General features: G+C 48.4%; 1 protein-coding gene across 1 annotated transcript; it reads left to right on the forward strand.

The window, feature by feature from the left end:
* Window positions 1–21,896: 21,896 nt before the first annotated feature.
* On the forward strand, window positions 21,897–59,990 carry LOC131278946 (FERM and PDZ domain-containing protein 2-like). Its single transcript, XM_058299578.1, is given in 13 exon segments — window positions 21,897–21,972; window positions 25,393–25,489; window positions 26,169–26,275; window positions 26,354–26,470; window positions 30,089–30,297; window positions 33,178–33,282; window positions 35,490–35,583; window positions 36,821–36,906; window positions 39,163–39,310; window positions 40,939–41,128; window positions 43,074–43,133; window positions 57,370–57,636; window positions 59,909–59,990. Coding segments are annotated over 13 exon segments (1,638 nt in total).
* Window positions 59,991–60,948: the final 958 nt, after the last annotated feature.

A 60,948-nucleotide genomic window follows, 5' to 3' on the forward strand; every position in this document is an offset into this window, starting at 1 on the left:
TGCAGGGGCCAGGGCTGAGGGGGCCATGGGGGCCATGGGGGCCAGGGAGGAGGGGGCCGTGGGGGCCAGGGCTGAGGGAGACATGGGGGCCGTGGGGGCCAGGGCTGAGGGGGCCACGGGGGCTGTGGGGGCCAGGGCTGAGGGGGCCATGGGGGCCGTGGGGGCCAGGGCTGAGGGGGCTGCAGGGGCCAGGGCTGAGGGGGCCGTGGGAGCCAGGGCTGAGGGGCTGCAGGGGCCAGGGCTGAGGGGGCCGTGGGGGCCAGGGCTGAGGGGGCCATGGGGGCCAGGGCTGAGGGGGCCACGGGGGCCACGGGGGCCAGGGATGAGGGGGCCGTGGGGGCCAGGGGTGAGGGGACAGTGGGGGCCACAGGGGCCAGGGCTGAGGGGGCCGCGGGGACCAGGGCTGAGGGGACTTCTGAGGCTGGGCGCGCCTCCCCTCAGTTCCGGGTCTAGTACACCCTCCCGGGGGGCTTCCAGCTGGTTTCATAAGCGGTTCTGATGCCTGGAAAGGAAAGCAATTTGAAAGCTAATGTAGTGAGAGATGGGGAGCCTCCAAAGAATTCTAAGCAGTGAGTGTCATGATTACATTTGCATTTTAAAGAGGGAAACAGAGACAATTTAGTATAAAAATAAATCTCTTTAATCACATCCTCCCGGCAGAGCAACTTGGCTCTCTCTGCATACTCACCCGGCCGCCGGCCACGTGTGGGCACGTGTGGCCAGTAGTCAGCACCGCCACCTTCGCTTTGCATCCTGCTTTCTCACGCAGCGTGCTCTGTGTCCCCGAGGCCTTCCTAGTGACTGCCGGGAGAGGCTGTGCGACATCCTACGCGGGTGGGTGGGCTTTGCCCGCTCTCCGTTCCCTTACTGTTGGGTGTTGGCCCCGCTAAGCACCCTGGAAGTGACACTGGTTGTTATGCCATTGGAGTTGCCCGACATCTCTCTTGGGTATGTGACATAGAAATAAATATTCTATGCCCGGAGCTTTTCCAGTTCCACGTGGAATTCTTCTCAAGGACATATGGCTGGCAGTGAGATGCCAGGTCAAGGGGCCTGAAGGCAGGGCAATTTCTTTCCCTCTGAGCTGAGCTCAGACCCCACAAGGCCGTCCAGCTGGGGATTCTCAGGCCGCAGGCGCCGGGGGCCACGCCAGGAGCCTGCGGATGTAGGGTACACGGGCTGTGTCCCCGATCTCCTCTCCTGGCTCACCCCTTCCTGAGAAGGCTCACAGCAGCCTCTCCTGTGGGAGGTCGCCCTCAGCCCCTGGGAACTGTCCTGGCAAGGCCAGGCTGGGAGGTGGCCTGAGGCCACGGTTGGCTGATTTAGGACACAAGGGCAGGTGAACTCCGGAGCGGCCAGCTCAGAGCTCCCCTCAGCTGCAGGTGCCTTGGGGGGCGGCTTTTCCCTCAGCGCCTTGATCCTCGGAGCGTGGGCAGGAAAGTTGGGGATCCCCGGGAAGCTGCCCCTCCGGCCACTGCTAGGGCGCTCCAGCCTCGGGTTCCCTAGAGGGCAGGCTTGGGGGTGAAGGCCGTGGGGGCAGGGGCCCAGCACTCTGTCTTCCAGGGGCAGCTGTGGGACACCTTCCCGTGGACAGATGGGACTGTGGCGAAGGCCCCAAAGAGGAGCCAAGGACAGGGGTGTGTGTGCAAAGAGAAAAGAAAGCTTCGGGCCTGGGTTACTCCTGTGCCACTTGGGAGGCAGTGTGGCCGGCAGCAGGGAACGTGGGAGGGCTCGGGTGGGCAGGCTTCGTTTCCGTCACTTGCCGCAGTCACCTCCATCAGCTTGTGGAGCGACTTCCCATATCTGCACTTGTCCATCCCGGCATTGGCCGTAAAGCAGTGCCTTTCTCATGGGTAGGTGAGGATCCCGGAGGCTCACATGTTCTGAGGACCCCCCATAGACCCGAGGGCTGGAGGGGGTCTCCTTCCTGTCGTGTGCTAGAAGAGGCCCCCCGGGTGGGTCTCCCCCACAAGGGACCTCCCTCCTGTGGCCCTGGTGGGGCCCCCACCTTCTGCTCTGGTCCTGCCCTCTCTCTGCATCTCATGTGCAGCAGGCAGAGAGGAAGGCGTCCTTCCGAGTGGAAGGTTACCTCCCGCCAGCCTGATCCGGGGGACGATGGCGCTCCAGGGGTGAGTGGATGTCTCAGAAATGCGCCGTTGGCGGCGGACTTGACCCAGTGGTTAGGTCATCCACCTACCACATGGGAGGTCCGCGGTTCAAACCCCAGGCCTCCTTGACCCGTGTGGAGCTGGCCCACGCGCAGTGCTGATGTGCGCAAGGAGTGCCTGCCATGAAGGGGTGTCCGCCGCATAAGGAAGCCCCACGCACAAGGAGTGCACCCCGTAAGGAGAGCCGCCCAGTGCGAAAGAAAGTACAGCCTGCCCAGGAATGGCACCACACACACAGAGAGCTGACACAGCAAGATGACGCAACAAAAGAAACACAGATTCTTGTGCCACTGACAACAACAGAAGCGGACAAAGAAGACACAGCAAATAGACACAGAGAACAGATAACCAGGGTGGGGAGGGGGAAGGGGAGAGAAATAAATAATAATAAATAAATCTTAAAAAAAAAAAAAGAAATGCGCCGTGTCACCGCAGCACTCGGCAGGGCAGAGGCTGAGCTGGAGTTCCTGCGGGTAAGGCCATGGGCGCCCTTCGGTCTGTTGAGGGGGTGCAGTGCGGCTGCCCCGACCCAGCGCCTTCTCTGGGGGGTTCGGACCCACAAAGAGGGACGAGCGAGGTTGCTCCGTCCCCCTGGGATTCAGGGGGAAGCTTCTGGAAGCAGGTGGCAGGGGAGATGACCCCAGGAGATGGGCGGGGTTTGGGGGATGGGAGTGGATGCCAGAGGGCCTTTCTTCGCCTGAGAGAAGTGGCCCCAGCCATTTTCCTGTGGTGGGGAGGCCACATTTCTCAGAGATGACGCACAGGGCAGCTACGGCACAGAACTGGGCTGGGAACTCCAAGTCTGTGGCTTCAGCACAGCACACCCATGGGGTCTGGGACCCCACGGTGGCTCTGGGCCCCTCTCTGCCCACTGTCCTGGGAAGGGCAGTGGCCCTCCTGCCCCACGCATGTGGCTTTGCTTACTGCACATCTCACTGCCACTGGGCCGGGGTGGTGGGAGCAGGGACTAAAAAGAGTCCCAAGTGACCCGGAGAGGACAGAAGTGTACCAGAAGCATGCAATGGTACATAATAAATGCCCTAATGATAGCAACAATCACACTGGTTAGTACTGCGTGCAGGGCTGGGGGAGTGGGGGAGAGGGGCAGTGGAGGCAGAGCTGGCCAGCGACCGGGAGGGAACTCTGTATTCCCCACAGCTGGGAACTGGCTGGGATTGGCTTCAAAGGGAGCTGCAGGGTGTACGCATTTCTCGGTGTATGGCGGTAGAAACACTGCGCGACGTAGCAGACCCGTGGGCAGCTCCTAGCAGGGGCCAGCCGGCCATCACGTCATTTAAGAACACCGACAGACACAGCTGCCTGCTCCCGCCTCGGTGTGCTCTCCCAAGAGGGCTCAGCGTTCCCTTGACAAGCGGCCTTCCAGAACCATCTGAGCCCATCAGCCCTCTGGGAGGCCACTGCAGGGCGGCTGCTGCCCCCAGACCCTGGCTTTGTGTCACCGGCTCACTGTGTGCATCCCCCCCTCCCCATCCAAATGATGGAAAATGCATAGAAGGGAAGCCACCATCTCATCAGCAAAGATGCAGGAAACCTGTCTTATTTGTTTCAGTCTCTCGTGGGAGATACTGAGTGGATCTGACTTAATTTGCAGGCGGTCTTTATTCCCCTGTGTAGGCTGCTTGGAGTGAGGCCTGCTCTTTCTGCCCAAGGTGCACAGAGAGACAAATGAGGGGAGCTCTGCCATCCGCACCCCAGAGCCCACTGCCATCCTTCTCGCTTGGGGGCATGTGGGCTCAACAGAGTCCTCTTCTTCTCCTTGGTTAGAAAAGGAAATACAGCAAGATAATCCCTCCACCTGAAGACAGCACAACTGCCTTCCAGTATATTAGTCCTGCTTGCCGTGTCCTGTGCAATCCCATGTGAATATGCAAGTGTATTTAAATTGGGCTTATTTTATGTTCACATTTTTGCATATTCTTATATTCGCACATCATGAATATTTTTGAAAACTTATTTCAAATCAGCACACAGTGTCCTCTAATTTTTCCCTTCAAGGCTCTATTATTTGACATACAAAATTATTTCCAGTCTGGGATAGACTTAGACAATACCGAGATTAACAGTTTTCTATCTAAATCTTTAAAAAAAAATTTTTTTTTAAAAGAAGCTTTAGATTACATAAATGTTACATCAAAAATATAAGGAGGGAAGGAGACTTGGCCCAATGGGTAGGGCATCCGTCTACCACATGGGAGGTCCGCGGTTCAAACCCCGGGCCTCTTTGACCCATGTGCAGCTGACCCATGCACTGTGCTGACGTGCGCAAGGAGTGCAGTGCCACTCAGGGGTGCCCCCTGCGTAGGGGAGCCCCACGCACAAGGAGTGCACCCCATAAGGAGAGCTACCCAGTGCGAAAGAAAGTGCAGCCTGCCCAGGAATGGCCCTGCACACAAGCTGACACAGCAAGATGATGCAACAAAAAGAAACAGATTCCCATGCCGCTGACAACAACAGAAGTGGACAAAGAAGAGCATGCAATGAATAGACACAGAGAACAGACAATGGGGGGCTGGGGGGGGGAAGAGGAGAGAAATTAAAAAAAAAATACGGAATTTCCATATACTACAACCCCTCCCCCTCCCACCCTTTCCTTCATTAGTGTGGTACCTTTGTTACAATTGATGACCACATATTGAAGCACTGCTACTAACCATGGTCTATCGCTTATAATATGGTTTATGCTTTACATTTTGCACAATTTTATAGGTTTTGATGAAATGTATAATGGCCTGTAACTGCCATTGCAATATAATGCAGGACAATTCCAATGTCCCCCAAATGCCCACATTACCCCTGTTCTTCCCTCTCCCTCCCCTCAGAACCTCAGGTGGCCACTGACTTCACATGAATGTTCTAAGGTCTTCCACTACTAGAGTAATAGTAAGTCTATTTTAGTCCATAGCTGCATTCCCCCTGTTTGTTTGTTCCTCAGTCTTGAGGATTTGGGGTGGTGATGCCCACTCTGCTTCCATGAGGCTTGTCTGCCCTGCCTCTAGTGTCTGCATCTCTAGAGCCCTCAGAATCTGTGCCGTTTGAGGCACTGTTCACTGTGGCTGTCAAAGAGATCCTGCTGAGACGTGCAAAAGTGTAACCTCTGGAGTGACCTCCGGACTCATTTTGAAACCTCTCAGCCATAAAAACTCATTTGTAGTTAATAGTTCCTCCTTTTGGTCAAGGTCTTTTTCCAAAAGCTTTGCTAGTTGGTGTTTGGTACCTAAATCTTTAGCCAGTGCTTGCCTGCTTCATTCCTTAGGCACCGAATCCCACGAGTGGACTTTCTGGGTCCAAGGCTACGGGCCTTTCTAAATTGTGTGGGGGCCTTGCAAAGGCACCTTGCACTGGCATCATTTCTGGATGGTCTCCTCTCCTCCCCCAGCTGCCAGTACTGTGAGGACGCTGGCTCCTCCCAGGACCCCGTTACTCCATGAACAGTCACTGGGTTATTCAAGTGTATCTCCTCACGGCTCTGTTTTCTCATTAAAGAGAAAAAGAAGCCGTTCTCGGATGGCATTTTCTTGAAACAGATGCCTGTTGTGGCCCTGGGTTCACTGACGATTGACTCTGCTAGTTCATTATTTCACACCAGAAGTAGATTTGGCAGAAGTCCAGTTTGGGTGACATAATCCCAACTCCAAGATTGTCAACGACATTAGCATATCAAAACCCCAGAATACTCTGTTGAAGGTTAACTCAGTGTTTTCCAGGCTTTTTCAACCGCAGAACCCTTTGTCTACAGAATCAGGGGTTGTGGAATGTTACAAACATTTTTTCCGTTGGTGAGTTTTGTTTTTACACTACTGGCATCACACTGGTTGGGGCCTGCTTCCCCCAGCCCTGTGCTATACTTAGCATCACAACTGTGCCTTCCCCGGGTGACCCTCCATGCTCTGTAAGCTCCTCTGTAAGGGTCACCTGGTAAGCCTTTTTAAGGCAGGAGAGGCTTGAGGAAATCACTCTCCCCTCAAGAGCCAGTCTCCCCCCCACTCCCAAAAGCCTCAGCTGTGGTCAACAACCCTGTGTTGAACAGCCTATGAACGGTGGTGCTGAGATTTTTCAGTCTAGTTTCTTAGGGGAGATTCTCCAGGTGGAATTATAGGGTCAAAGGGTAGGACTTCTTGTGACTCTTGATGACAATCTGGAAATAGTCCATTTTGTTCCCTATGGTTTCCAGTACAAGGTTCTATATAGGCTGGGAGCCAGGAGAGCCTGGTTCCAGTGCCAACTTGGCTGCCAGCTGTAGGGAGAAGTGGGCATGGTAGTGAGATGCCCTGAAGTACGGGGAGATGCAGCGTCTCTGAGAAGTACACCAGCAATAGCAGCACATGATGGACAAGAAGTGACGTCTCAGAAAATTCCTTAATCGAGAGGGTGTGCAGGCACAGACAATGCTATTTTGCTTTCTCAGATTGAGCATGTCCTTGGTGACATTACTTATGTTTGCCTATCTCTCCAAATGTTCTGGATATCCTGCGTTTCAGTAGTTAAAAGAGAAGACTCAGGCACAAAGGGACACACATTTCCAGTCCACCACTTAAAAGCTGTGTGACCTTTTGTGGGTACTTAACCCTTCTGTCCCTCATTTTCTCATCTGAAAAGAGATAGCTCCCCTATCTCTTAGGATTGTCATGAAGATTAAATACCACATACAAAATGCTTAGCAAGCTTAAGGATTTTGGGACTCTGAATACTGAAAAATGTCATACTTCTTTATAATTAAAAAATAAATTAATACTAAACCATTAAAAAGTGTAATGACTTCAACAAATGGTATAGAGAAAACTGAATATCTACATGCAAGAGAATGAAGCAGAGCCCTTACCTTACACCAAATAGGAAAGTTAACTCAGAGGGGATCAAAGACCTAATTTTAAGAGCTAAAACTATAAAACTCTCAGAAGAAAACATAGTAGCAAATCTTCAAGACCTTGGATTAGGCAGTGGTTTCTTAAATACATTACTGAAAACATGAGCAACAAAAGGAAAAAAGCGAAATTGGATTCTGTTAAAATTTAAAACTTTCGTACATCAAAAGACAAGATCAAGAGAATGAAAAGCCTACCCACAGAATGGGACAAAATATTTATGAATCATGTGACTAATAAAGATTTAATATCCAGAATATATAAAGAACTCTTATAACTCAACAACAACAAAAAAAAACAGCCCAATAAAAAATGGGCAAAGGAATAGGCATTTCTCCAAAGAAGATATACACATGATTAATAAGCACATAAAAAGATGCTCACCGTCATTAGTTATGAGGGAAATGCAGATCAAAACCACAATGAGATACTGCTGCACCTCTACAAGAATGACTAATCAGAGAGATGGGCAGTAGTAAGGGTTGATGAGGATATGGAGGAACTGGATCTCTTGTGCATTGCTGGTGGTCATACGAAATGCTGTGGAAAACAATTTAGCAGTTTGGTGGTTCTTTTAAAGATTACACCTAGAATTACTATATGAACTGACAATTCCTCTCTTAAATATAGACCCTAAAGAATTGAAAGCAAGGACTCAAATAGACATGTGAGCACCAATATTCATAGCAGCATTATTCACAATAGCCAAAAAGTAGAAGCAACCCAAGTGTCCTTCAGCAGATGAATGGGTAAAAAAATTTGTACACACAATGGAATATTATTCAGCCATAAAAATGAATGCAATTCTGATATATGCTGCAACATGGATGAAACTTGAAGACATTATGTTGGGTGAAATGTCAGACAGAAAAGGACAATATTGTATGACTCCATTTATATGAAATAACCCTTGCAGGGGGCCGTCCTCAGTCACCTGTTGGCCGAGAAATTACAGACCGAGCTGCAAGGCAACAAAAGAGTTTATTGGGGGTCTTAGAATTGCAATTCAGGGAGCACAGATTCAGGGAGCACCCCAAGCTGTGTCCCACCTTGGGGTTTTCAAGAAAGGAGTTTTCAAGAAAAAGAAGATTATGTAAGCTGTTTGTAAAGAATTAGGATCGGTGGATGTTTGGGGGCTTTCTGAATGTCCTTTAAGGTCCACAGTTACTGATTTCTTCACCGTGCAGTTGGTTCCCGGTGTCCAGTTGTTCTCAGAAACATCACTGCTCATAGTTTTGCAGACCTTGGCGGTTTATGATATCTGATCAGACTCCATTTTAAGTCTCTTAGCCATAAGAACCCCATTTTGCCTTCCAGGTGGATATGAAGATGGGGGAGCCCCCACTAGAGCCTCGGCTACCATTCAAACAAAAGCCATTTGCATCAGGTTTATACTCTTATCTCTTTTAAGAATTCGGTTGGTCTGATGCAGTCCCCAGCACCGAACGACCCTGGAGACCCTGACAAAATAGAGTCTTCTAACTTGGTAAATTGAGGACAGATCTTGGGGCAAAGGGGACTGGTCACTTTCTCTGCAGAGTGCTTATGGCTCATCTTGCTCTAACAGCCATGCTCATGATCTGGGACATCACTTTCTAGGCCTGTGCCTCAGTTTCTCCATCTGTAATGTGTTTGTGTGTGGGGGGGGGAAGCAGAAAATACTGCTGTGGACTTAAGTTGACACAAGTGGGAAAAAGGACTCCATTACCTTGCCATGGCTGAGAAGAGTCTGAATTCTAAAACCTTGCTCAGAATACTGTTTTTCTATTGTACCATTTCCATAATAACCATTTGCCTGGTGCCCTTAGTAGACACTCTTGAAAAAAGAGTCTCCTTGGGTTAAAAATGTAGGAAATAGGAAAATGCACTTGGAGATTCACCCTGCACATTCCCTGTCAGATGCATGGAGAGATTCTGTAGCAAGAAAATTTGTTTAGCTCAGAGTTTCCTAAACCTATCTGGCAAACCTACTCTTGTTTTGTTTTTCTTGCTGTTTTCTCCCAGAACACCTAAGCACGTGTTTTCTTGGAGTAGTTTGAAACCCATCGTTTTAAACCTGTGTGCCTGCCTCTGCCAAATCTTGGCCTTGTCTTGCTGCAGTTCGCTCAGCAGCACCAGACTACGGCATGCTGGTCCATCAAGTTTTCCCAGAGAAGATGCGGCCGGGACGGGAGATGGCCTTGGGGATCTGTGCCAAGCGGATCATCGTCTACCAAGTGAGAAATGCCAGCAGAATCGCAACCTTGCAGTTTCAGTGGTGAGATTGGGATGGCTTCCACCCACGTGAGGGCGGCTCGGGTGATAAGGACGCAAGCTTCTCGCTTGCCTTTGAGCCCTTGCCCCTTCAAGGCAGAATGGGAACGTGAGCTTTCCCTGACCAGACGCACGGCGTGCAGATAGCCTGTCCCTGAACCGACATTCTGATGCCCGGTGGGAGGTTCAGAAGTCCAGCAGGGGGGTTGGAGAGGTTCCCAGGAGGCTGTTTCTTCTCTAATTCTCCCACCCTCCCACCCACACCCACCTAAGGGGATACTCTTTCCCTCTGGGTAAAGTTTTCTCAATCTGGGGAATACATCAGTGTTCAGAGCATGGGAGAATGAGGGAGATGGGAGAGGAGAGGGTGCTTTTATGAGGTTCTCCAGAGAAGCAGAATTGAGCAGATATATATAAAGGGATGTATTATAGGCATTGGCTCAGCTCTGTAGGGTGGCCGCACACAGGAAACTCTGACCAAGGTGAAGTTGAACTCCCCAGGGGAAGCTGGCTGACTGAAGTAGAGGCTGACGTTCCTCTTTCTGATTTCTGAAATCCTCATCCCTAGCTTTTAAGACCTCCAACTGGCTGGATGAAGAGAGTCCCCACATTGCTGAAGGCAATCTCCTTTGTTGATGGTAGATGCAGTCCCTTGTAGATGCAATCAACTCATTATAGATGCAAATTCATCTGATAAATGCCCTCACAGTACCCATCAGGCCAGTGCGTGCTTGACACAACAACTAGACACCATCCCCTAGCCAAGCTGACCCATGGAAATAATGGTCACACTTGTCTACATGGAGTGGAGTCTCGTGGTTTTGAAACATTTTCCTTTTAAATTTTCCTTTCCCATACCCAGGAAGGGAATAGTAAGTAGTTTCAGAATAAATGTTTTTTTGCCTTTAGGAAAAAAATGTTTATATCTAAAATACATAATAATTTAATATAATTTCATTAAGTCAGAACATTCAAGTGGCCTTTATATTATCAGGGAACTTATTTTTTCTTATACTTTAACCATCTTGAAATATAAACGATATTTATATTTTGTTATTTTTTTTGGAGTTTTATTTATTGGAATTATTTTAATTCAATTAAAAGAATATTTGAAGAATTTTAATTACTGAATTGATTCAATACTATTTCATTGTTCTGTTTTATTGACAGCATATTTAATTGTTCAAAATTTCCAATCTCATTTATTTTAATATATTCTTAGAAATGCAATAACCTAAGAAAGTAATTTTGAAAAACTGGTATTTTGCAAAGTCATAAAGTTCTACAGTTCCCTTATGTAAGTATTTTATATTTAAATTGTTTTCCCCACTATCAGGGACAGTTTCTTAATTATAGCTGGGCAGTCATCAGATTCACAAAACAAAGATGGCTTAAAACTACCTTGTCACCAGGTAGGATTTCTGTGCCCTGAAGGCCATTTTCTTCCTTGGCATGATCTTCTTCTTTTTCTTATTTTCGAGGTACCAGGGGCTGGGGATTGAATCTGAGACCTCGTATGGGGGAAGCTGGTGCTCAACCACCGAGCCACATCAGCTCCCCTGAGTTGGTATTTTCATCTGTTTGCTTGTTTGTTTTTAGGAGGCACCAGGAACAGAACCCAGGACCTCCTGTGTGGGAAGCAGGTGCTCAACGGCTTGAGCCATATCTGCTCCCCTTATTTTTATGGGAACATCATCATATGAATTAATGACTCTGCCCCTTGCCGCAAACACACATCTTACATGGAATGTGACATGAATTCCAGAAGCTTCTATAAACAGAGAACGGGGAATGCTGAGAAAGCTGATAATGAGCTCAGGAAGCCGGTATTCAGTTTAATAGTTTATAACAAAAGCCAGAATGTTTCCAATAATTACAGAGGCTGGTCTGAGCAGCCTGCAGCCAAATTCCAAAGGGAATAGAGGAAGCTGCCAGGTTCAAAGAATTCAACCCGGAGCCACACTAGCAGCAGGTCAGATGACAAGGTTATTCAATCAAAACCATTTTCAACATAGAATTTTAGCCCCTGGTGGTCATTGTTCTTAGTCATTAGGAGGAATTAAAACCTCTGAAGTGAAAAGCAGAAGGTGGGGGCAGGTACAGGCTTTGTGGTCCCTTTTTAAGAAAAAATATACAAAGTTACAAACATAAAACATGGTGCGCAAGTGAATATTTACTTAGAATGAGAAAATAAAATCACAACAACATACAACTGTAAGGGTAAGGCCACATTGGGAAAATAGGAATAGGACTACATTAGGAAATAGGAATTGCAAGTGCCTTCAGATAAATAAATCACTTAGGACTGCTCATAAAAAAGAGTGTAAACAACTTAGGGCTGCACCTAAAAAGAGTGTAAATAACTTAGAGCGGCCTCCAAGGAGAGTGTCAATAAATAACTTAAGGCAGCCTCCAAGGAGAGTGTCAATAAATAACATGGGGCTGCTCACAAGAAGGGGCTTTTCTTAAAGGAAAAAAAATAGATACGCTACCTTCAGCTAACCGCAGTGTTCCGCTTCTGTGCCTGCTTGCTCGCTCACTTACTAGTAAACCCCCTCCCCCTCCTAAAAGGCTATGAAAACACCTCTTCCCTGAAACTTGGGGCTGCTCTCTCCTTTGCGGAGGACGAGGCAGTCGCCGTACAGCTAATAAAGCTCTCAATTGGAACTTTTATTCAAAGTCTGAGTCTGGTCAATATCGCTGGTCTATAACACAACTTCTTAAAAGCAAATATCATAAAAGCCAGAAAATAATATCTTAATTACTCCCCAAAACCCGGGAATAATTTTTTTCTTTCCAATTTTTGATGACATTCTCTTTGATTACCTGTCATAGGATAACATTTTTTAAACAATATTTTCACTAGGGATAATAAAAATAACATAGTGATTCTTCTAGCTTGGCTTGTTGGAATCCCTTTTTATTATTGATAGTTAGGATGGATAAAACATGCACATTCGTACAGAGATGGATTTGCAGCAGGGCTCTGTGCTACAAACAGGAAACTCTAATAAACTCAATTTCAGTGAATCCCATCCAAAGAAGAAAAGTCTTGTGTGGGGTGTTGAAAATATATGGGATATATTCCTGACAGGACAGAAGTTCCATTTTGATGGGGTTCTGTTTTTGAGAACAGAATTAAGAGTATTCATTTGCAGTGACTGAAAAAGTTCTGCAGTCCAGCTTCCGGTTCTGCACATGTTGAGGCTTGTTCTCCTCCATCCCTCACACCCTTTCTGTGCTGGTCACTGTAGGACAAGGCCAATTTCATGTGGCCTCTGGCCTCCACCTTCGTGTCATGACATCAGGGGAGTGGGTCCAAAAAGTGCCAGGTGTATTTCTGAGATGGTTAGCAAGAAATTAACTGTTGCTGAAGTGGCCACATGCCATACAAAGTGCTGGAATCCAAAGTAAAAGTATCCCCACCTCAACTTACATGCCATTTTCCTCACAGAGAAGCTCTTCTGTGTCAAAGTTTGGCTGCAGATATGAATTTCCCATCAAAAGATGTTATCCACATGGTGAAAAATAGAAATAAAATTGAAGCACCGCAGCCAAGTCTGTTTTCGGCTTCACGTCAAAAAATATCAGAATATCATTCTGTGCAGTTTCTTACCTTTGAGCATTTACTGTCCGAAAGGAGAGTTTTGTCAAGAGTTTCTGAACATAAAGAAACATGATTTGTGTGTGTCTGAATAATTCAGATTTCTTAAAGAAGAGTTATTAGCTTCAAAAAACAGTTTACTTATCAGACATTTTTGACATCTGAATGACCTTAATATAAACTTTTCAAGGCACTATGAATGAATATTAATGCTTATTGACAAAATTTATGGATTTCCAGAAAATCTTCAGCTTTGGAAAAATGTGGCTACAATGATTGACTAGTGGGGTTTAGGCACTTATAATTTGAATACTAAGAGTTACTCTGGTCAATTGAGTAGCATTTATGAATGCTTGAGAAAATATGTCATTATTTAAAAATAAAAATAAAATAAGATTTAATAAATAAAGGAAAGGAAGTTGGAAGAATGATCAACTTATCTAAAATGTGGTTAGTGGAAAATAAAAGTTTTTCAGAGGAAAGGGAACTAATAGTCATCTACATCCATTTGTTTACCATCTAACTTATGTAAGCAGAGTTTCAGTGTTTTTTTTGTTTTTTTTTTTAAATGGTGGCTGTGAAGATCAGCTTTAAAAAGGTGGACCAAGAGTGGCAGGGGATCATTTTAAGCCCCAAATCTGTCTTTATAAAGACAGCTTCATTGGAGGAAGCTTGAGATTCTTACTGAACTACCTGAAGAGATTTTATTTGGAAGTTACATACGAATTTGTACCTAATAGCTCTACTTGTCTTAGTCGGCCTTAGCTGCTATGACAAATAGCACACCATGGGTTGGCTGACACAGGTACTGATCATCTCATGGTTTTGAGGCAGGAAGGCCACCAGGCGAGGCCATGCCTTCTCCTGCAGTCTGTGGCTCTCTGGTGCTGGCGGTCCTCCGTCACATGGCAACATCCCTGGTTTCTTCCTGTGGCTTCCTCAGACTTCTGGCTTTCACATGGCTGCATCCAAATTTCCTTCTTTCTAAGACTGCCAGTCATGTGGATTAAGACCCACCCTGGTTCAATTTGTCTTTACCCTAACCAGGAACAACATCTTCAAAAGGTGCTATTGACAAATGGGCTCGTGCCACATGGACATGGTTCAAGATGTGAATGTCTTTGGTGGAGGATGTGAGTCAATCGCCACCATGAATACCTGGCATTTCATTTTTCTTATTAGAATGGTATATCACAAACAATAATGGATTTTTCCCTCTGAGCCTCCATATCGATAACCCTCAGTCCTCTGCAGCTCATCCCACTGAGCTATACAAAGAGTCTCACTTGGTGTGTGGGCTTTGAAGGAAATGTGAGAAGCGTTTCCCAGCGATGTGACCTCAGTCCCAGCTGCCCTGTGTCCTGTGGGCCTTGGTCTGTTCCTGGTCTGTAGACAAGGCTAGTCATAGAAGCGTCCTCTTTCTTTGAGGCCAGAGCACTGCATTCCCATGAAGCCTGTAGAGTAGAGCCAGGCACATAATAGCAAGACGTGGTAGAATATGTCAACCACTGTTAGCTGAGGTCTTGCCTTCAACGTCTTGGGATTTGTGTAATGAAAACAACAGGTATATTTAACCGCTTTTTGGAACTATACCTTCTAGGCTGTGCTCACACCTTACAAGGGGGAATAGAGGGCCAAACGTGTACCTGGCTCATTTTATACCTTTTCTCCTAATACTCCACTCAGTACATTGCTCGATAAACAAATATTTGATTGATGAATGATGGGCAAAGTGCCAAGAAGGGTTTCCTTTAATTTAAGAAAAAATGCTGGGCATAGGCAGATGCCAGCTGCTGCCAACCTCTTGGTCCCCTACATTGCTGTTGAGCTGAGGGGTCTAGTACTTTGTCTCACACTGTACAGTCATGATCCTGGGGCTCAGGGATGGCCAATGCATGGAAATCTTTGTGTCACCCAGCGAAAAAAGTTGTCCATCATGAGTAGTGTCACTGGGAAGAAGCACATGATGTCACCGCTACGGCTGGAACCTGTAAACACTTCCTGGACCTCCGCTCTACCCAGCAGGGGTTTACCATGCAGATGGGCTCCCGACAGCCTCCCCGCCTGTAGCCCGTGAGTAAATGCTGCAGGCTCCTCTGGGCTTCGGCAAGTGTGCTTTTCATACAACAATTTTTATAGATACACTTGACCTGGAAACCTCTTAAAAAGATTTAAATCTCCCTAACAATGAAAGAAACATGATTAAAATGAAATGTGATTTTCTTGTTTTGTTCCCCCTCAGGTGGCTAAGGGCTAAAATAAACAACGACACTCACTGGGAGAGCCAGTTGATACAGTCTTTCTAGAGCACTTAGGAATAGATATCAAAAGCCTTAAAAATGTCCAGGTCCTTGTGGCCCTGTCATTTTACCTGGGTTGTTACTTATCTGCAGGTCACAAAAGTTCATGCTTATGGAGGTTCCATAGAGCATTATTTGTAACAGTGGACATTTGGGAGCAAACCGAGTGTCCCAAACTATAAGACTAGTTAAATAAATCTTAGCACATATACATAATTTAGACATTGAAATCAGTTTTCAGAGAAGGATGACGTGTGAAAGTGTACATGACATAATGTTAAGTGAGGAAAGGTGACTCATGGGACGGTATCTGATGAAACTTTCTGCAGTGGTGAAATGTTCTTTAGCTGTGATGTCCCATATCTCAGACTGTTGTACACTTGAAGATGGCTAGTGCAATTGAGATAATGAACTTTAAATTTTATTTCATTTTAATTAAATGATGGTAAAATTTAAATGGGCACAGGTGGCCACTGTATTAGACCTTACAGGTACCATTGACTTGTGATATCAATTTGGTTAATATTAATGGGTTAGAAATTAAGAAACAAAGAAGACAGAAATGAACTGCCTACAAATGGTTTTTTGTGTTGCCTTTGTGAGCTGGGCTTGCAGGCATAATCACTTCCCCTCCTTTGTATGGGTCAGTATTTATCAAACTTTCTGCAAGGAGTGTGCATCACTGGTATAACTAGGAAGGCGATGAGTCCTTTAAACATGATCGTGCCACCCCTGCAAGTAGTCCATATTTATTAAGCACTTCGGAAGTGCTTTGAAACAGTTTACTACTGTGATTGCTCCTTTTCCCAGGTGTTGTGCTAAGTACTTTGCATGAATTATCTCATTTAATTATCAAGCAGCCTGGTGAGGTAGGTACCGGCCCTTAAAGGATGAGCAGACTGAAGCTCGGAGAAGTCCAGTAATGTGCCCGCTGGCTGAGGTTTGAACCTGTGCCTCTCTGATTGCACTGCCTGTTCCCTTCACCCCTGCAATATAACCCTTCTTCACTTGCCAGGGTGGACATTCAGGCCAGGGAGCCAGGCTTTGCGTGCCGGCGTTCTCACATTTAGCTCATCATCTCTAAGCTTGGCTTCTTCTGTTACAAAAGAGAATGATATAACACATCGGGTGACACCCTTGATAGTCGCTGTGGGCTCCCCTGGCCTGCAGAATGTGCATCACTGGGAGCTTGCTTCGAATGCAGATTCTCAGGCCTGTGCCAGACCTACTGAACCAACACCTGCACTTTTAAAAGAAACCCAGGTAATTTGGATGCGCGTGAGCATGCGAGAATCCAATAGACTCATGCAGGGGTGCTGAGGAGCCGCGTCACTCAGGGAGACTCATTTCCCCTCTCTGAGCCTCAGTTTCCTCATTTGAGCGGCTCTGCCCTTCCCATAATGTAGGGTTCCATCCAGGGGGACGGTGCGTGTCATGCTGCAAGGTTGGTGTCTGCGGGCCGTGCTCAGTGAGAGCAGGAGCAGCGGCTCCGTTCCGGCTCACGGAGATCTTGCTCGGGTGTGCCAGCTCCCATGGGAGCTCTACCACTGGGTCCCATGGTCTGAGCATTTGGCTGCAGAACCTAACTCAGAAAACAAAATGAAAAAAGGATCTTAGGTGGCAGACTATTTGCACAGAACCAGATAAATCCATGAGCATTTCATTGAAACCACAGGGTGGCAGTGCCAAGATGTTTCTAGGGAGTTGGGGATGATGAATGTAAATTAATTATACCTGACTTACCTGCCCCTGCTGAGGTGCCGTGGGTAAAAGACCATGAATATTGCTTTTACAGCCTGATTTCAGGGAGTGTAAAATATTTATAAAGATTTCACAGGCTCACTTGGGCAATTAGTCCTTCTAAGCCTATTTTGCTCATAATATACTGTTTTCCCAAGCAGCAGATTTTACCACCATGAGACTTCAGGAATCTAACATTTGCATCACAAAGGACTATTTTAGACCATTTTTCCTGGGTTTTAAAAGATTTCTTCATATTAGAAACTCTCTGTAGGCACCACTTTCAATGATTGCATCCAGCCGAGCACTGGTCACCTCCGTCTCGTGGCCCCATGCTGTCCTCAGGCTCAGTGTGGCCACACAACCTGCTCCAACCACCTCCCTCCACCAGGATGGCCTTGTTCGAATGGGACCCCCCACCACCCTGTAGGAAATGGGGAGGGTCTGGACCTGCGCCCTCTCCTCCCAGCCCACCTCCCCAGGTCTTCCCTAGTGGGCATGGCCCCTGCAGTCCATCCTTGCCCCAGTCTTCAGAGTGGCCTTGGAAAAGACCAGTCCGGTAGTGTCGTTCCCCTGCTGAATGTCTGTCGGTGGCTCTCGGTTGTCTGCAGAGACCAGCCCACGCCTCTGGAAGACTCCTCGCCGTCCGGCCCCAGCCCTGACTTACGTCTTCCCCTGACCCCTCTCTCTGCTCTCTGTCTGCACCACAGCCGGCCTGCAGGCTGCTGACCCCACGTGGACATCTCAGGTTCTGCGCCTTGGTGCTCAGAGGTGCCTCTGCCTGCAGCATGGGTCCTGCCTTCTTCCAGGCTCAGACCTCCAAGAGCAGCCCGACACCTCAAGACCAAGTTCAAGGGCAGCCTCCCACTGGAAGCCCTCCCTGATTGACTGTCCTACACTCCCTTGCCAGCCGGAGCCAACCACTCCCTTGTTTGGGTAGACCTGCGGTAGCCTGCCGTTTGCATGGGTCGATACATCTAACTTCAGTCCACAGCAGACCGGGAGTCCCTTGAAGACAGGGCCACCTCCTGCTGCCTTTACAGCCCAGCAGGGAGCAGGCGTGTGTCAAATGGGAATGAATGAATGAATGAATGAATGAATGAATGAATGATTTGTGTGGGAATTCAACATGTGCTTAACCATTCCTTGTTTTTAGATATTTCATTTACTTTTGGTTTTGCAATATTGTCAGTGTACTGAGATACACTTCCTTGGAAAAGAGGTTTTTCTATGCCTTATATTGTTTCTTTAAGCTCGAGCTCAGAAGTGTCATTATCAGGTACAAGAGCATGGAAATTTTCAAGAGCCCTAATTTCCTGAGTGCCATTCCCATGCCTAGTATCCTCGAGCCTGCTTCCTTGCATCCTTGCTGGAAAAGATATTACCATGTTTATCTTTGTTCATTTGATGGGTGAAAACGGTTTGCTACTGTGGCTTTATTTTGCATCTCTGATGGTTGAGTAGTTGAACATTTTCTAAATGGTTTCTTAGCCATTCTTCTGTGAGTTGTCTCAACAAGCATATTACTTTATAGCTCTGTTTGGATTCCTGGGGAGAGAGAAAAACCACCGAGCTTTGACAAGGGTGTAATTTCTGGAATAAATTAGGCAGGTTCTGTCCCTGGGCAGAGCAGGTCCTGTCGGTCTTTCTCGGTCCTTTTGGGGGGGCGTCCCTTAAGCCCCTCCCGTGAGTCGAGTGGCTGCAGCACGCTGTGGGCTCAGGGGGCTGCCCGGGGTCTCTGCCTCCCATCCCCTCAGCCCCTGTGACTCCCACACCTTGAAAAGCTGGGACTCACCTGGACTTTGGTCCTCACAGTCCAGGCTGAGCTAGACACTCGGGGCCTGCTTCCGGGGTGCCATGTCTCAGCCACAAGTCCCCCGTGGTCTGTGAACAGATAATGCCCACTCCCTTCGGCTGGGTGGCAGCTTTGGGGTGTCCTTGATGACCCATCTTTCCACTCCTGAAGGGATTCTCAAGCTCTCCTTTACTTGTTTCTCCGCTCTCGTACCTGCCAGCTGAGCCTGCTCTGACTGCCCACCCAACCGATGCCCACCAGAGGCCTGACAGCACCAGCAGCCCCTGGCCCACTCCTCGCCCCTCAGCTCTTACAGAGCCCTGCTTGGGGCAGAGGAGGTGACGTTGAAGGCAGGACCCCAGCACACTCATGTCCTCCCCCGCCCCAGTCTCCATCCTGACCCCCGGGCTTCTGCCTCAGTCTCCTGATTGCTCTCCTGGTTGGGGACAGAGCCTCCCTCTCCCTCCTCCATGACCTCAGGGAATGCCCCTCCCCTAGGGACAGCCCCTTCTTCTTGTACCCCCAACCTCTAGGCAAAGCCTCACCCCATCCAGCCAAATCTCCGAGCTGAGCCCCGGCACCATCATCTCTGCCCAGAGCACCCCACAGTGGCCCTGCGGCTATCACTGTCCCCCACGTCTGAGCTTCAGGTCCCATCCTTCTGTCCCTCTGGGCCCAGGCCACCTGCACTTGCCTCCAACTGACCCATTGTGCTACTGGCATGGTCTTCGTGTCCTCAGCTCCTCTGTGGAGTCAGCAGGCCTGGGCGTGACTCCTGGATCACCACTCACTAGCTGTTTGGGGGATTTATTAGCTGACAGTTCTGAGGCTGTGAAAACACCTACAAAAAGGCCCCATCGGGCGATGCTCTCTTCCTAAAGACCAGCTGCTCCTGGGCTCCTCTGCCACGTGGCCAGGCACATGGTGGCGTCTGCTGAGCTCTCCCTTCCCTTCCAGCTTCGTTGCTCCAGCTCCTCATGCTCGTGGCTTTCTCTCTCTGTTCCTGTGGCTAATTCCTCGTGTTTCTCTCTCTTCATCCTGTTCATAAAGGACTCCAGGAAGAGGATTAAGACCCACCCTGGGTCATGCTGTACTGAGGCAACCTAATCAAAAGAAGTTCCCCCCACCATAGGCGCACGCCCCAGGAATGGATGAGCTTTAAGAACATAATTTTCTGGGGACCAAAAAAAGCCTCAAACTAGCACACCAGCCTTGGATCCTTGAGTGAGCTATTCACGTGCTGTTAGCCTCATGTTTGCACATCTGTAAAATGGGCAGATTATTCCCTAGCTATGGAGGGGTCACATGAGGATTAAATGAATCAAAGCAGATAACCGCCCAGACTTGCGCTTCTGTGCCTTGCTGCTTACCCACCCTACCTGAGTCACAATCCCCTAAGACCTTGTGCATGCAGAAAGCTCACAAGAAGTGCTTTTTTATTTATTTATCTATTTATTTTTAAATACTTTTTAAAAATTTATTTCTGTCCCCTTCCACGCCTGCCCCCCCCCCACCAGTTGTCTGCTCTCTGTGGCCATTTGCTTTGTGTTCTTCTGTGTCCGTTTGTGTCAGCGGCACCCGGAATCTGTGTCTCATTTTGTTGCATCATCTTGCCCCATCAGCTCTCCATGTGTGAAGCACCACAACTGGGCAGGCTGTGCTTTTTTTGTGCTGGGTGGTTCTCCTTACGGGGTGCACTCCTTGTGCATGGGGCTCCCCTACATATGCATGGCAGGGCACTCCTTGTGCGCATCAGCATTGTGCATGGGCCAGCTCATCACACAGGTCAGGAGGCCCTGGGTTTGAACCCTGCACCTCCCATGTGGTAGGTGGATGCCCTATCTGTTGAGCCAAATCTCCTTTCCAGAAGTGCTTTTTAAAGGCTAGAGTTTTCAGTGGGCAAGCCCTGGCAACCAACTGGACACCACTGGAGGGAAGAGACGTTTCTGTGTGAGGGGTTAATGCCCACAGAAGTCCTTGCAGTGTAGATGCTGCAGTGTGTTTGATGCACACAACTGCACACATATCCATGTGTACACGTACACACAAAAGTATATGCATATACACATGCATATATGTGCACACATGTGTGCATACATTCTCACACGTGCACCACACACGCATTCACACACATGTTCATGTATATACACACATGCTCACACACACACTTGCACACTCTGAAAACTGGAGCTACCTAAGCGCCTTGTGCTCAAACATTCCTTCCTGCTCTGTCTCAGCAGGGAGCAGATGGTCGAACCATAATCATCGTTTTTCTTTTTAGAAGAACAAACTTGGCTTGGTGTGAAGTCTGGTTATTTTAAGGGTTCTATCAATCAAATCCCAATTTCTCCTTCATGTTAATCATGTGAAGAGTGAATCGCAAGAGTCCCCTGCATCTATCGTACTGAGTTGAGGAATTCACCGGGGTCATTGGTTAACCTTTAGGCATGGAGGGACAAAGGGCAAACGTGTCCAAGCTGGGAGACCTGACACATCTCGCAGGTATTTGTATTTGAAAAAATGGGAATCCCAGCTTAAATGTCATTGCCAGGGCAACCAATGGGCCCACTGAGCCGTGTAGCTATCAAGGATTATGTCCCAGAGGACAGAGCCTCATCTCAGGAGCCCAAGTGGTTTGAAACCTCATTTGTCACCCAGAGAAGTGTTTGCAAGGATGGTTTTGTAAAGGCGAGGAGCAGAAGGGGTGGCCGCAGTTCATTTCCATGCAGGCGTCCGCGGGGAGCTGAGGGATCCTCACTCCCATGAGGGCTTCGGGTAGCCCCGCGCGTCCAGTCCCGCAGCTCCTGGGGAGGACGGCCATGTGCCTCTGCCTTCTCTCCCTGAGATCTCTGTACTGGCATGTGCTAGTTAGGAGGACGGGCATTCTCGGGGCCAATCAGAAGAGTCCCATGAGCTAGTGGGAAGGGAAGGGGGAGCGGAGCGGGGCGTGAGTGGGCTGTCGCTGTCCCCGCACAGCAGAAGCAGACCTCCCCCATGTGTGTTTGTTTGCTTTTCCCTCCCCCAATCCAGACCTCAGCAAGTCTGTGCAAATGGCCAGCGTGAATGCTGCCCCCCTGGGGGGGCCCATGCCTGCGAGTTGGATTCAGAGACTCTTGAGCTCAGGAAATGCGCTGTTTGCACGTGGGCTCGAAGATGCCGAGGGAGGCCGGCCCTGCACATCCCTGGACGCCTTCAACCTGGACAGTGGTGGGGACGGAGTCAGAGGCAGGTGGGTTTGTGCCTCTGTTGCCTGGGTGCGGTCACCCCTCGGGCTGAAGTGTGGTTTGCTGGCCTGGCGGGGGAGCGGCCGTGGCAGGCCAAGCCGCTGCCCCCATAATAGGGTGGCTGGTCGGACTCACCGCCACCCCTGAAGGGAGCTCGGCATGGGCGCAGAGTGCCCTCGGGTCTCCCCTTCTCGGCAGCCATGCTTCCGCGGTCGCCCCTCCTCCCGGATGGCGCCACACAATGCCTGTGGGGCGGCACCCTTCTTCTTCTTTCTCCCTGCGCAGGTGCAGGGTGGAAAAATCCAGTCTGCCCTTTTCCCTCCCCCGACAGCAGCAACAGCCAGGCGTGGGTGGAAAAATCCAGTCTGCCCTCTTCCCTTCCCCCGACAGCCGCAACAGCCAGGTGTGGGCGGGAAACTCCAGTCTGCCCTCCACCCCAGCAACAGTAGCCACCAATCCCTAAACCCTGCCCCTTCCCCCAGCAACAGCGACGGCCAATCCCTAACCACCACCCCTCCCCCGTCCAGTACTGCCCACTGACCTTTCTCCGGCAACCAATCAGAACAGGGCGTGGCTTCGACCAATCAGCCTTCCCCAGCCCCTATAAAACTGTTGCCTCTCCCTCAATAAAGTTGGACTTGCGTGTTTACCTTGTCTCCGCGGTAGTTCTTCTGCCATGCGCCCTCCAGTCCTGAGAGCCCCCGACAAGGGCCTGGCCTCCCTTGTCCCCAGTTCGTCGCCTGCTTCTCCGGGCGACCCCTTTGTCGCCGGCTTTGCTGGGCGACCCCGTCAGCCGAACTGCGCAACCCCTGTGAGACCGACCCCTCGTCCCAAGTGGGACCAACCCCTCGTCCGCAGCCAGACCCCACCTCTACCGACCGAGCAAGCCATCGCACCTGGGCCCCAAACGCCCATGTGTTTGGCATGCTGGGGTGATCAGCACCTGAAGGAATTGTTTAAAGGGGGTCTGATGTCTAGGGAAGGTATAAATCACTGGGGTAGCCAACTGTCAACTCACTCTGCAGAGCTTTAGTGAAGGCTGGGAGTTGTTTTATGCTCAACACAAACAAGCACTGCATCCCATCACCCCTACTACCTTACCCCTATCTTTTGGTGAAAAAAGAACTAGGTGGTGCTATGCAATAGAAGAGGAAGAAACGAATGAGTTGCATTAAGTCTTTTTGGTCTTATCATGAGCTGGGTATGGTTCTAGTCACTTCTGTACACCACCTACTAATTGGACCCTAGGATCCCTGTGAATCTGCTTCTGTTGTATTAACCACTGCATGGAGGAGGAAACTGAGGGGTTGGGATTTGAACCCATGCAGTGAACTCCAGACCCTGTGTCCCAAATATTTGCACTATGCTATCTCACCTATCAGCGTACTACTTGTTATTGAATTTATACAAGAAAATAATGAGCTCATAAACACAACTTTACACTATAACATGATGATCTGTAATGTTAAAAAAGAGCCTAGAGCCCTACAAGTTATATAGGTAGTCTGGATTCACAGGCAGCAGGTGACCAATGAAGACGGCTCTCTGAACCATTTCTTCAGGAAAAGTTCTGCATCTGTTTTGGCAATAGGGCTTGGGTGATTCAGTTGACCCTCAATGCACAGATATCTTAAAGTTATTCTTGGAAAATTATGGCCTAAATTCTATAGGTGCAAATATGCATTGCTACTGGCTGCAAATGAAATCACTAATAATGAGACAAAACTGTTGGAGTCTCTAATGCTGAGTAACAAACTAGCCTCAAACAAGCGGCTTAAATGACAACCATTTAGTTACTCTGATCATGATTTTGTGGCTCAGAAATTTGGGCAGGGCTTAACCAAATGGTTCTTCTGCTTCCTGTGGTATAGATGGAGGACTCTTGACACTGTGCAGGAGGCAGCTGGATTCTTCTGGAGTGTTCTACATGGCTGTCCTCACAAGCCTGGCTCCTTGGTGGGGATGGGGCTGGGGGTGAGCTCAGCTGGGAAGTAAGACCCTAGAGCTGTCCTTCCCAATGGACTCCTGATAGCCGGAGCTGATCTTCTCACCTGCCAGAGGACGGGGCCTGGGCGGCCTTCCCCAGGCCTCCATCTGAAATGCCAAGAGCATCTCCTCCCTTGCCTTACCTGGCCTTGTCTCATCTTGCCTCTCCTTGTCTTGTTGGGTTGCTTTCTGCAGCCCCTCCACTGGCCGGGGACAGCTTCAGAGCACCTGTTCAATCCAGAAGCCAAGGACTTCCACCCCTCTCTGTGGGCCGCCAGCTCTGAACGTGTGCACTGATACCGACCAGGCCGCAGGATCCATTTGGGGTAAAGGAAACCTTACTCCCGAGGCTTGCTTTAAATCCCTCACTGCCATTTCAGGCTGCTTCCCAAATAATGTCCATAATCTTTCTTTTTTTTTTTTTAAATTATTTTCAAAGCGACTTAGAGTTGGGAAGTGCTCTCACAGTCAACGTCTGCCTTTGGCTTGGCAAGTGGCTCTGAGATGTGTTAGAGCTTTGGCTGAGAGAACCCCAGTGCTCTGGCCCCTGAAGGAGGAGGGGCAAGGGGGTAGGGGCATGAGTAGGAAAGCGTGGCATCCCTTAGGGCTGCGGCTCCTCCTGCAGACCCAAGGGGCTGGGGTTGGACTCTTCTCCACCAGGGTTCACCAGCAAACATGTGGAGTAGACAACCGTCCCTGTCTCCGACATCCTCCGGCAAGTTTCCAATGAAGGGCAAGGACAAAGACACTCCTTAAGGAGAAGAACTATTTATATGTGGGTTGGATCTGGCAGGCCACCGGGCACCTCTTAATCATGAACTGCCTCTGAGCATCCACCGTGGCACCTGGAGGAAGGAGAGGTGCAGAAAGCTCCGCTGTGAGGGAACCCCCTGGGCATTTCTCCATGTGCTCTGTCAGCACAGGCATGCCAACTCCCTGCCTCAGCCTGCCTGCCACTCCCCAAGGACTCCTCTGAGGGGGAAGTGCTCCAGGGTGCCCTGGCTGGCTGCTGGCTGGTGTCACCCCCGATTAGTAGAAGTGAAGGAGGGAAGGCTTTGCTGTCCATCCTGAGCTCCCCATTTGATTTTCACTGGCAGACAGGCACCTCTCTGCTCACCTTCTGTGGTTGGTCCAAGTCCAATGCAGAAAACAAAAGCTATAGTAAGTCAGGAAACCACCCTTTCCAGGCCAGCACCCCTGGAGAGCCCACCCTGCTCCAACCTCTGCTCTTAGACCCCGAAGTCCCTCACACTGATCCAGTAAGGCTAGCCAGAACTGTGTGTTCAATGATCTGTTCCCAGCACTGTCAGGAGACTAAATTTAAACTCAGTTTGCTCTCAGAGTTTGTTTTCACTTTGTCAAGTACCATTCTCTCTTTTTGTATTAGGTCCCAAATAATTTTGGGGAAAGCACATGTATTGCTTTGATTCCATCTCTAGGCTCACAAAACAACAGGACAAAGAGCTTTCCAGCAGAACTGGATCAGGAAATCATTTGCATGACACTGAAGCATGACCCATGCTGTGGCTTTGGTAAGCAGCTCCCGGCTGCCCTTGGGTGAGGTTCCATCTTTACACCTGGGCAGGGCGGGCACTTGTCCCTTTTGACTTTCTATTCTACCTTCCTGTCCTTCCTCTCCCAGTTTGCCTTCTTCAGGGGTCACTTCTGCTTTTCCTCCCTTTCAGTTTCCCCCAAGATCAATGAGATTTTAAGGTTAAAGTTTGCCTTTCAGCCTCCATAAGCCTTTGGGTGCATATCTTGAGAATCTAAGTGCAAGATTGGCAAAGGCTTTCTTTCCCCCTAATGCCTTTTAACAGCCTTTCTATAGTATAGTTAGCTTCTTAGGGATAGAGAAGAATAATCAATCTTCTCATCTCTTGTTACCACCTTTGAAGATCTTTAAAACCACACAAAAAATGAGAAACTGAGACAAGGTGCTGGGTTGAAAAATCAACTCTTTCTAGTTTCTGATGAGCTCCTGGAGCAGAATTGAGCACACCTGGGTGAGTCGCCTTCCTAGCTTTGGCTGTGCTTGCCCTCATGGTTGTTTATCTAGTTTTCTCCATGTGTTGGGGCAGAGGAAAAAGAGCTTCTTGAGAATTAGACACGTGTGTGCAAATATCAGCTATGGCACTTACTGGCTGATGACCCAACATCTCCGAGCTACCAAATTATTACATATCCTCTTAACAAGAAACACTGTCTTGGATTATAGTTTTGTCATGAATGAAGGAGAAGATGTGAGCACAGTGAACTCTGGAATCTTCATCTCTTCTATTATACCTGGTGAACTAGCAGAAAGAGCTGGAAAGATGAAACCAGGTATATCTGCTTCGTACACAGCCAGGGATGCTGCTTTAAGGAACTGCCCTTTCTTATTGAGATGCCTTCTTCTTCCAGGAGGGCAGATAGTGGCCTTGAATCACATCGGCCTGGAGGGCTTCGCATTCAACATAGCTGTTAGAATGGTCCAGAACTCTCCGGGCAACCTAGAATTAATGGTTTCTCAGCCGAAAGGTACATCTGAGCCAGGTTAGGGAGGCAGAAGGGCCACCTCGATGTCTAGGAACACATGATCGCCATGGGCACTGGGTCTCTGTGTCCCTGGGGGGTCTTCTGCATTGCTGTCCTTGCAGTAGTTAGTGGCTTGCAAAGAAGCAATGCAGGGGGCACAAATCAATACACTTGGCTTCTGCCTTGGCTTGTTCTGTTGAAAGGGTATGGTGTACCCAGTTCACAGCTGGGCCCACCCATTGGTTGTTTTCTTTTCCTGCCCACTTTTCCATGCATGTCAGGGAGGACATCCTTATTGTACCTGAAGTCCTTTTTGGAAGTGGCTGCACCAGGATGTCTTCCTAGGAGGGGCTTAGGCAGGGCAAAGAGGCCTGGGAAGCTGTTCTGAAGTTGAATTCACATAGCATGCAGGCTCTTCTTTTTTGGTGCCCCTGTTACAGATCAGCCAGACATTTTATAGATCAACCAAAAGAGTGAATTTTTTAAAAAGATGCTTTTATTCATCCTTTAGATAAGAATGAGAAAGCAACAATTGTTTGTAATGAATAATAATATTATTATGTTTATTTGGGGCAGTTTTTCAGGGATTGATGGAGATAATGGGGGAGGTTAATGCCCCCACCCCCAATTGCCTGGGACCACCACTGCTATTTGGTTGAACAGTTCTAGAATTTAAGTGCAGGCTGCCTGCAAATTCAGGCACATGGATTTCTCCCTCCCACTCCAGGGATGTGGCATTGCACAAATTCCTCTTATGTGCAGGAAAGCCTCATGTCACATCATCCACCCTTGTCTAGAGTCCACACACAGACACCCCATTTTGCCTTGCCCCCCAGGAACCATGCATGCTCTTGTGCTCTCACAGACATGCAGCCCCCTGATGGCATTCCCAGGTGTCTGGCTGTCGTGGCCTGGAAGCCATGGGAGGGTGTCAGGAGGCTGTCCTGGGTCCCAGCAGTGGCCTCTCACCCAGGGGCCTGAGCCTGCCCTGGGACTTCTGCAAACACCAACCTTCCTTTTATGGTCTCTGTTAGGTTTCCCAACATGATTACTGTTCTTCCCGCAATATTGTCTCCCTCCCAGTATTTCCCATGAAAGTGGGACCGAGAGGCGCAGCCAAATGATCCAATTTGTTGTCAGGAAATAGAATGCAGCTGATGTTTCTCAATTCAGAGTAGTTCAAGGATGGCCTGTTGTGATGGGGGTTGTCAAAAACCAGTACCCAAAGTCTGTGATCCTCAAGCCACTAGTTTCAGAAGAATTTTGGACAATGGGTTCCCCACGATGGCTAGGAATTACATGTCTTTTCTCTGGGGGACCTCAGCCACCTGTTGGCATCCTTCCTTCATCAGAGTTTGAGTTCCTTCCACAGCCATGACCTGCATTCCCGTAGCCACAGGAAGGCATTTCCACGGTGATGCTGGCTGGATCTATGGGCACAGATGGACCACCAGGACATTTTTTGCTGTTGGGGCAGCCAGTCTTGTGGGAAGTCAGGGCCAGACTGATAACATTCCTATCAGGAGCAGCCACCAAGGTCTACGGTAAAGTGAGTTTTAATCACCTGCAAAAGGTCTCCTAGCTTGTCTTACTTTTAGTCAGGGCACCAATTGCAAAGTTGGCTTTTCAACCCATCACAAGTCCCCCACAGTCTCTTGGGAGGTTGTGGAAGAAAAGGCCCAGTGCTTACCATATTGCTAGGGACAAGGACAAGAGGACATTTGAAGGAAACGGCCAGGAATACAGCATTAGACAATGGTGGCCCCACAGCTCCTTACTGAATACCTTTAGATTGGAATAACTCCTAATCAAATCCATTCAACATGTGAGCGTGGGCACATCTCTCAGGGCTAATGAGTCTGTTTTGAATATAGTAAATCTACTTGTGTGTTTGTATGTCCCACTCTAAAGAAATCTACTATTCCTTCTTCCCACATACATATATTGAGCACCTAATATTAACAGTGAATACATTTATTGAGGCTCTACAATGGACTAAGCACTCTATCATCTATCTACCCATCCATCCATCCATCTATCATCTATATGTCTATCATCTATCAATATCCCTATCTCTCTCTGTCATTCATCTATACATCCATTTATCATTCTATCATCCATCCATCCATATGTACATATATTTATTATCTATCTATCCATCCCTCATCTATGTATCCATTTATCATTCTACCTATCCATTCACCCTTTCATTTATCATTCTATTATCTACCTATCATCCATCCATACACCCACTTATCATTCTACCATATATACATACATAATTCTATCATCTATTATCTATCCATCCATCATCTGTATATCTATCATCTTTCTATATCCCTCTCTCTCATCCATCTGTACATCCATCCATCCATCCATCCATACTTCCATCCATCCACACATACATACCTTTATCATTCTATCTATCTATGTATCTATCTATGTATCTATCTATCTATCTATGTATCTATCTATGTATCTATGTATCTATCTATCTATCTATCTATCTATCTACCTATCTATCTATCTATCTATCTATCTATCTATCATCTATCTACCGTCTCCCTAATCCTTACCAAAACCCTACCAGGTAGTTGCTATATTACTTCTATTTAGTGTAAGGAAATTGAGGTCACCATTCTTAAATGCCTTGCTCAAGGATTCACTTTTTAATTCATGACTTCATGTTCTTTCCTCTGTTCTTTGCCAGGTCAAGGGTTAGATGTGGGGTACACAGGGATCAGTCACCCAGGCTGTATCCTAGTTTGGTTATTACCAAGTACCCCAGAAAGAGCCCTACAGGTTGGAGATGCTGCTGAGTGCTCAAAATCCAGAGAGGCTGGATTTAAGAGCACTGCCACGTACTGCCTGCGGGGACTTAGGCCAGTGACTTAATCCTTTTGGCTTTGTTTTCTCAAGTTTGAATTGGGATAACACCTTCCTCATGGGACTATGAGAAGATGGGAAGGCATATAGATCTAGGATTTGTACCTGGCAGGAGCTTAATAAGGAGGAGTTGATGTTCTCTCCTCTGATCTGGTGTTTTCATAGTCGGGTTACTTAAGCGCCATTTAGGTTTTGAAATCACATTTCATATCTTCCTTCCCTCTTTTCTTAAAGCACCATCCTTCCCTAGATGCTAAGCTTACATCCTTCCCTGGAGCTCTGAAAGTCCCTCTGTCACTGGAAGAAAGTGCTGTGCTCCACGTAGAGCTGCCCACGTTTCCCAGCTGCTGACTTCTTCTTGGCTTGTTTTTTTTTTTTTTAAGATTTATTTATTTATTTAATTCCCCCCCTCCCCCGGTTGTCTGTTCTCTGTGTCTATTTGCTGCCATCTTGTTTCTTTGTCCGCTTCTGTTCTCATCAGCAGCATGGGAAGTGTGGGCGGCGCCATTCCTCAGCAGGCTGCACTTTCTTTCGCACTGGGCAGCTTTCCTTACGGGGCGCACTCCTTGCACATGGGGCTCCCCTACACAGGGACTCCTTATGCGCATCAGCACTGCGCATCGGCCAGCTCCACACAGGTCAAGGAGGCCCAGGGTTTGAACCGCGGACCTCCCATGTGGTAGACGGATGCCCTAACCCTGGGCTAAGTCCATTTCCCTTGGCTTGTTTTTATAGGTGTCTGTGAGCACACCCCAAACAAGGAAATGAATAGCGGCACAGCCAATGCTGGGATCTTCATCATGGACAGCCTGGGTGACGGGAATCAGGGATGTTTTCTTTCACACACACAAGATCAGGAGAGAAATATTGAAGAAGTAGAAAAGGCTCAGGCTCAGAGCTCAGTGCCCAGACCGGTGCCTCCACTTTCCCCTCTGCCAGTAAAGGTACTCCTTTCCTCTGCTCACTTCCTAGAATTTGGAGGAGAGAGAACAGGTGGTGGGGCCTAACAGCACTGCCTTTGAAGTCCTCCTTTTCTCTTTATTTGCCATGTCAGGTGGATAGGAGTTTAATGTCTCAGTTTTCTAATCTGTAGAATGGAAATAAATTTCTGCCTTGCTTGGTTTTGAGAAGAGTATAAAGGGGAGTAAGCTCTTAGTCAGTACCTGGGCCACAGGGCACAGTGTTTGAGCCTTCAGTACCCATAGTTGCTCATTATAATTATTCCTGGCAATGACAACATAAAGAGATTGATTTCTGCAAAGGGCAATGAATAGACAATCAGGCAGCTCCTATTCTTGGCCTCTGATTCATCCCGAAGCTGGAAACTCAAGGGCTTTGCTCTGCGCAGCCCCCATCAGGGAGGAAGATCCTAAAGCCCATCTTTGGTGTACCAGTCATCTGTGTGCCTCCATCCTGCCTCCGCCATCCTCTAGCAGTGTCACTTCAGATGCTGGGTGGGGTAGTCTCCCTGTGTTCTACCAGACCCCTCTCCGGCCTCTGCCTACTGCTTTGGACCCTGTGAAGCTGGTGTTTTTGGACTATCAGCAGCCTGCCTTGCCCTCTGTTTTCTGGTAGCCCCCGCTCAGGGGAAGATCCAACAGAAGCCTGGAGGTTGAGGAAGAGTGAGGACAGCTTTTCACTCTACCTCTGCATGACCACCACGAGCTGGCTGTGTTCCTTTGAATACCACAGTGCCCATCAGGCAGTCTTCGCCATGTAACTCCTCTCTCTAGGTTCCATCAACTGCTCCCCCTTTTGGCCCTTCAGGCCTAGGGGTAGTAAAGGCTCCCATTATTTCTAGCTGCACAGCACCTAACCTGTTCCTTATCAGTTTCTCTAAATGCTGCCAATGCCTTTGAAAACAGGCCTTTCACTAAACTCTCTTCCATGACCCAAGTTGAGCCTATGCACCTTCTAGCTCTTTCTGGGACCCTGATGGAAACAGGCAAGTCATTCCACTTCTCAGAGCCTCATGCTCCACTTTTGCTATCATTATCTGCTATGATGGAGGGCTTCATGAAAATCCCTGCCTCTTTGGCCATGGAGCTCACCCAGACAGGGCCTCCTATGAAGAACCGGATGCAGGGGGTCTGCAAGAGAAGACGGGCAGCTGATGTGCACTGAGCGCTTAACTATGTGCCAGGCAGCATCCTAAATACTTTCAGGTACCATCTCATGGAGTCTTTAAGGCAACCCTAGAAGATAGTTACAATTAAAAACTCTTTTAAGAGATGTGGTACCTAAGGCACAGAGAGAAGGAGGAGCACACCCAATGGCCCACGGAGGGTATGCACCCACACTGGGATTCAAATCAAAGGAGTCTGACTCCACAGGCAAAAGCTTAACCACCGGGCCACACATCAGAGGCTCCCTTGGCCAGAAGCGGGGCTTCAGACTGGTGTTCTCTGAGCCTGGTTTTCTCTGGACCCTGCTTTCTGGCAGGATGCTGAGGGTCACCACAGCCATGACTCTCATGACCCAGCCTGGAGAACGGCCAGGGCCCAGGATCCCTGGGCCACCGGGCAGCTTCACTGCCAGGAAGCTCCTGGGGCACGTTGGGTGTCAACTCTCAGAGGCTGTTTCACTCTTTGATTTTTAAAATTGAGACCAAATACCATGGGGTGTGTGCGTGGGGTGGTCTGGGAAGGCTAGGGTTTTGTCTGTGACTATACCAGTCTCTTTGGAAAGTCTTCTTTTTGATAGATCATTATTCCATTTACTCCAGCTTGTTTATTTTCTGTGTCCAGGTTACATTTTCCAATGTAGCAACTAGGACACAGCCTAGGAGAGGGGACAGAATGGACAAGAGCCTGGAGTGCCCTTGGGCCCAGCTGCTGGACGTGGGCTGTGTGGCCAGTGGGACATCCACAGCAGCCTGGGCGTTCCCTCCTAGCCCTGTGTGACTCTGGCTTGGTTTCCCGCTGTTGCTTGCTGAGACCCCCCCAGTTCTGTGAGTGCTCCTATCACCTGACCGTGGGTTCACCTTTTGGTTCTTCCACTGCCTGGCTACGTGTTCTTACATTTCTGAGCCTCCAGATGATAACATGCACTTTATCTCATGCACTTTATCACAACTGCATTTAGCATCACAACTTTTTGGGGTTAATTGGGAATCTGTTTGTTAAAAGTCTGTCCCACAGTAAATGGTAAGTTCAATAAGGGCAGGAATCATGTCTCACTTATCACTGCCATATTCCCAGCAACTTGCACAATGCCTGGCACATAATTAGTGCTCAATAAATGTTGTTGAATGATTGGATGAATGAGAGAACAGATCTAACATGGTTATTGTCATAGCACCAAGCAAAATGCTTGGTACAGAATAGAAAATTTTTCTCTTCTCACCTTCCCTGGAGCAGCCATCCATCCTAGCCATGATTGCTAGGAATTAGTGAAGCTCTTCCTGAAGTTTCCTTCCACCTGAGAAGCTTTTGTCTGTCTGGTATCTGGTATGCCATTGCTTGTCCGTGTATCCTGTGTGAAGTTACCAGGATGTCTCTGGAACACGTCAGTTTAACATAGAAGCTCACATCATGAGTGGAGACTTGAGGGAACCCACCTTTATTGAGCCCCTGCTGTGTGCTGCACGTCATTCACAGCCACACTAAGTTAGGAGGGAGCTCTCTCGTTCCATTTTTGTGGACTGTGAAAAACTGAGTCTGAAGAGACCAAAATACCATCCCAGGCCATACAGGGAGGAGCTAATAAAGATGGAAATGAAGCTCTTGTTCTTTCTGTCAGCAGCTGGGAGCTAAGTGGTGCCATTGCTTATAGATGGGGTGAGTGCCTTCATGTTTTCTTTTTATTCTTTTGGTTTGGTGCAGAGTGCTGGTTCTTCTCATCCACTATCCCCTTCAGAAACCAATGCTGGTGAAATCTACTTTGTGGAACTGGTGAAAGAAGATGGGACTCTTGGATTCAGTGTGACTGTAAGAGTTGTTAGGAGAGCATGGAAAGCCAATGTTGAAATGATGGCCATTTGGCGGGCATCCATGCATATGGCAACCTTTGATAATGTACTCATGGTGCACAAGCATGTACACCACCACTAGGGAGGTGGATGAACTAAGAAATCAGCAGGAGCCTGCAGTGGAGGATGGAGGTCAAAGGCAAACTGGGAGATGCAGGTCACCCTTGGTTTGCAGGTGCTAAGGAGCACCAGCAAGCAGAGGAGGAAATATGAGTGGAATTGAGGGATGTATCCTGACTTTGAGGTTAAGGTGGTTGGCAAGGAGAAGGCAAGGATGGTATGACTGCAGGGGCAAAAGCCAAAGGTGAGTGGGGTCATCCACAATCATCCAGAACAGGACCAGGGTGGAGTCTTGGTTCCCCCCCAGCTACAAGGGCCAGCTACAAGTCGCATTGGTGAGGCCTTGGCCAGGACTGGCACTTTGTTTTTGGTTTCTGGGCTTTATCTGGCAGACCCTTGAGGAGAGTTTGGGGCATGGTAGCCACAAAGGGTGGTGGGAACTCAGAGGTAGGAAGCTTTTGCCCTTGTTACAGACATTGGAATGGGTCTGGATTCCAGGAACTTTGTTGTTAGATTTAATTACTGATTGGAAACAGGATAGAATTTTCCGTCAGGAAGGGAATGCTATGGCTAGTGAAAATTTCCAAAAGAAGCCCAAGAGCTAGGTGAATGGAGGACATTCTTTGCTTTCCTACCAGATAATGCTGTGTGCCTAGAGCAAGGATACCTGAATTGTTGGATCATCATCCAGCCATAAATTTGATGTCAGTGGAAGATTTTACATGTGCATATAAGAAACCAAGAAATAATGTGCATGTGTCCACATTGAGTGAATGGACTGGTAAAGAGTATAGACAATTTATCCTTGCCTTTGGGTAGCAGTCCTATCAGACACCAAAATATGGTTATTTCTCCTTTGAGAAACTTGCTAAATTTTGGTATAGTCACAATTAATAAATATGCTGATAAGAGGTAGGCTACTTCCTTTGGCTAGCAAAACACTTTCAATTTCTTTGGGGAAATTTAATTTCAAAAATAATTATTGAAATGTCACATTCTAATCCAAATGACCATTAAACAAATGGAAAACCACAGAAATACAAATTAAATTAGAATAAAGCTTCCAACCTTATTTCTACCAGATTGGCAAAATTTTGCTGGTGGGATGCAGAGAGCAGGTATTCTCATACAAAGCCAGTGGAAAAGTGAATAATTATTTTAACATTCACATTGGGATGCAATCTAGAACATCTGTTACAATTAACAGTGAACGTATTTATTAATATGTATCAATAAAATTGGTTTTAAAAAGTGAGAACAGCTTTCCACCCAGAAATACTACTCCTGGGAATCTATTTCATGGAAATAAGAGTCCTAGTAAGTAGTGCTGTATGTGAGAGAGGAGGAGTTGGAGGAGAAGGAGAAGGAAGAGGAGATGGAAGAGGAGGAGGTAAGAGGAGGAGGAGAAGGAGGGGGAGGGGGAGGAGAAGGAGAAGGAAGAGGAGATGGAGGAGGAGGAGGAAGAGGAGGAGGAAGTGGAGGAGGTGGAGGGGGAGGAGGAGGAGATGGAGAAGAAGAAGGAGAAAGAAATTCTTTGAGAATAGTATGATTCCATTGTAAATATCTTTATATGTGTGTTTACCTGCATAAAGTAAATTGGAAAGAAAAAGATAGAATTAGGTCTTTATCTGCTAAACTCTAGAGAAATGGTCACCATCTCCTGTCAAGTAAAAAAAAATGAGCTGCAGCATGCTATGTAGAGATTAACTCTATTTTTGTACATACAAACTATCCACCAACATGAGAGGGGCCAGGCTCCAGCCGCCAGGCAGTAGCCACAGTCAGCCACATTGGTTTCTACCCACGGAGAGATGTGCTGTGCATCAGATGCAATTCCAATTCCCGAGAGCCTTCCCTGCACCCAGCTTGGGTTCTGGGGATACGGCAAAGCTCCTGCACGTGGAATGCATTCTTGAGAGCTCCTACCCTTCTTGCTCCATGGGTGCTGTAGTCTAAACTAACAGGAAAACATATGACAGTGTCCAAAGGCGGTAAGGTACTGGGATAGAGTGGTAGGCGGGTGGGGCTGCCTTCATCAGGGAGCTCGGGCAGGGCCTCCCCCAGGGCAGCCGGCAGGGTGGTGAGCTGCGAGATTCAGCTTTCCAGGGTGGCACGACCACGCGTGTGCTCTATGGAGGCATCTAGGTGAAGTCCATCATTCCTGGAGGGCCCACCGCCAGGGAAGGGTGGATCCTGCAGGGTAAGAGATGGTGCTTAGTGCGGAATTTGCATCCTGCAGCCAACAGCCTCAGCAGGCAGACTTTAGACCCTGGCCTCGCCCACTTCCGCTCTGTGAAACCTCGTGCCAGCAGAGTGCCCCTCCTGGTTTTGGTTCCATCACCTGCGAAGGAAGTAAGTTAACCTGCCCTGCCCAAGATAGGTCTACTGTGGGCATTGGATGCTCTATATCGGCAAGTGATGTAAAGCAAGCTATGTGCTTCCCTTGCATTGTGACTCACTTTCATAGCTGAGGAGGATCTTGCCAGCTTTTTCTCGGCCCTATCTCGTGGCCCATGGCTCTAAAGGAAGGGGCTAATTTTCTCTTATTCTCCAAAACTCTCAGAATTGAGTCAGAAAGGGCACTTAGAATCTTCCTTATCTTCATGTCCCCTAGAATTCCAGTGTCCTCCATCTCAATGGCAACTCCCTAAACTTTTTTGAAATAAAGCACATCCTGGAGCTATAAAAATTACCCCTGAGAGGCTTGACAAAACCATTTCTCAGGGAAATGGGGGTGAGGATGAGGGTGAGCCCATCTGTTTTAACCATTTTGTGAGCCAGTGATGGAAAGATTTTTCTATCGCTGACTGATTACATGCTTTGTTTTTTTGGTTGTTGTTGTTTTTTTTGTTTTTTAAAGATTTATTTATTTAATTTCCCCCCTTCCCCTGGTTGTCTGTTCTTGGTGTCTATTTGCTGCATCTTGTTTCTTTGTCCACTTCTGTTGTCGTCAGTGGCACGGGAAGTGTGGGCGGCGCCATTCCTGGGCAGGCTGCTCTTTCTTTTCGCGCTGGGCAGCTTTCCTCACGGGTGCACTCCTTGCGCGTGGGGCTCCCCCACGCTGGGGACACCCTTGTGTGGCACGACACTCCTTGCGGGCATCAGCGCTGCGCATGGCCAGCTCCACACGGGTCAAGGAGGCCCGGGGTTTGAACCGCGGACCTCCCATATGGTAGACGGACGCCCTAACCACTGGGCCAAAGTCCGTTTCCCTACATGCTTTGGAAGGATGGACTGAAAGGAGCTGCCCGGCGTTCAGAGTGGGGTGCAGCTCCTGGCCAAGGCAGGGATCCCCTGATTCTGCAGGGACACCGCGTAGCTCTGCCTTCCCCTCCCCTCCTTGAGGTCCTGGGCAGGGTGCTGGGGCAGGGGTGTGGAAGAAGAGGCCTTCCTGCCAAAGCGCTGGGATGTGAGGGCAACATCTGTCCCTCCCCCAGGTGACCGGCTCCTCTAGGTGGATGGAACGAGCATGTGCGGCCTCACCCACAGGCAGGCTGTCCCGGGCCTCAAGGGTTCAGGGCAGGTAAGGGCGCCTTGTCTGGAGGCTTTCCTTCCTTCCAGAGCTTTCCTGGATGGCATCAGGAACTGCAGGGGCCTCTGGGTGGGAGGGAGGGAGGCAGGAAAGAAAACAAAATTTCTTCTCCTTGTCTCTTTTTTTCTTTTTTGTTCTTCCACTTATCACGGTTTTTCTATGGGGATGTGAAACCAGGAGGAAACAGACAGCTATTTCCAAGCAGAAAATCTCAGCCCCTACAAATAGCCTTGAAAAAGTTCCTTGTTGCTTGCCTAGATTCCAGGACCAGACAGCAGGATGGAACGGGTGGGGTGTGATGGCTTCTCCAGCTTGTCTCTGGGTGCTGCTTGCTCATGCTCTCGTCCCCAGTCCTCTGCCCTCCTCGCCTTCGCACATGGTGAAAGCCCCTGCCCAGAGGATGCCCATCTCCATCCCCTTGTATTTTTGCCCACCAGGGCCTTTGAGTCACAATGAGGTGGGAATTCAGGACACCCAGGGCAGGAGACTCACACAGCGGTCCTCCTGATTCCTCCTGACTCCAGGCAGGGTACAGGCACAACCTAGAAGAGACTTTATTGTGTTGGGTCCTCTGCCTAAAGGTGGGCTCTGTAACCACCCAGTGTCCAAGCCTCAGAGCCGGCATTGCCTTCTCCATCACTGGGAAGGCAGCAGAGACTGAAGGTCCACCAGGGCCCCTTCCAGCCAACTGCAGGGCATGGTTCTGGTCCCTTTGGCTTCCTCTCCCAAAGCAGGCTGCTGATTTATGGTGAAGTTACTTACCCTGGCAACTTAGTCTGACATATCTTGAGAAGCGATTTATTAGGACCCTCTGTTCTTACGAGAAGAAGAAATGATGACATGGCTAGCACCAGGAGGGCCATCACCTTCCATCTCCCCCCTCCCTGCTACCGTCACTTGGCTAACAGCGTCAGCCTTCACGTCAGGTGTTATTTCCTTGAGTAAGCTCTCCCTAACCTCTCCAGCCTGGAGTAATTGCCCTTGCCCTCTGCTCCCAAGCATCCTGCTCTCTGCATTTCAGTTCAAATTACGACTGTTTACTTCCCTGTTTTCCCTGGTGAAAGGAAGCCCTTCATTCTTGTTCTTTATCCCCCAGACCTTCAGCTGGTTTCTAAGACCTACAGGTTCTGCTTCTGAAGCAGCTTCCCAGTGCATCCGCCTCCTGCCCTCTCCCACTGCCAGGGCCCACCTGGGTGAGCAGAGCACTTGGCCTGTGCTTGTGTTCATTTCTTAATTTATTTATCCCTCTACCTCACTGAGTGCATGTTTACTGAGCACCTACTAAGTGCTGGGCACTGTGCTCAAGGAACAACCCTGTAGAACTTTGCTACCTGGTTGACTCAGTGGGGGTGACAACAGGTAAGAGCTGTCACCCTGGGATCACAGGCTTGCGCTGGATGATGACTGCAGGAGATGATGGTGGCAGGGCCATGTCCCCAGGATAGAAGTTGGCATTTCTAAAAGGCTGCCAGGAGGGGCCCAGCTACTCGTCCATGAACCCCAACTGGGTATAGACCATATGGGGGAGAGGGGTAGGGAATCAAACCAGAAGGAAATCAGGCCTCTGAAGGCCAGACTGGAAAAGGCCTGGAGGGAGTGCCATGCTGGGGGATTGGATTGGGGCAGTGGGAAACATTGGAGACTTTGAATCAAGTGTGTAGCACGACTGATTTTTGTTTTAGGCCAGTCCACTGGTGACATGAGGGGGTGGGGATGAGGGAGGCAAAGGCAGGACCCAGGAAGCCAAGTTCGCTGGCTCTTGCCCAGTCCAGCTGGGCATTGGCATTGGGGGAGGAAATGGGGAAAGGGGAAGCACTGGGGGGGCTGCTTCTAATGTACGACCTGCAAGCCTGAGAAACCAGGTGACTATTTGGAGGGCAGAAGGGGGAGAGCCAGATGACTCCAAGTGCAGCCCCTGGGAGCCTCACTGCATAGGGGTCCACATGCTGAGAGCCATTGCAAAGGGAGGAGGCAAAGCAAAGAGGGGGAAGGAGGAGAGGGGATGGGTTTGGCCTTGAATATGGAAACAGAGGGACACATTTTACTCCCACATATACTTACTTGTCCAACAGGGAGCTAGAAAGATGGGTGTGGATCCCACCAAATAGATTGGAGATTTTGATTTGAGATTCAAGTGAAGTAGCTTAATGCAAGCATCAGGAAATTAAGAAGCATTTGCAGGGTGAAGGGAGGGCCTCCCAGTTGCCATATGAAGTGTGAATTGAGTTTGCTCACCCTTCCTTGTAGATTGCAAGGCTGGTCTTAGAGAGCAGAGGCCTCAGGATGGCTCAGCAGAGTCCTTCTGCCAATGACAGGATGGGAGATGTACGTTCAGCTGTTTCCTTGGTAACAACCTTGCCTGGCAGGCCCATGAGCTGTGTCTCAGTGACAGATGGTGAGAGGAGAGTGAACTGAGTGTTACTATTGTCCTGTCATCGGGTGCTGCTTTTGAAATATCAACTCAAAGGGGAAAGGCAGGGAGGCTTCCTCTCTGTTCTCAGAAGAAGAGGGCCAGGGGAGATGATGCAGCTGGCTTTCTAATGGGGTTGGGAGGCAAGCTAGTCATATATAGTTCTGCAAAACAAAAGTATTGTCCCTACATGATTACCAGACCTAATCCTGCCCTTCAGCCTTCCTGAGACTTTTGGGCCAGAGCATTTGCACGAAGGTATTTAAGGATGACATTCCAACCAGGGCATTTGTAGCCAAGGACCTGAGGACTGGCCGGGCAAGGTGAGAGGGGAAGATGCTCGGGAATTCTATCCTTATTCTTGTCATCGTTTTCAACAGCAAACCCACCATCAGCTCAGAGTGGCATAATTACATGCCTTCTGAGGGGTAATCTCTCTGTACACCCCTCCTGATTTTGTTTCCCGCTAAGAAAGTGCCTATTGCCTTACAATACCGTAATGTGGTACTTAGCCATTTTCCAGTCCCGTGGTAGAGGCTTTCAGTCCTGCGACAGGACCTCCACGTTGGACAGAAGGGGAGGTGATCAGGGGGGCATGGTTGGCTGTGACCGAGGGTAGCACTCGGTGGTGAAACAAGGAGGCTTCTTCTTTCATTGTTCCTCTGCTCACCCCAACTCTGTCTTGGAGAAACTGAGTATGAACTGAACTGAGGATCCCAGCTGAGGGGATGGGAAAGTTGGCCGCACAGCACACCTCCACCTGGACTGCTTCCAACGCTCTCATTCTGGCCCCAGTCACGCTCCTTGGCCGTGCTCTGCCCCTCTATGTGTTGAGCACCGAGCAGGATGGGAAGGGCAGTGTGTGGGGGGGAGTAGCTAGGTTTCAGATGCTATGCTCATCTTTGGTAGCATTGGCCCACACAGGCCACACAGCTAAACAAAATGACCATGAAAAATATTGTCCGTAGAGTTGATGATAATAGTCAGCATGGTCTAATTAGGCAAAAATTGAATTTCAAGCATACTAAAAATTGATGCAACAGGAATATATGTGGTGCAAATTCTACCAAGGGCCAGTATGTTGTACATGGGCACAAAACATATGTCAAACTGTAAACGTTGTTGACTATAAATGTACTCTCCAGTTAAGACAGCTACTTGTTACCTGCAGCAGTTAAGCACTTGAAGTATGGCCAACTCAAATTAATAAAACAAATATTGGATTTTGAAGCCTCGTATGCAAGAAAAAATGTAAAACATCTCAATAATTGTGTCACTTTGATGACCCTTTGAGATGGTACTATTTTGGAATATCCAATTAAATCATATGATCAATATTTATTTTATGTTTCCCTTCACTCTTTTAAAAAGGTGGCTATTAGAAAGCTTTGAACTTCCAATTGTGGTTACATTTGTAGCCCACATTTTATTTTTATTGAACAGCCCTGACCTGTACCGTGTGTAATGGACTCAGATATTAAAAACGAGGAAAATGAAGTCTTCCTATGTGAACTAGAAATCATCCATCTCCTTGATAATTTGCATTTTGAGGCCGGATCCCAATCCGTGCCATCGACTGAAGGATTTTGTTTGCTTGACTTCCTACCACGCAGGTTGTACGTTCGAGATCAAACTGAAAAAGAATTCCAGTGGTTTGGGACTCAGCTGCGAGCCGATGGAAAGTGAAAGCTGTGGTGTCCCCTGGAACAGTCTCCTGAGGGTGGAGAAGCTCTTCCCGGGGCAGCCCGCCGAGGAGAACGGGGCGCTCTCCGCCGGCGACGTCACGCTGGCCGTGTACGGAAGGTCCCCAAGGCCTTGCCTCCCAGCCCCCGGGGGACCCCACGGCGGCACTGTCGTCAGGCCGCTCCATCCCACCCCCGGGGGACACCCTGGGCTCCCCAGTATCACGCGTGGAGCCGCATCTCCCCTCACACAAAGACGGCAGTTGGTGGAACAGCCTCCCGTTTCATTTTCCATCTTGGTTTTTAAAAATCTGCCCTTGAGCAGGCCCTGCTGCTGCCGAAGGTCGTGGAAACAGATGAGAAACCCCTGGCTTCCGTGCTGGCTCGAGGCCTCCTCACACTCTGGAAGGTTCTGGGAGCTGAGTAAGAGCACTGAAAGGACTAGAGCGATGGCCTCGCTGCCCTCGTCCTGATTCCTCCACCAAATTTACAGCATTTGGTGTGTAGTGTTACATTGATTTCCTGTCAGCGAAAAATGGGGAGGGCAAGAAGTGGCCACTCTCATACTGAGAGTTCAAAATATCAGGGAAATATGGTGTCAGCCAGAGTCCCGGACAAGGGCAGGTCATTTGAGGGGAGCTGGAGAAAGGAGTGGGCAACGGTTTGGGAAGCTCAAGGCAGAGCTCAGTAGCCTGGGCTGGTGACGGTGGGGTGCGGTCACCCAGCCCTAAGCCTGCCAGGAAGTGACCCAACCCTAGGGACAGAGAGAGCTGGCTCAGGCCTGTCCATTGTGGTGGGGAGCCAGCCCCTGTGCCCCTGTGTCTCTTGCCGCCCGTGTGCCCCGGGCTGACGCTTTAAGCCCAGAGCCGTTCTCTGAGCGCCACTGCAGGTGACACAGGGCGACAGCTCTTGAGGTCTTGGAGTTCATGGTGGGGGTGCCAGGGACAGACAAGGAAACAACAGTGACCGCAGGCAATAAGTCCATGAGAGAAAAAAACAGAGAAACCTAATGCGGTGTTTGCACCAGGGCACAGGGAGTTGGGGTGGGGAGGGGTGTTCTGTGGGCGTCCTGTGCAGCTAAGGGGGATCTGAGGGTCTCGGGGAGGACTTTGCTTCTAAGGGCACGTTTGACAAGGTCTGGAGGCACTTTCGCCTGTCACAGCTGGGGCGTGAGTGCGCATGTGCGCAGGTGGATGCGCATGTGCGCGCAGGTGGATGCCACGTGCTCCCGGCATTGGTGGGTGGAGGCGGGCATGGCCCCGTGTCCCAGTGTGTACGGGCCAGGTCTGCTCAGCAGGGAGTGCGCTGGCCCCAAATGTCCTGCGCCAAGGCCAAGAAATCCTGGGCTGGAGAGGAAATAGGGCCCATGGAGGGAGAATATCAGATCGTCTCAGGAGGGGAAACGTGCCCGGGGCCCTGAGAGGTTCCGCCTGGTGGGGGTTAGGATGTGGGTGCACAGGGGGCAAGGGCCGGGGGCTGAAGGCAGAGGCCACGGCAGGTGGGAACGGGCTTCAGGGGCTGAGCCCACGTGGAGGGCAGGCTGGTGGTTGCAGAGGGGGCTTGGTTTTAGCTACGTTTTGGCAAGATCACCCTCGAGCGAGGTGGAACGTGGGGCGTGGGGTTGACCTTGGAGAGGCAGGAGTGCAGAGGAGGCTCTTGCAGTGTGGCAGGGAAGAGACCGCAAGGGCCTGTGGCCCCTGAGATGGAGGTGAGCTGGGGGGCCAGGGGTCGAGATGGGACGGTCACGTGTTTGAGTCTGTTTCACCCTCTCTGAAGAAAAAGCACCAGTAGCTGCAGGTCCTGGCACAAATAGGAATGGCCCATTTCCGCACAGGGCCCATTGCGGGAACCCCGGGCTGCAGCATCTGCCCCTTGCATTTTGAAAAGTTTACACTCTGCAGGGTTCTCTGGAGCCGGGAAACAGATCAAGATGGGCAGAGGGGGGAGAGGAAACAGGCGCCAGGGAGAGCGTGGGGAGAGTGGGGGAGAGGAGGGAGCTTGTGCCCACCTGGTGGCCACAGATGTGCCCAGCCCTGGATTTCACCGCACACTTTGGTTTCCCCTAGGAGGTGCTCCATCTACTTTGAGGAGCCCCGCAGGAGGCTGGGACTGGCCAGGGATGGCAGGTAAGACACGGAACACTCTGCCCTCTTCACCTGCTCGGGCTCAGGTATTAGGTTTCCTGCGTGGTGGGTCCTGAGAAGCTCGTCCTTGCTTGTAGGCCTCCTTCTCGCACTAGGGTAGGAAATCAGCTGGTCCCCATGCTCAGTTAGTCTGTGCTTTAGTTTCCTAGCTGCTAAAACAAATCCCCTAAGATAGGTTGGTTTAAATAATGGAACTTTATTGGCTAATGGTTTCAGAGCTAGATGGTGAGCGTCCTCCCAGGACCAGTATCTTCTGACTGGCCGGGAATCTTTGGGACTCCTTGGCTTTACCATCCCATGGCAATGCCCATGGCAGCTGTGTCTCCTTTCTCTTTGGGGTTCCATTGACTTCTAGCTTCTCGCTCTTCCTGTGGCTTCTCTTCCGGTCTGACTTTCTCTCTGCTTATAAAGGACTCCAGTAATCTGATTTGAGCCCTATCTCATTCAGCCGGGCCACACCTAAACTGGAGTAACATCTTCAGGAGACCCTATTTACAGTGGTCCACAGCCACCAGAATGTGGACCAAGACCAAGACCATGTCCAAACGGGTGCACATCCACCGCAGTCTGGGACAAGCTCATGAGATGGCATCTCTGCCTGCTCCTTTGGGCTTCCACTCCCTACTTCTGCCTCTTGTGACATTTGACTTTTCCTGTAGATGTTTATTTCTTCACTGTAGAACTTCTAGAGCCAGGTTCTCCAGCAGCCTGGGCCTCCAGGAGCAGAAATAAAGAAAAAGGAAAGTAGACACATAACCAGAGCACAGAAAACCAGGTACTTCATTCTGAGGACTGAAGTGTAAAAAAAACAGGACAGATGTCCTCCTTCCTGAAATATGAATGAGGGCTTGGGTGGTGCTGTGCCAAGAAAAGAGGCACTGAAAGCAGGAAGGTCAAGGATTTTTGCCTGAGGCTGTCCATTGGGTCTGCAGGAAACAGACTAAAGCAGATTGGTGGGTGGGAAGTTTCTGGGGAGGGCTCTCTGGAACCACACCTGAGAGGGGAGGGAAGCAGGACTAGGCAGAGAAGTTGAAAATGGTGCAGCTGCCCCTGCACCCTCAGCTGACCCTGCGGAAGCTTGTGAGAAGCTTGGGATAGGGAAGAGCTGTCCTGAATAGGGGCAGGAGAACCTGGGCCTTTGCATCTCAGCATCAACCAGTGTTGGGGGATAGACTGACCAGGGAGAGGGCAAACCTAGGGTGAGGGAGCCCCTTCAGCTGAGGGCAATTCCTGTGGAAGGCTAGCTGTGAGCCTCCAGCACCTCTGAGGAAGTGTCTTCATCCTGAAGCAGCATCTGTGGCATCTATTGAACTTGTTCTGCTGCTAGCTGGTTCATGGGCCTTGGAAAGTTACCTCACTTCTCTAGGCCTCGGATTCTAGAATAAAGTTTTTAGCACCAGAACTATCCACAAAATACAGTGACTGCCCAAGGAGAGTAAATTATTTGCCATCAGAGTGTTTAAGTAGAGGAGAGTCAAGACTTGGGGGGGATGCTTTTGAGAAGAGTCAACCTGTTGAGTGAAGGAGAGGAACTCTGAGAACCTTCTGTATTAGCCAAAAGGGGTGCTGATGCAAGGTAGCAGAAATCTGTTGGCTTTGATAAAGGGTATTTATTTGGGATAGAAGCTTGCAGTCACAAGGCCCTAAGGAGTCCAATTCAAAGTTACTTCCTCACCAAACTTTGTTGCCACATGTTGAAACAAGATGGCAGAAGATGTCTGTGAGGGTTCAGCCTTCCTCTTCCTCTTAAGGTTCCATGCACCCAGCTTCTTCTGATCTCAGCTGTAGGCTGGAGGGCTCATTTCTCTCTGGGCTGAGATGCTTTGGTCTCTTCACAAGGTCAGCTGTAGACTATCAGGTTCATCTCTCTTCCCAGGGCTTCTACCATGACTATGGAGCTGTCTCTCTTCCTCTGTGTTCCTCTCCATGTATCTACTTCAGTGTTCTTGATTGAGTATCCATTTATATAGCCCACCAAGGGGGCAGCAACTCAACTCTACAGGCCCTAATGATGTGTGTTGAATCAAAGTCCTAATTTTAACATAACTTAATCAAAGGCATCTCAGCTGACTCTTATACAGTCAAAGGTATCATGCTCAGAGAAACAGACCAGTTTACAAACATAGTCAGTATCTCTTTTTGGGATTCATAAATAATATCAAACTGCTACACCTTCCAAATCTGTGAATGACAAAGAGGGAAGAGAGAAGGGACCCAGACTTCCTGAGCCTCTGCTGTACCCTAGGTGCTGTCTGGAAACCTGCCTGCACTCTCTAATCTAATCTAATATGCAATTGCTGCCTAGGTAGGTACTGATATACTGTTTTAAAGATGAGGATTCTGAGGTGGTAGAAGTTAAGGGACTTGCACATATTCCATCAAGTATCTGAGACACAGCAGTGAACAAAAAAGAGCCCTTGTCCTGGGGGAGTACACCTACTAGTGTAGGGGGAGAGACAAGTACATACATGATGAAAGAAGTGAGTTTGAGATCAGGATCTGCACTCTGGAGAAAATCAGGTAGGATGATGCTACTGAGAGTACCTGGGGATTAGCTAGTGTGGTCAGGGAGGAGTATTTGAAATCTGATGATGAGAAAGAAGCATCCAGACAAAGATCTGGGGTAAGGTCATTCCTGGCAGGAGGAACAACAAGGGCAAAGGCTCTCTGACAGTAATGAGTCTGGATGTTTGAGGGACAGAGAGAAGCCAGGTGTGCCTGGGCTGCAGTGAATGGAAGGGAGGATGGAGGGGAAAGAAGTCACAGGGATAGGCAGGACTGGGATCAGGTAGGACTATGTAGGTCATAGTACGTACTAATTCCATCCTGGCAATGATGGGAAGCCACTGGGGGTTCAAGCAGGAGCGTGTCCTCATCTGATTTCTACTTTAGTAAGATCACATGGATTCCTGGTAGAGATGGATTGGAGGGGGGAAATGAGTTGAAGCTATTGTAATCATTTGGATAGGTATTTTTGTGGCTGGGACTGGGGTTAGAGCAGAATCATAAGTGAGAAGGCGTCAGATTTGGAATACGTTTTGGAGGTATCAATAATCATGGGATTATTGATAGGCTATGAGAGAAAGCAATGGAAGTTTGGTTTGGGCACCTGGGTGAATGGTAGTATCACTTGCTAAGTAAGAGAAGGGATGCTCAGGCTGAGCAGCTTGGGGTGGATGGAGGAGAAGCATTCTCAACAGCATGTAAAACTGAGATGCTTACAGGACATCTAGTGGAGATGTCACTAAGAAAGTTTTTTTTTTTCTTTTTTCTTTTCTGGAGAATAGGCATGAAGTCAGGGCTAGAGAGGGTGAATTTGAGAGTTATCAGCACATAGATGTTTAAAGCCATGAACTGGATAAAGTTACCTTGGGGGGGAGTACAGGTAAAGACAAGAAGTGGGACAAGTGAGTCATGGGACCCTGCAATATTGAGAGGTATGGTCCAGAGAAATGAGACCAAGAGGAAGGAGCCAGGGAGGGGGTACAAAAGCAAGGCAAGAGCAGAGCTTAGAAGTTGGGTAAAGAAAGCCCTCAAGTTGGAGCAAGGGGTCAATTGTGTCAAATGTTGCTGTGTGGTAGAGTGAAATGAGAACAGAGTTGTCCTTTGGCTGTAGAAAGATGTAGGTCATTAGAACCCTGATTAAAGAGATTCCTTTTGGCTGAGTGGGTGATCATCTGAAGTCTGGTTGGGGTGGGTACAGGAGAGAAGGGGGGAGATGCAGAAATAGTAAGTACAGACATTCACTTGAAGAATTTTTCTATGAAGTAGAGCAGAGAAATTGGGTGGATGAGAGGTAGAGGAGGACATGGGGATAAGATGCAGGTTGGCTGGTAGAATTTGCTCTGGGAAGATGGAGGATTTCATCTGGTTGTGTCCATTCTTACTGTGAAGAAAGAGGCCAAGTCAACTTTTGAGTTATTGGAGACTTGAGGAGAGGGAAGATGATTTTAGTCTGCTAGGTTGCCAAATTGCAATATACCAAAATGGGTTGGCTTTTAACAATGGGTTACAAGCTTACAGTTTTGAGGCTGAGAAAAACATTCAAACCAAGGCACCATCAGGTATTCTCTCTCTAAAGATGGCTGCTAGTGATCCTAGACTCCTCTGTCACATGGCAGTGCACATGGCGGTATCAGCTGGCCTCTTCTCCTCTGGGCTTCCTTGCCTTCAGCATCCTGCTTTTGTGGCTCTTTCTGCTTCTGTCTCCCTATTCATCCCATTAATAAAGGCTCTAGTAAGAGGACTAAGACCCACCCTGGATCACATGTTACTGAAGCAACCTAATCAGAAGGTCCCATCCACAATATGTTCACACCCACAAGAATGGACTAGCTTTAGGAACATGCTTTTCTGGGGTACATGCAGTCTCAAACTACCACAGACACTGAATTTATTAAGGAAGTAGAGAAAGATGATCTGGCACTTGAGTGCCCATTGAGATCTGCAGTCATACATTTGAAGTAAATCTGATCAGTTGCTCCAAAGCAGACATGGTGTATGCATGTGGTTTCACCAGGTACTGGAATTAAAATGCCTGCACATTACATATAATGAGGACAGAAGCACAAAGGATGGGAGCTTGGGGTTTCCTCTGAAAGGAGTGGTTACTGGGCAGAGTCATGGGCTCTAAGCATGGATAAGAGGGAAAGGGGACATTGCAGGTGGAGATGGTGATAATGAAAAGGCAGCAGGCTCTCTTGATTGGAGTCTTGAAGAGGTTGGAGGATGGCTGTGGAGGGAGCATTGGAGAAGACTTGGTAGGAGAGAATGGTTTCAAAGTGAGGTTTGGAGGTCTCCCCAAGTCATGCTGAAGAAAATAGGATAACTGCTATATATACATATTTTTTAATCTCATCCATGACACATTTCTGCTTTGGGCATTCCTTGATCATGTACTATATCATTATAATACATTATAATGCATTATACCAGCTGAGTAGTAAGTGGTTATGGTTTGTAGCCAAATACTTATGCAGATTTGGATATTTGGGGCTGTGCCCCTCTCACAGTAGGGTGTGCACAGTCAGAGAGGTCACAAGGCCACTCGGTGGGGGGCAGAAGTAAAGATTCCTCTGTTACAGGTGAGAACTGGCCTGAAAGTCTGTGCGCTCTAGCAAAATCCATGTAGGCTGTGGGATGGTGGTATTAAAGAATGTTCAACAAAAGGGAAAATCATGGCCATAATGCAGATATAAAAATGAATACATGTTAAAGATTTTATTTAACTCATTCACTGAGGGAGGACGCTGGTTTGAAAAGAGAATTCAAAGAACCACAATATTTATTCACACAGAGTTGTAAAATAGATCAAAGACAATGAATCTGGTAGACTCAGATTCTAACTCAGAAGATAATACACAGCTTTGTATGTTTTTATCTCAGAAGGTTGAGCAGGGCTAACAAGGCCTCGACAGCCAACCTCAAAGGGCCGGTAGGGACGTTAGCAGTTGAGCCAGATCAGCTCGTGCTTTGAGCAGTGAGGCCCTCTAGGAGAGGGCAGCATGCTGAGGGTAGGGTGGATGAGCCAGGGAAATGGGAAAATGAGGCTTCCTGGGTGAGGACAGAGGAAGACAAAAAACTAAAAAAAAAAAAACCCAGAAAAACAAAAACACACCCAAAAATCCCCTAAACATTTCTTACTAAAAAGTGGGATTGTCACGGTCACTTCTGTTTTTGTCTTGGTCTAAAATGTGCAGATTCTTTCTCCATTAAACACATAAAAACCACCACAATATTGGGGGTTTCCCAAGAGTCCCCAGGCTAAGGGGCTTTGGGATGACTCAGTGCGGGGCTCAGGTGCCAGTGGCAGCAGGTGCAGGAGCTGGATTCTCACGGATGTGGACTGCCCTGGGGAGCCAGCTCTGCTCTAAAATCCCATGGACCAAGACCTTTTCGCTCCTTAAAGGAGCAATCTCCAAATGTGGCTCAGGGTGCTTTGCATTTCTCTAACAGACTCCTGGGCTCTGGGTAGGCAAGGAGTCCCTGAGGAAAACCTGCCCTGCCTTGGAGCGGTGCTCCAGCAGGGATGGGGACAACAGCCAGGCAGGCGGTGCATCACCAGTCGCAGAGCAAGTCCTGGCTCTTGGGCGGGAGTCCTTCCAGAGGGCTACCGGAGAGACACAGCACCCACAGAGAGAAGCCTCGGGCCCCTTCCTTGACCCGGCATCAGGATTCCCTCCCTCACTTACGTGGACCTCACCGAGAACTGGACGCATCGGTGTGGCCACCTCCTTGGAAAAGGATGTGAGGCAAAACTGCTATTCCGTGTGTGATGTCAGGAGACTTGACAGGTAAGCATCGCCCTGTTTGCCGACAGTGGGTAAAGGCAGGGCTTTCGTGGGTGGACGTGGTAACCCAGCAATTACTCACGATGCTCAGAGGCCACTGCACCCACCCCTGTTCTAGGCATTTGGAGGGAGAGGAGGAAACAAGGGAAAAGGAGGTGTGGAGCTGTTGTCACTAGCACTTGTGTTCTTTCAAGGAAGCAAACCCCACCCAGCCCTCATCTGTCCCCCCAGTACATGCTGGAGGCAGCCCCTGGCTGGCCATGGGGTCTCTGGCAGCACACAATCCTTTATTGTGCATCTGACAGCATCAGGGTAAGAAAGAAGTTCCTTTGTAGACAACTCATTTCTATTACTGACTTTAATACTTTGTAATCGTCTCTTCCTTTAAAAAAAATCCACAGAAACCGAGTTATGAAACATTCTTTTTTGATAGCCATTTTTAACTTCATCTGCATTTTTGTGCCCATGCACCCATAAATATTTCTAGTTCCTTGTCCCGTTCTGATGGAGAACACACTTTTGATTCATTTTGATGACGGCTGCTTGGGAATCTGCTAGAAGCGGACAGATGCAGGGTCAGATACTGCTTCTAGGAGTTTGCTAGATGCTCACGCACACAGCAGGCAAATAGTAAGAAATAATAGTTTGTGGTTTGAGATTACATAAAGCCCACTGAGATTAAATGGCTCTTATTTGTTGGTCATTCCAGATGACCTGGTAGGGCAGATTTATAGGAACTGTTGGGTGACATGAAGTCTGAGGCAGCTGGTCTAGACAATTAGGCAGGTGGCACCTGGGGTGAGCAGGAGCCAGCCATACGCTCCCTGTAAGCATGCAAATACAATTTCTTAGAGAACACAGTGCATGCCCAAAAGTCCCAAGGTAGACCAGAGTGGGCAGGTATGTTCATTAGGGATTTTCATTTTCATTGTCTGAAAATTTATAAACACAAACTTATTTATTGTTCCTTACAATCGCATTTCAGGCAACCAATGATAGACTTGACAGAAAGAGAAAGGAAATCATCTCCATTGGTTTAGCCAAGGAAAACATTCTGCCTGATCTTGTAGGAAGTATAAAAGGAGCTGTATTTCACCAAAGGCGGGGGACCACTCCTGGATTTGTAAAGGCTTTACTGCCAGGTGCTGGCATGATAAACAGTAGCCCTGAGAACTGGATCACACAGGGGCTCTGGGTTCCTTTACAGGCCTGGTGTTTCACCTGCCTGGTGTGCCTGTAGTTAAATAGAGTCATTCATTAGTGGTATTATTTTTAATACTAAAAGTTGTTAATGATGAAATTATTTTTTATTAATTGTTAGTATAGATAGTCCCAGTTTCATATGTGCATTCACAGCATCTCAGGGTTGTTCAAAATAAAAATGGTCTAATCTCACCACATACCCCACGCTGGAAACTGCTCTGTAACACCCTTGAAGAAAGGGTGACTAACCTTTGCTTGAAAATCTCCAGGAGGCAGAACTTGGTGACTCTCAAGGCACCCCATTTTATCATCATGTAGTTGATCAGAAGGTCCCTTTTAAAATTAAGGTGAAATCTGCCAGTCTATTTCTTCTGCTCACAAGTCCTAGTGCCCTCTTTTCTGCTATCTTTTGGTCATTTGCTTTTTTTTTTTCACAAGAGATGTCATATTCTTTTATTTTTCCAAATCTAATTAAATTTGGCATAGTGTCGTAGTGTCTTTGCTTTGCCAGGTTATACCAGATGTCCAGAATCTGCCATTACTGGGCGAGACAGTTGCTGAGAGTTATACCGGAGTCCTCAGGACTTTTCCAGAAGATGTTGGTAGAGCCTCTGACCCTCATGGTGCTTGTCGCCTGGGCGGCTCTGGTTCAGAGGCTGCAGGCCCTCTGGCACCGGTGACAATGGCGTGCTGCTGCCTCACATTGCCTGGCTTCATTTTTACCCTATCTTCTCTCTCCCACTTAGGAAGCTTTCCTCCTCTCGGAACGAAGGACACAGACCAGGTCAGGTTTTCCTCAAGTGAGAGGGACCCAGCTAGTATTTAATGCACAAGTAGTGATTGCCTCCTCCGGGAAGACAAGCAGGGCTCACACTCAGCCTGGAAATGGTTCCTCCACCTCCAGAATTGGGATTCCAGTGGGGGACTGAGCCAGCAGCTCAGTTCAGAGGTGGCTGGCCCTGGCCAGTGGCCTCTGTTTCTGGTATTCCTGAGTCCAGCTCTCTTTCAGCAGTTCAGAGCAAAAAGAGCATGGACTTCCCAGTCATATGGACTTGTGTTCAGCTTTACCATGTTTGGGTGTGCTGGGAGAGGTGGCTTTCTTGAGCTTGGGGTTCTCAAGGTAAAAGGGGACAGTGACAACTGCACGGGGCCATGAGCATCAGAAGAACTAACCCCGACGGTGTGTTAGCTCAGTGTGTGGGACATAGCGGGAGCTCAACCCTGCCAGGTTTCCACCGAAGGACCAGGTCTCAGCAATTGAAATCTCCAGAAAATAATCAGAACGTGCCATCTGCCAGGGGGCTACTTCTTCCAGCCAGATGGTGGCCAGCCAGCACCCAGCAAACCCCGTGTGCTCAAGGAGAAAATGAGGTTTTATTTTTCCTTCCCTCTTCTCTTCTTTTACTGTGCTGTGTATCCGGAGATCTATCCTACAGCAGTAGATCTTCAGAAAGCACCTTGGAATACAGCAGTGCATTTTTACTCAGGAAGTTGGGCTGCTGTGCCTGACTGAGGAAGGCATGGGTCTTGGCTGGAGTTGTATCTTAGGCAAGGTTAGTTTTTACGCTAGGACATAGGTGAAAATAACCTGTAGTCGCGTTACCCTTGAACACCGCTTGGGATGTGTGATGTCATTTGGCTGCTTGCTGTGGGAGCCTGTCACTTCAGATGATATCTGAAGGCTCGTGTCTCTGGCCTGGGCTGAGTGAAGCTGCAATGCTTTCAAGGCTGGTCTTGTGGGAGCCAAGCCTGACTCCAGGCTCCACCTTCCTGACCACGGGAGGGCTTGCCCTCATCTCAGGGAAAGGTGGCCACTGCAGACTCTCCAAGCTTATTTTTTGTCCTCTTTTTTTTTTTTTTGCCTAGCAAATCTAGTTAGACTTATAAATAACATACATGCAAACACAAGTGCAGCAAGCACCATTCATAAAAGTCATGATCTAACCACTCTAAGACTTTATGGCCATCTAAGAACGCAATGTCAAACTGAATCCTTGACCTGAAGTATATCTCAGGAGAAGGTGCTAGTTCCTTCCAGAGCAAGATTGGAGGTTCAAGGCTGAATTCACCTGCAGTGGCCATGCCAGGTGATATGTCAGGCAGCTAATCAAGGGGCGAGGTGCCAGGGGAGCTGGGCTGCCAAACAAGTGGGAGGGCCTGGAGTGAGGCTGAGGGCAACCAGTGAGGAAGGAACCCAGGCCGGAGGTGAGCTCAGAGCAGAGGAGAGCAGAGCTTTCTCTGCACAATGATGCTGTCCCAGAACGTTCACTCTGCCCCTACCTATTGCCCTAACCTACCCAGGTTTTCCTTTTGAGTTTCAAGTCTAGCAGTCCAAGGAACCTCTCTGCCTGTCTTAGGGACACCACCAACCCAACCTGCCAAACCCTGAACTCATGCTGGCAGGAGCAGAGGCCCTCAGCTGCAGGGTGCATTCACCTTGGCTAATGGGGACCTGACCCTCGTAGGGGCTGACATTGGAGAACTGGACAAGGTGGTGGAACCTTACATGAAGAGAAACCAAAACTGAATTTCATTTTGAATTTAACAGAAAGTAAACAGGGTGACTATAGTATCTTAATCTGGCAACCTGGAAATGCTATTTACTAATTGGCTTGTCCTCCTGAAATGTGGAAATAATTTTGGTGGCCCAACTCTTTAAAGAATAGTTGTTCAGGAAAGTCAGCAAGTGTCCTCTTCTCTCAGTAAATACCCTATCATAAGCAGAGGCTTCAGAACTATTGCACTGACCTTAAAACTGCACAGAGAAGTGGATTCCTCTCCTCAAAAATAGCCACCAGAGAGTGGTAGGATTTGGGGTAGAGAGACCATGTGAGGTTCCCAGGTCTGCCTCTAGGTTTCATCTGTTTATAAAAGGCTTCTTCTGTGGGAGAAAGTTGGTAGAGAGGTAATATATTAGTCAGGGCTCTCTAGGGAAACAGAACTGACAGGAGATAACTGTAAATATTATGAGATTATAGAAAAATTGTCTCACATGACTGTGGGAATGCACAGGTCCACAAGCAATGAAGGCATTCCACAAATTCCCCAGGGGCTGCTGGTTGGCTGAAATAGAGATGGAAACCCTCCCTTCTGACTGCTGAAATCATCACTTCTTCTTTTAAAGCCTTCAACTGATTGGGCGAGACTTTTCTCATTGTTCTTTTTTTTTTTTTAAAGATTTATTTATTTCTCTCCCACCCCCCACCCCAGTTGTCTGTTCTCTGTGTCCCTTTGCTGCATCTTCTTTGTCCACTTCTGTTGTTGTCAGCAGCATGGGAATCTGTGTTTCTTTCTGTTGCATCATCTTGCTGCGTCAGCTCTCCGTGTGTGTGACATCATTCCTGGGCAGGCTGCACTTTCTTTCATGCTGGCAGCTCTTCTTATGGGGTGCACTCCTTGTGCATGGGGCTCCCTTACATGGGGGACACCCCTGCGTGGCACAGCACTCCTTGGGCACATCAGCACTGCATGTGGGCCAGCTCCACACAGGTCAAGGAGGCCCAGGGTTTGAACCGCAGACCTCCCATATGGTAGATGGATGCCCTAACCATTGAGCCAAGTCTACTTCCCTTTTCTCATTGTTGAAGGCAATCTTCTAATTTGATTGTAGATGTCATTAGCCACAGATGCAATTAACTGACTGGTGATTTAAGTCTACAAAATGTCCTCATAGTAACAATCAGACCAATGCTTGCTTAACCCAATAACTGGACACCATCACTTGGCCAAGTAGACGCATGAACTTAACCATCACAGGTAACTAGGGCTGGGAGCAGCCAAGGTCATCAATGTATCTGGAGATAGGGGGAGAGCAGAAAGCACTGAGTCCTCATCATAAAGGAAGCCCCAGTGGCTTCAGGCTGTAGAAGGGAGGCTGCGTTAGACCTGGGTGCTCAAGCTTGCCTGGAGCCCTGGGTGCAGGGCTCTGCCTCTTTGCCTGGCATGCTTGTAGCCAGCCCACCTGCCCAAACATTCTTGCTCTAAAGAAATGCCATGTCTTTAGCAAGTTCCCCAAATCTCCAAGTCTTGCCTTTTCCATGAAATAAGCTCAGACTTGGGACTCAACAAGGATACTTCTTCTTCCTCGCCTTTTCTTGCTCACCTTTCCCAGCACTCTCCAGGGCTGCAGGCAGCATGTGAGGAAGGAAAGGTCCAGCACGGTCATTCTCCCTGACTCAGCCTGGGATGGTGGGCTGGACTCTACTCTTAGGACCACCGAGCCTCCTCTGACACTCTGACCACCTCCTGCCTCCCAGGCAGACTCAGCTCAGGGTCACTGTCCAGGCAAGGGCATAGCTGGAGACCCAATCAAAGTCAGAGTGCAAGGAGTTTAATAGAAGGCATGGAGGGAGCATCGTGGTGAGAGACCACACATGGAGAATTGGGGTGTGGGCCTCGTGGGCACGTGGCTGCTGTTGGTGGCTCCTTAGCAGGCTCTGCACACCTCGCAAAGGGATTGGGTATGGACTCAAGCAACAGGCTGGGTTTCCCTTTCTGAGACTAAACTTCTGTGGCTGTTCCCTCCCTATGTTGATAAGGAAATTATTTGGGCTAAGTTTTTTATTTAATCCAATTATCCTTCAAAGTGCTCAGTGATTTTGAATCTTTTTTTTTTTTTTAAAGCAAAGGTTCCTCTTAAGACCTTGTAAAAAGTTTCTTTTTATACACCTGAGTGTACATACAGGTACATGAAATACACATTTACACATACCCTATAGCTCTCATAAGCAGAAGAATTTCTCCTTCATGTTGAAACTCCACTTGGGACAGGCAGCCCCTGCTCTGATGGCTCCATGGGCATTTGGGGTTTTTAGCTTTTGGGAGGAGCCAGAGCTGATTCTAAAAATGAGAGACATTGTGGGAGAGGGGAGGGGAGGGCGGGTGGCACACAGCAAAGATCACCCATTAATCCAGGTGTGGGGAGAAGGAGTTCTCCAGAGAAACAGAACCAAATGAATATAAATGGATATAGGAATATATCTATACATTTATGTATCTATATATCTATATGTCTACATCTACATCTATGTCTATGTCATGTCTATGTTTATATCTATATCTATTTCTTTATATCATGTGTATATCTAAATCCATATCTATCTTTTATCTATTGTCTTTGTCATCAACTTACCTATTTATCATCTATCTCATCTATTATCTATTTCTATCTTTCTATCTCTATCACCTACCTATCTATACCTATCTATCTAATCATTTATCATATCTACCATCTGTCTATTCTATCTCTATCTGTCTGTGTGACTTTCAATCACCTACCTAAATCATCTGTCGAGATCTGTTTTAAAGAATTGGCTTACCCGAGTGAGGGCTGCCAAGTCCAAATTCCACAGAACAGCTTAGAGATGGGCAATTCCTGGAGTATGCTGAAGTCTTTAGTCCTAGCCTATAGGGAGGGCTGGGAGGTGTGGAGGGTATTCTCTTCAGACAGAGTTCATTCTGGTTGTTGCAAAAACCTCGAAGTCCAGTCTTAAGCCCTCCAGCTGATTGGAGGAGCCCACCCACATTGCTGATGGTGATCTCCTTCACTTCCTTTATTCCGTGTCTACTGATTATAGATGCTAATTCCAACTACAAAATACCTCCACCCCAACAACTAGGCCAGTGTTTGAGCAAACACTAGCCACTACAACCCGGCCAACTTGACCACAACTTTAATCACAAAGATAAGCAATGATTAGTGTCTTGAGTAAAAAGCTAAATCTCTGTGCTCTTCTCTTAGATTCACCTTCTCATCCTCTCTAACCAGACTCTCCACAGATATTTTCTAAGTGCCTTCTCTACATGTTTGATATGCTGTGCAAAAGGCCCTGCTGTCTGCATGGACTGCTTTTTCTAATCTAAAAGCGGCGTGGTAATCTCAGGGCAGCCCCTGGGAAGACTTATCCTTCCACCCTGCTGTCTGCTGGTTGCCTCCGGAGACACGGAGCTTCACTGTTGGCCTGCCTCTTGTTTTCTCCCTGAGACAAAGGCTGCTCGGACTGTTTGCCTCTCCAAATAGCACTTGGTCAGTGCTCTGAAAAGGACCTGCTCTTTGCAAAAAGGGCTTTGAACGTTTTCTACTTGAATTGCTCCCAGCCTCCTTCTTTGGCCCTTTCTCTACCCGATTTCTTCTGTGGAAACAGTAATCATACTACTACTAATAACACCCAACATTTATTGAGAACTTATGTCCCAGGAGCCATGGAAGGGCCGCATCGTATTATTTAATTTTGAATGTCCAACAATCCTATCTGTCTCTTGACCTTCTCATTTTTCAGAGGAGAAAATCAAGGTCCCAAAGAAGCCAATATACTTGCCCAGGATCTGACCAACTCAGATTACCATGGGAAGGGTCTGTCCTAGAGCTGGGTCATTTCTCTTCTTTCAATAGCATGTCCCCTGGAAAGCCTTCTATGGTCGCCTGGGCTCTGTAAGGTTTGCCTCAAGCTCCCATGATGCTGTGTGCTATATCACCTCTGTCATAGCACTTTCTATCTGAATTGTAACATTTGCTTATTGGTCTCTCCTTCCATTAAATTGGAAGCTCCTCGGGACAGTAATTATTCACTTCTGAGTGCCCAGAGCAATCTCTGCCAGGAACTGTATGAATCCTGGCTGATTGGGTCTCACATGATGCCTCATGTTGAGCATCCTTAAGATAAGGGAAAAGTGGTGAGAGGAATTTCTGATCAGCATTGGCAGAGGCATGGGTTTCTGTTTTCTAGTCCTGCCTTGGATAGGGTTGATGATGAAGATCACCTGTGTCATCCACATGAACCCCCTTCTCCTGTCATGGTGGATGAAGAGCATCTCAGGGTCAACTCTACACCTCGGAGCCAGCTCCCCTGCAGCCAATGTGTGGAGGCAGATTCGGAGACCATTCCCTTGCTGCAGGTCTGCTCTTGGGGAGTCCTCTCAGAAGATCTCCATGATAGTGAGAGTGAATGGGAAGACCTGGAGGAGCCCGGGGACCTGGCTGATGGTGACCTCAGGTGGGTGTCATGCTCTCAGGTCCCTCTCCTGTTTGGCTGCATGGGATGCACAGGTGCTTGTTTTGTCTGCTCCTGCCTGCCCCTGAGTTAGATCTATTTCAGAGGAGAGACTGGACATCATGCAAATTTGGGCCCTTCCTGTTGAGCCACAGTGGCTGGGTAGAGACCAGAATCTAGAAAGTCAAGTCGAATTGTTAATGGAAAGAGATGCCAGATGCTGAGAGGGGCCTGCCAGGTTGGGGTCAGCTTCCTGTAGATAAAGATGTGGGAGGAGTAAGTGCGGCAAATGCTGTCAGACTGGGAGCAGAGAAAATTAAATTCTTGACAAGCCACTATAAGCCACCCAACATTCTCTTAAAGTGCTGACAATGTACGTAGGGCCAGCATTTTGAAAAATGCTGAACGTTCAAGAAACTGTAACAGAAACACACTTTAGGAAGCATATGGAAACTTTCCAGAGCCTTGGTGTGTGAAGATTCAGGTATAATTGAAACACATTTCATTCCCTTCCATTTCATTATACTCCAGCTACTTCTTCCTTCTGGTATAAAAGGAAGTTCAGTGGGCACAGATGATTAAGCTGGATTCTCAGGTGACAGTGGCAGGCAAGCTGATAAGGACCATGGATATTGAAATTCAAATAGCACATAAAAGCTGGCTCTTACCTGAAATAGGAAGCAACAAGTTAATAGAGGGGCCAACATGGAGGCTTTGAAGACTCTGCCCTGCTCATTTATGGGGAAGTCGGACACTTGCCAGCGTGGGGAATAATGCACTGTGGATCCACAGACGTGTGGAGCCAATGGGGAGTGGCTTCTATGAGCAAGGCCACCTTCCAGGCTGGGGGTGCACAGGGCTGGAGAACTAAAAGACGGAAGGTGGGTGAGGCTTCGAGGCCCACATGTAAGCAGCCGAGGGGCCACGAGGGCCAGTACTTATGACACGTGCCACGGAGGTCGGCAGAGCATTTGAAGGGGCAGCAAAGAACAGAGCAGATAGGAGCTGGGCTTGTGGCTGGAGGGGCTCCTGCTGGAGACTGGGGACCTTGGACCAACGACTTCTAAACCCTTTAAGACTCAGTCAACTGACTGTGAAAGGGAGAGAACGAAGCTGGCTTCACGCTGGTATTGAGAGGATTAGATGACAATGCACAGCACATGTTTGGCTCGTGGTCTGCCTGACCCGGAAGAAGCTCTCGAGGATGTTAGCTAATTCCATCATTAATAAAGGGGGAAGTTAATTCAGCGAGACGATGAACGGTATTACTGTGTTGGAGTTTGTTTTGTTTGCCTGTCGATGAAGGAACTGGTCAGCTGGTGCTGTGCCTTAACATGGGGTGTGGCGTGGGTGGGAAGAAGCACTTGTCTCTGGTATGGGAGTAAGAACCTGGGGTGGACTGAGTAGCCCTCAGTTGAGAATGGTGCATGGGGTATGGGGGGGCAGTCCTGTCACTACCATTTATCCTGCACAGAAGAGGGAGCAGGTGTCACCTGCCCTGCTGATGGGTGACACGGGTGCTCTCGGGGTGGCCTTCAGGGAAGTCAAGAAGTCCCTGCACTTCTAGAGTGTTAACTTGCATGCTTTTAAAATGCAGCCCTTTAAATACTCCAGGAGGTCCAGCAACTCCTGAAAGGTTTGGGAGCTCTGTTATTTATATTCTCCCTTTTGCCCTGGAAGTGAGGAGATGTCTTGGAGGATATAGAGAGGCCTCTGCTTATGGAATGAGGAGCAGGGGTTTAAACCTATAAAACAAATGATTTTGTTTGGTCCTTATGGACATTAAGAGAGTAGACTTCATAGGAAGTGTCTGTAAGTGATTTAATTTAATCCTCTCTTCAACTCTGAATGTTATTATTCCTCTTTTATAAGTTGGGTGGGGAAGTTTAATTTGTCCAAGCTCATATGTCAAGGAGAGGTGGATTCACAATACATCTGTTTGATTCTACTTTGGGTGCATTTTTATATTTCTCCTGAAATGTGTCATCTCGTGGATTTGTGTGGTGTGCACATTTACCCAAACCACCTTTCTGCCAAATGGCACCGGTCCTACTTCTTCTTCACAGTGTATTTCTTTCGTGAGACTTTACAAAGCCCCATATCCAGTGGGGTGAAGAAGGACATGACACTGTCATTTTAGGGAAGGCTGCTGGCCAGCTGGCAGGGCCACCCTTCCAAAGCTGCTTACTGTTTTAGGTAAATGGAGAGGGAGACAGCCACGCCAGGCAGACCCCGGAGCTTCTGCATGGACACCCTTCTGACTGCAATTGTGCAGACGAGCCTCCGATGTCACCGAGCCAGAGGATGTATCCACCGGCTCCGCCTCCAAGAAGGAAGCCTGTGGCAGCCTGGGATGAATGACCTGGGCCAGTGGTTAAGAGGCATTTTTGGGACTTGGAGTTGTCCTGAATGACACTGCAGGGACAGATGCTGGACATTATATACCCTGCCATAACCCACTGAATGTTCTTGGGAGAGTGTAAACTGCAATATAAACTATAATCCATGCGGTGCAGCAGTGCTCCAAGATGTATTTGCCAAATGTAATGAATGTGCCACAATGATGAAAGAGGTTGTTGATGTGGGAGAAGGCGGGCGGGGGGTATATGGGAACCTCTTCTATTTTTAATGTAAATTTTTTGTGATCTATTTATCTTTTTAAAAAGCAATTAATTTTTTTTTAATTAAAAAAAAAAGAGCTAACTGCCAGAAAGATCATGCCTGCCACCTTTGAGGCTCATTTTGAGGAGTAGGTGTGACCTGGCTTCGGTTTTGGGGTTATGTCAAGTAAAGCGCTGTGTGTGTGTGTTAGGGGTGGGTGTGCTCCTTTGGGAAAGGGCTTGAGAACCCCTCGAGATCACTCCGGCAGGGTGAGGCCTTGCTGCTGCACTGGTTACTGCTCTCTAGGGACAGTGGCAACGTGAACCTGTGTACTTTTGGGTTCCCCACTGGCCAAAGGGGTTTCTGTGGTTTTCAAAGTGGCCTGGTTTCTTAGAAGGAATCTGCTAAGGAGTTTGGCACAAAGCAATGGGAGTAATACAGGCTGCGCCCTTCCTATCCAGCCCCAAACAGTTACAAACTCATTTTCCCTTGAGATTCAACAATCTGATCCTAAAGATAATATGAAGGAAAAAAACCAGATGGGACTATCTCATAAAAAAGGAATTGTGAAGTGGCAGATGCAGCATTGCCAGCTATCAGGCCATATACCTGCCACCAAAAAGGAAAACTCAAGCCATGTGGTGTTAGCAAATGCACAAAAGAAATAGATCCAGTGGAACAGAGGGGAGCACCAAGGAATACTTACTTACCTGA

This window comes from Dasypus novemcinctus, chromosome 6 (assembly GCF_030445035.2).
Source record: "Dasypus novemcinctus isolate mDasNov1 chromosome 6, mDasNov1.1.hap2, whole genome shotgun sequence".
Taxonomy (NCBI): domain Eukaryota; kingdom Metazoa; phylum Chordata; class Mammalia; order Cingulata; family Dasypodidae; genus Dasypus; species Dasypus novemcinctus.